This window comes from Artibeus jamaicensis, unplaced genomic scaffold (assembly GCF_021234435.1).
Source record: "Artibeus jamaicensis isolate MK-2021 breed Jamaican fruit bat unplaced genomic scaffold, CSHL_Jam_final contig_233, whole genome shotgun sequence".
NCBI lineage: Eukaryota > Metazoa > Chordata > Mammalia > Chiroptera > Phyllostomidae > Artibeus > Artibeus jamaicensis.
Window position 1 is genome coordinate 23607035 of NW_026521486.1, and position 71916 is coordinate 23678950.

A 71916-nucleotide genomic window follows, 5' to 3' on the forward strand; every position below is an offset into this window, starting at 1 on the left:
AATGTCTTAATCATTGTTATTTTATTACGGTTGTCCCAATTTCCCCCCTTCACCTTTCTCCACCCAGCCCACCCCCCAACTCCCACAGTCCGTCCTCACAGTACGGCCCACGTCCGCAGGTCATTCATGCACGTTCTTAGAATAGTACATTCCCCTTCTTTTCCAAATGATCAATTCTCTCTTTATTTCTAAGTAGATGGTGAATGTATCCAATACTGTATCTTTTTATTGAATGCATTGGGGTTATATCAGTTAATAAAATTATGTAAGTTTTGGGGCACAATTCTGTAATACGTCACCTGTACATTGTATCGTGTGTTTAACAGCCCAAGTTGTTTCTTTCCATCACCATTTATTCTGCCTTGAACCTCTCCTACCTCCACCCATACCCTTTTCCCTCTGGAAATCATCATTTCGTTGTCTGTGTTTACTGTTTTTTTCTTAATCTATTTACCTTTTTCACCCAGCTTCCCAGCCCCCTCCCCTCTGACAGCAGCTGGTCTGTTCTCTGTATCTAGGAGTCTGTTTGAACTGCCTTATGACCCAGCGATTCTACTTCTGGGGCCTCAGGGTCTGTGCAGAAGTCACCCAGCCATGTAACATGAAAAACAGAGACATTTATTGGAGAAGATACAAGATACGAGAAACATTGTACATATACATAGGACAATGACACCTCAGTTCCCTTCAAAGTAGGCCCCTTGGGATCTCACACAGTTCTGCCAATTGTCATCAGCTGCCTCATTGTATGTGCCTGAATCTCATCAATGAACCAAAATCTCTTCCTTTTCAAAGGTGATTTTAGTTTTGGGAAAAGCCAAAAGTTGCAGGGTGCCAAATCTGGGCTGTAGGGGGCCTGAGTCACCTGGGTGATTTGATGTTTCACCAAAGAACTCTGCATGAGACGTGATGCCTGAGCAGGTGCATTGTGGTAATGAAGCCGCCAACCACCAGCTGCCCAGAACTAGGGCCTTCTGAATCATCCAAATAGTTTCTGTGGAGGAATGTTCAAGCTTAATGCAAAATTTGATGCAGATTTGTTATTCTACTTGTTCAGCCCTTTTGAATGCTATGGCCGCATAGTACACATTCTCACTCAACAGGTGTCTACCACTCCCCACTGACTAGTACAACAAGTCAGCATTGTTCACACATGCTCATTCCAGTCCTTGACTGCAAGGTTACATTGATGTTGTGCAAATCATTCTCATTATACTAGTGATGGCTGGACTTTTTCCAGACACACCTCACCTGCAACATTAATTAGAAACAATATATGCACTCCTATGTGTATTGCAGCATTATTTACAATAGGGAGGATAAGGAAGCAACCCAAGTGCCCATGAGTAGATGAATAGATAAAAAAAGCTGCAGTACATTTACACAGTGGAATACCACTTGGCCATAAAAAGAAAGAAAGCTTAACTTTCTCAGATGGTGTGGCTGGACCTGGAGAGCATTTTGCTATATAAAATAAGCCAGTCAGAGAGAGACAAATGCCGTATGATTGTACTTGTATATGAAATCTAGTGACCAAAATAAACTAACAAACAAAATATCTTTAGGTTTTTTTTAAACTTCTGTTCAGCACTATTTCAAATATATTTGGACATTTAAAGCAGTTTCTTGTTCTTGGTCAAATGCCCGACTCGAACCTCAGCAGGGCCCAGACCCTGCTCAGGCCAGTGCGGCCAATTTTGGCCAGTCAGGTGCTGCTCACAGTGGTGGGACTGCACAGCACCCTGAGCAAGGTTCAGCCTGAGCCAGGTTCTGTCCAGCAGCTTGTCCCACTGTAGGTCAAGGGCAGACACTGTGAGGAGAGGACTTAGTTATACATCTGACTGATGATACGGATCCATTTTTCTTGTATAATCTTGTTATATCTGAGGAAGATTTTCAGAGTTTAAAATTCCAGCAAGTTTTTTGGGTAGATTTCCTAGTTTTTCCACAAAAATGTATAGATCTCCTTCAGTAGGGTACTCAAGAACAAGTGAAAGAGATTCCAAGGTTTTTGCTACAGTTAGTTTCTCCAGTTGCTGTTTTGGATAACTCTGCTGCCCTTTTAAATGTGGTAGAAACAAATCCTTTCAAGCCTCACTAAAACTTTTACCTGGAAATAAAGAAGTTTACAGCAGGGCTGTTTGGAATGTAGCAAAGAAGAAAAATTATCACCAATGCAATCACTAGAGGAGTTATTAGGCCATCAAATTGCACACAAAAGACATTATCAGAAGAAATTCAAGAATTAGATAAGCAGCCCTGTCAATGAGCATTCTCAGGAAACTGACCCACGGGAAGGAAAAGACCTTGCAGGGCAGGTGCAGTAGCAACAGCAGCATAAGTAGCAGAAAAAAATATTTAGAAATCGTCCCTCAGCAAAACCTCCAGCAGTTGCAGAGCAGGTTGTTGAGTTAGAGGCAGCTAACAAAGACCTCACCGAAAGGAAATACAAAGGGGACCCCACCACCGGAGAACGGAGAGCAAGGCTGCCTGCAGTCAAAGAGGAACTCCAGCGAGGTAAGCAAGAAGTTCTGTCTTTGCAAAGAGAGAATTCCATTCTAGATGCCACATGCCACAAAAAGGAAAAATCTATTAATCAGCTTCAAACAAAAGTGGTTGTTTGAGAACAGGAAATCAAGAATAAGGGCCAACTTGTTTTAAGAACAAGAGAAGCATTTGACACAATCCAGGAACAAAAGGTGATTTTAGAAGAAAATGGTGAGAAAAATCAGGTACAACTAGGAAAACCTGAAAGTACCATAAGATCATTACCAGCAGAACTTCTTAAGGCAAATAAATTTTCACAAATTTACAAGGGGACCTGAACCCTGAGTAAGTTAAAACTGAAGAGTACAGTTACCATTCTGCAAGAGAATTTTTGGCTGAAAAGGAAGAAAAATTACAAAGTGAGGAACAGTCTCTAGAAATAAAGAGCAACACACGCACATATTACAAGAACAATTAGAAGCTACAGTTTAAAAACTTGAAGAAAGCAACAGCCTCTAAAAATAATGAAAGTTGAATAATGTGATTAAATAAAGTACTAAATGAAAAATCAGCTGGTGAGAAAACAGGACGCGCTGGGGTCCTCCGCCCCTTCCCCTGCGTGTTCCAGCAGCAACGCAGTCAGAGGCGGAGTCTCTCCAAACCCTAACTTGGTGGATGGCAGAGTGGCTCACCCATCTCGTGGTTATCTTGTCTCCTCTGCATGAGTGGGACTCATGGGGACAGACAATGGGGGACAAGGAGGGACAGCTGAAAGTGAACAACAATAAATAGAAAGAAAAAAAGGAAGCATACTTCAACATAATAAAGTGTATATTATCCACCCACAGCTAGCATCATACTTAATTGTGAAAGTTTGAAAACTTTTTCTCTAAGATCAGGAACAAGATAGAGGTGCTCACTATATATATATAATTACATACACACACATACACACACACACACACACACACATATATATACCCCCACAATGTAATATTAAGCCTTAAAAAAGAAGGAAATCCTGCTGATTGGGATGCCATGGATGAAACTTGAGGGCATTATGCTAAATGAAATAAATCAGGCAGAGTAAGATGAGTACTTCATGAACTCACATACATGTGGAATCTCAAACAACAAACAAACTTATAGAAACAGAGATCGTATTTGTTGCCAGAAGTGGGTGTGGTGGGTGAGGGAAGTGGGTGATGGTGGTCACAGGGTACAGACATTCAGTTATAAGATAAATTCTGGGGATGTAATGTACAGCATACTGAATATAGTTGGTTACAGTTAATAATACTGTATTGTAATTTAGACTATTGCTAAGAGAGTAGATCTTAAAAGTCCTCATCGCAAGGAAAATGATTTGTAACTGCATGAGATGATGGATGTTAACTTATTTGTGGTGGTCATTTTGCAATATATAAGTATCTTAAGTCATGCTGTTTACCCTAAATTGGCACAGTGTTTCATATCAATTATATCTCAGTAAAGTGGAAAAACAACAAAAAATATAAACACGATAAAATCTTGGCCTGATGATCTCTTTAACAGAGAGACAGACGGTGTGCATGCAGCCTGAACCTTTATGTGAAGCCCAACTTTAGGGAAACAGCTTCAGGAAGAATATTTGTTTTTCAATAGTCTGAGGGAAGCTGATTTAGTATAAGTTTGCCCTTGTCCTAAGACAGTAACTAGGCTCTGGATTCAGAAAATAAAAGCCTATTTGGAAAAAATGAAGGTACTTAATCAGTGTTGATTGAATAGTCTCATGTTAGGAAATTGTGTTAAAATTAATTGAACGTAGGTAAAAGTTTATAAAAGTGGAAGAATGCTTCTCAGCCAAATTCTTCGGAATTTCCTGTGGTGCCTACTCAAAATTCAGATTCCCATGATCCACCAGAGAAACTGGAGCAGTAAGTCTGAGGCGAGGTAAAGGAATCTGCAGCATGAGCAACTGTGGCAGGTGGTAGCCAGGGCGGGTGATTTACTGACCGCTCCTCGAGAGAGCTAGGGTTGGAGAAAAGGCAATTGTCCAAGGAGTCCTGTAGAATTGTCCACTTTCATCCTAATTCTCTTGGTGACCTCTGTGACACACAATTCTTTGGTTTTACACAGTTCACACTAATTTAGATATTTTTGTACTCAAAAGGCTGATTCTCTGGCAGGGGGTGCGTCAAATCCAGATCACCGCAAATCCTGCCAAGCACTCCTGAGCCAACACACGGGCCCTTTAGCTTTGATAGAAGTGTAGTTCAACTAATCAAAATAGCTTTACAAAAATATTCAATATTATGCTTTCAGATTTTTAACTCTGAATTTTATGTGCACTCTTCTTTTTGTTAAATAATGTCAATTGGAATCCTTTGCTGCCAAATTTACAATATTAATATACAGAAATGTCTTTTTATCCATATTAAAACCAAAACCAAATAAAAATAAAAAATAGAAAAAATTTAAATTAAACAACACAAAACAGTATTTCTCCGCATAATTACAGTAAGTGCCTACTTGTTGTAGATTCCTGTATGTATGAAAAAAACAGAATATTCAAACATTCAGAGTCCACTTAATATCAATGGCTTTAGTTTAAAAGAGATATTAGTATATCCTCCTCCCCAACACATTTCTCTTCATGGGATTCTTTAAAACAGAAATCAAATAATATACTTTCTTGTTTACAAATCATTGCCTACTAAATCATCTATAACAAGGTTCTGTTATGGTCATCTGTGTCATCTTTATACTTACTCTCATAGAGAAATGGTGTATCGTAGATTTAGTTGATGGAGTTTTACCATCTCCACAGTGGAAAAACAAGTTTGCACAATCTTGTAAGTACAGAGCTATGGACCAATTCAACACACTGTTGCTGTTGCTTCTATATTTGAGCGCATAGTCGGAATTGAGGTATTGCATGCTGGTGCTTCTCCATCCCACCTGTGCCAGAAATGTTCCCTGTATTAGAGGAGGCCCATATCATATAGAGAAGTGCTAGAGGGAAAAATTCCCTGGCATCTGCCGTGTGTGTGTGTGTGTGTGTGTGTGTGTGTGTGTGAGTGTGTAGGGATGTCAGGATTTATAGGAAAGGTCCAAGTCATTCATTATACAGCTAATGCTTTGTTAGTTGGAAAGTCAGAAGCCTTGGTCTCATCAGGCCTAGCTAACAATGGTATTATGCTTCTGTCAGCAAGAATCTGCTCTGCATGTAATTTCTTGGCACAGCATGGGCTGATTGACAATACTTGGTTTCTCCAGAAGCCATAGAAACACTGCTGTCTCTTCATCTGCATTCCCACCTCCAGCAAAGAAGCTCAGAATCTTACTGGGTGTTGGAGAACATATTGGGTGTTCCATTTGATGAGTTAACCTGCAAATCAGATTACTTTGAGGGGCGGCTGGTACTAGTCTGGCAAGCGGTCGCACGCTTTCCACCTCAGGATTTCAGTGACCCTTGGGAATACTACTTCCTACAACTGATAATTTTACTGAATGGAGTCATAGCAAAGGAAGCAAGCCTCTGCCTGAGGGTGTCCCTTAAGGATATATATTGTTTTTCTCCTTAACAGGGCTGCCTTTTACATTTCATTTGAAAAACAGTTCCCGACGGGATCTGAATCAAGTTTTCTTATAAAAACGGAACACTAACAGGGGGCCTTGTGACTCCTTGGCCTGACATTTCAGTTTTGGGTGACACAACTTGACACTAACAGCAGCGTGAGAAAGGCACAACAAGGTTTCTTGGTCTGATGAAATAGTTATATTCAAGAGCGGGGATGGCCTGGTTCCAGCGGGGCCTTGGCTTTACCGGAAAATGTGGCACCTGTCCCCTCTCAGGAATCTTATCCCCAACTTCATCATCTGATGATGAACTGTGGGCCCAGGGGTCTCTTGAATGACAGAGGTCCCCCCCCCCCCCATGTGTAGATCTGGTTGGCTGACATCTCAGCTGTTTGAAAAGTGGTGCAGATCCCTTGTCTTGGTGCACTGCCGACTATGCAGAACCCAAACTCTGCATGGTCACCACACTCAGTTGGCAGAACTCAAACTCATTCTCAAAGCTTCAGTCAGATTTCTGTGGATAGACCTCATTACTTTTTTTCCTTAAAGATTTTTGCCAGTGGCCCACCTGTGGTGCCTGGATTTGGAACCCTACCCTGGATTTGGAAGCAGATGTAAGATGTTCCTCCGCTGGGCCAAAAACTAGAAGGAATTTACAGCTACTGATTTAGCGATGTCTGTCACGTAGCTGTCTGCATTCTCTGATGAGAGTGGTCAGAATCAAGTTGTTGACTGAGTCTGCACTGTCTGCTTGATGTCATTGCTACCCAGATCCATCATCCTAATGGACATGACAGTGTAGTGCCATCATAGGCTGGCACAAAACAGAAGACTCCTTCTGATTCGGAGACTGTCACTGCACACCAGACCTGTGACCCCTGTCTACTGTTTTCTGGTGGAGACCACAGTGCACAGGGCGGTACCCCACCCACTCCTGGCAGATTCACTGCATTGGACATTTGACCTCCTCTTGGAGCTGTCGGTGGTGCCTCGGCACTTTCCTAGCAGCAGTGCTACCGTTCCGGTCTGATTAAGCAACTCTGGCTGGAACATTTTGGCCCATAAAAAAGATTTGTGTCTGGTTTTCAGCTTCCTAGAGCATTTTCAGCCTGACAATGTTGCACATTTCATTGTAAAATCACTCAAAATAGCTAATATTCTAGGTATTTAATGGATCTTCATGCTCCCTACGGTCTATAGGTCCTGCTATTGTTGGGCTTTGCTATGGTCTCCTCAAAAACACAGAAGAAATGTCTAACTCTACCTAGCTCACGTACTCACATTTATTTATTTATTTATTTATTTATTTATTTATAATTTGTATTGAATTTATTGGGGTGACTTTGGTTAATAAAATTGCACAGGTTTCAGATGTACAGTTCTTTAATACATCATCTATATATGTATTGTGTGTTCACCACCCAAAGCCAGGTCTCCTTCCATCACTATTTATTCCCCCTTTACTCTCTCCTACCTGCCCCAGCCCCTTCCCCTCTGGTAATCACCATACTGTTGTTGTCTGTGTCTATGAGCTTTTCTTGTGTTTGTGCCCAACCCCTTCACTTTTCCCACCTAGCGCCCCAACACCCCTCCCCTCTGATGGCTGTCAGTCTGTTCTCTGTGTCTGTGAGTCTGTTTCTCTTCTGTTTGTTTATTTTGTTCATTAGATTCCACATCTGCTGTCTCGATTTCTCTTCATTTTCAACACTGTTGCTTCTCTTGTGTGTCCCACACAGGGAGTGCCTCATGATAACCATAGATTTAAAGACCCTTCCTACTCTTTGCAAAATAATTCATTACTTTTAACTTATATTCTTCCTGACATTGCCGCTTAAGTCTAGAGTTTTTGCTACTGAATTCTAAGAATGAATTGCTTCTCTCAATACATTCTGCAAATCATGGTATATTCACTTATTATTTCAGGAATTATTTTCATCATGGGCCAGCTCTCTGTTTTGCACATGAAAGCTGGAGTGGGTTCCCTGAAGACTTCCTCATCCCATCCTATTATATTTTTTAAGAAGCTAAAGACTTAAACAATTGTGTTTTATTTGTATAGACAGTGTGACAGGGGTTCATACGTGTACTTACTTACTCATAATTTCTGTTTGTGAAATATATTACTTAAGAGCATCTGACAGTAAAATAAAAATCTTCAAGAAATAGGTATTTGGAGCAGGACTGTAACATTTACATACTCATATGAATGACTCCCATCCGTGATATTTTTCACCCTCATCTTATTTCTCATTATCACATCAGAGGTTTCTCCAGCCCCATGTTATTCCACAGCATGTGTTTCTGTTTGCTTTGATGCTGCATGTCCCACTGATAAAGGGCACTAATGCGACAGGTAAAGTGCTCGTGATCCCCACATCCCAGTTTGTAAGTCCCAGTTCTTATTTCCTTCTCTTCCATTAAGCTAAACCTACAGCTTCATGGCAAATCACACGGGCTTTGCTTCCAGTATCTTCTGCAGCGGAATCTTATTTTTTCATCAGAAAGTTAATACTCCTTTGCTATCACCACCCACCCCCTCTTCGATCCCCAAGAATTTTGACAATAACATTGAGCGGTCTAGGTGTTAAATGCCCTTTCAAGTGTCAGCAACACTGTGGTTGGAAATTTACTATGTACAGCAGTGTACAGTGAGGAGAAATATCAGCAACACCTTTACATACCTAGTGTGTTGACCAGACGCATGAGGCTTAAACTAAAAATAACCACTGGATTAAATGCAGAAGAGAATCTAGTATTCTTTCTGAAGAAAAAAATGCAGCATGGGCCATATCAAAATGGAGATGGTTTGTTTACTTCTTTAGTAATTATGTGACAAATATATTTTTAGCAGCAATATTCTAGAAAACTGCAGAGAACTATATCAGAACTCATTTTTTAAATTTCTTCATAAATAAAATAAATCAAATACATTCTTTTTTAAAAGATTTTATTCATTTATCTTTAGAGGAAAAGGGAAGGAGAGAGGGAGAGAAATATCAATGTGTGGTTGCCTCCTGTGAGTCCCCTGCTGGGAACTGGCCTGCAACCCAGGCATGTGCCCTGACTGGGAATTGAACTGTGGTTGTTTGGTTCACAGGCCCGCGCTCAATCCACTGAGCTACACCAGCCAGGGCCTTTTCTTAAGCTGCATAGACTCTAGGCACACTGTGTAGAACATTGAGACAATGATCACATTGTCATCCACTGTTCAGTGTCAGAAGATGCCAAGACCTCAGAAGACAGATTCTAGTCACTGCCAGGACCCAGAAAATTAAATACTTAGTCTGCTTTCTCCTTAGCCCAGCTTCTGCTCTCCTGCCAGTGTCTCCCAGTGGCAGACACCAGCCAGAGTCACAGGGCCAGGAAGCCTGGGTGATGCAGTCATTTGAGTTTAGCTTCTGGGGTTGCAGAATGTAGCAATGAAGCAGAGGGAATGGATGTGGCTTTATCAATAAATGTCACCGGGATGATGCCCACTGGAGCAGCCTGTGGTGACAGAGTAGTGAGAGTTCCACTGGGAACACATTGCATGTCTGAGCTACTGGGATAACCTAGTGTGAGTGGTCCTTGTGGGTTAGAAGGGGCCCATGGCGGGCAGGGAGCAACCTGGGGAATCCTGGATTCTGTGGTAAGCCACAGAATAATGGCCCCCAAAATGTCCAGGACACAAGTACTAGAAATGGTAAATAGTACCTTTGGGGCAAAAAAGGACTTTGCATAAGCGACAAAGGTAAGAATCTCAAGATAAGGAGAATAGTTTGGAAGTACCAGGTGAGCTTGAAATGTAGTCCAATTGGAAATCTGAATTGCTGACATGACACATTCTTGTGACTGAAAATGACTGAAAAACTGAATTATCAGAGAATTGCATACATTATTGAAGATGCAAAGAAAGCAGGTAAAAAACAAAACTGCATCCTGGTTTAAAGGGAAGTACAGAGAAACATTGGTCTTAAATCGATATAGGCAATATATTAATTGTTTTAACTGTTTTGGTTATATAAATATGAATTGGATTTTGGAATCCTGAGTGATAGCGATTACCATGCAAATATAATTTCTTTTGCCTGAATTCTCTTAAAATATCAATAATCTGTAATCTCTCCTAGTTTTAATCTTTCTGGTTATCTAGTATTTCTGTTGACTTGAGAATCAAGTCCTGTGATGATTATATGTCATATTCTGTTCATTGTATTTATTAAAATATAATTATCTGATCACTTTCACATTGCCTATTATCCTGGTAAATCTCAGCATTATGTAACAAACAAATACATTCTCCAACAAGTTACAAACATCGAATAAAAACACACTTGACATAAAATTTCCATGTAGCAATACTGTATCATTTTATGTTTTGAATTTGCATTGCTCATCCCATAAAGGAACTTTGATTTCTTTATCTATTGTAGAAAATATTGTAGATTATATGGAATGATGCAGGTACACACTGAAAAAGGGTGATTCCAGAAGTAGTCGTGGGGGTGACTTTGAGTAAGTCCTGACTGCAATGGAAGGACCAGCCTCCCAAATCTCTGGGCATGGGGAAGCTGTACAAACAAACAGTGCAGAGGCTGCGAGAGGTAAGGCTGAGAGACACTGCAGGTAAAAAGAAAACTCATGTAAATACAACTCCAGGAGCACAGACTAGTCAATGCTTTATGATCCTCATGTTGTTTTTCTTTGCGTGTGACTAGCTCTTCTCTTTTCTCTTCCTGACTTTGTGGGTGAAAGCTGTCGTGATTCTGAACTTAGTGTCATTTACTGTGGTCACGTTTGTCCAAATGATAATGACACAGATAATGAGAGCTGAAGTGAGAATGCCCACCCACATCCAGGGTGCACACCTCATTTTTGGTCTGTCTTTGTCTGAAGCTTCATTGTGCCCCTGGACCAGGTAAACAGCTTTGCTGTAGTTTCTTGTTCTTTTTATCACACATGCTATTTTCTCTGCCCAATACTCACTCACTGGTCCCCAAAATCGTAGGGTCACATCAAGGCTAGCGTAGGTGTTAAATGCTATTTCAAGCAGTGACAAGTCTGTGGTTGGAAATGTTTTGTGTTTGCAATGCACCTCTCACGGACAAGGGTGCACTGAGCTGATAATGAGGTCTGAACAAAAGGGCCAGGGCCGTATCAGAATCCAGACATGATTTCCAGTAAGTTTAACCTTCACATGTACTGTAGTTAATGGTCTCTGACCTATGAGATCATGTATGTATATATCAACACATGATATATGTATATATCATAAAATTATGTGTACCAGGTGTGTCCAGAAGGTATTCAACCATGTAATATGAAAAATAGAGACATTTACTGAAGAAGATACAAGAATCATTGTACATAGGACAATGATGACTCAGCTGTCTACAAAGTAGGCATTTTGGGACCTCACACAGTTCTCTCAATTACCATCAGCTGTCTCGGATTTTCCTCAATCTCATTGATGGTCTGACATCCCTTCCCTTTCAAAGGTGATTTTAGTTTGGGGGAAATGCCAGAAGTTGCAGGGTGCCAAATCTGGGCTGTAGGCAGCTGGGTCACCTGGTGATTTAATGTTTCACCAGAAAGCTCTGCATGAGATGTGATGCATGAGTGGGCACATTGTCGTGACGAAGCTGCCAATCACCAGTTACCCACAGCTGCAGCCTTTTGAATCATCCACATAGTTTCTGCGAAGGAATGTTCAAGCTTCACACAAATATTTGTTGCAGATTTCTTGCTCTACTCGCTCATTTTGAATGCAACATCCACACAGCACACATGCTCACTCAATGGCATCTACCCCACTGACTTGTACAGTGAAGTCGTCACTGTTCACACCTGCACATTCCAGTCCTCTCTCCTGGCTGCCAGTTATCTCCACGCCTCACAAACCATTCCTCTCACATAACAATGGCTCAACTTTTCCCAGACAGACTTTGCATTTACATGATATCATGTATGTATATTATGCATGATGTATATGTATATATGTAAAATAAACATTGTAAAAATGTATTAAGTTTTTAAAACTTTATATGATAATACATTAAACTATTCATACAAATTCTAATGAACATTTTAATGTATGAATAATTCATGAATAAATTATTTCTTTCATGCCTTAGGAGAGTTCAAGGACCCCATCAGTGTTTTTATATATCAAAGCTTAAATTTGGAGCTGAAAATATTCAAAAGGATATAAATTATACATGACAAAAAAATTATAATAAATCCTAACTTGTTACCCTAAAAGTTTTGATGTAACCCTTTGATGTGTTTCTTTAATATTTTGTAATGCATATCTTTTGTATCTGAGGCAAAACAAATTTTTACGGTTGAACTTTTTCACTTATTAGTTTTTTTAGTGATAGCCTGCTGTCTGGCCTGGTGGACGTGGTTTAGATTTGAGCTTCCTGACATCCTCAGCTTCTTTACAAACCCACGCGTCAGGACTGCGTGCCTACGACACCACCTGCAGAGACCCTCGCTGTGCCCCGCTGACCATGCCTCTCTGTGGGACGGCCAGAGTCTGGGGCACCATGTGCACTCTGCTGTCCCCGAGGTTCCTTGTGTGGTGTCACATACTCCTCGTGGTGTTTGTCCTATTTTATTATTGAACAGTTAGTGCCCAACTTGGAACAGACACGACTCTTTTCTGAGCAATGGCCTTTAGGAAGTGAAACAAGTGTTTTTTATTTGTTTGTTTGTTTTCGTCTTTGGAAATGAGAGGCATTACTTGCAGAGAAGTGCTCAGGAGAATGGGATGGTCAGTGAGAGGTGACCATGGGAATTATACCTCGCAACTACAGAATCATGGACCAGAGGCTCCCTAAACAATGGAAATTGAAACCATACATTTATTTGAAATATCAGCTATCGAAGTAGTTGGAAGAGCCAATACCATATCCACAAGGGGACAGATTAGTCACCCTAAAATGAAGTCTTAGGGGGGAACTAAAACAAAGGAGACCCTGAAAATGTATTTCAGGACTACCATTGGTGCCTGACTGAGGATGCCACGTCCTTGATGAAAAAGGGGCCCCATAGCTCCAGTTCTGGTGGACATCAGAATCTGAACTCAGTGCATTGCTGTCCCTGCCAGCGGGTGGATACATTTTAGAGTGGCAGCCACCAAAGATATTGCTTGCATTTCACAACATACTTCCCAAGCTCACCCAGATGGGTGAAGACTGTACAAACTGTGTGGACACTAACTTAGAGACACTTTTACCCTTCAAGGTGGCAGGTCGTGCTCACACCAGGAAGACCACTCTTCCCTTCCCTTTGCTCAGGTTTGCCCATGACACATTGTATTTCAGCCCTGAAACTGGAGAACGCTGGCCCAGTTCTTGTCCACGTGCAGCTCCTCTCCTGTGCCTCCCGGAATTTCCGTCAGTGCCAGAAGGGTGACTCCTGCGTTCTCTCTGAGCTCTCCAGTTAGGCAAAGGACCGGCAGCCTGGGCTCTCCAGAGAGGCATTTTACAGCTCTGTCAGAGGTTTGTCAAATGCCTAATCTTGAGAACCAGAAAGGGGCTTAAAATGTGAATAAATGTTCCTGCCTTTGTATTTCAGATACGGACAGGCCGCCCTAAGCCATTGTTTACTCCTTTTGTGGGCAGCACTCCTCAGTGGAGCCTCACCATCCTTACGGCTGCTACTTTTTATTGTTATAAATACGTTGGTCGGTCCGTTTAGCTTCTTGTGAAATACAAATTGTCAAGTTTAAAAACATGTCAACTGCAGTTCACCCTTCCCCCATAATTATTCCTTTTCTCTTTTTGTAGCTAATATTTTGTGACTGGTAAAGCTTCAGAAATTGGTTGGGTATATTTGCTGTCAAAACATTTGAGAACAGAGGTTGGATACTGTTTACCAGAGACAGATTAATCTGTTTTGGAAACTAACTAAAACTGCTTTCAAATCTCCAATGATAACAAAATACTTCAGGACTCTTAAATGCATTGTGGCCATTCCCTCTTGGTTTAGCTCAAGGCAGAATAGAGAGGCATTACCATCAAAGAGTCTGCGTGCTGGGGAGTTGCCCCATCAGCAGAGATGGCGGCAGGGGAGGTTTTTAGACCGAGCATGTGAAAAGCTTAGCAAGATTACTGGAGAGAAGAAGCCCTCCCTCACCACACCATATTGGGGTGGGACCAGGGGAAGGCAGGCACGTGGCCATACAAGCCAAAATGGTGCCTGGGGAGGTGCTGGGCCAAAGAGGCCTGTCGGACTAGCCTTAGGAAAGAAGGGGTTGGTTGGGAGGTGGACCTACCCAAAGGGCACAAAATCTTGGAACTTGCTCATTTTGAGAAAGCACCTGGTCCATCCAACACCCAGCCCTATAGAATCCCATGAAAACAAAGTATCTCATTCGTGCGTGTGGCCTGGACTTGTAGGTGCACTCACCTGTTCTCTCCACGGGCATGTGACATAGCCCCTGGTCTCCAGGAGGAAGCCCCTCTCTGTCTCCTTTTTTGTCTCTCTCTCCCCTTCCCCCCACCTGGTGAGGTACTTGCCAGTGTGTTTGTGCGGTCTTCCTCCCAGGAGCATGTGACAAGGTGGCCCTGGGGCCTGCAGGGTCCACATGCAGGCTGAAGGAGGGAGCCTGAAGTGAGCAGCTGGGAACCAGCTAAGCTACGCAGTTGGGAGTAAAAGCACTTAGCAGCTGCCCGTGGGCTCCAAAGGACTGACCTATAGAATGGAGCAGGAACTCGATGGGTTGGCTTTTGTCTTGGTGTTGCTGAGGACAGTTGGACTTTGTCCCTGGCAGAAAGAGGAGACGGGCTCTGAGACAGAAGCCTGCTGTTCTCCCGGATCGCACAACACCCAGGTAAAGCCTGTTTTGTCTTTTTACACCAACACCTGCCTTACGAGGTTGGCTTTTGGGGTGAAAGGCAGGCGAACCTCTGGTTTTTGTTCGGTTACAGAGGCATGTTTAGGATTGGAGTACACAATTCCTAGTAATGGTGTGAGGTCTGTCTCGATAAAAGAGCCGAACGAACCTCGCACCTCAGCTGGGAAGCCACAGAGCGCGCGGTGCTTCGACCTCAGCCCCTGGTTCTCCTCCTCACACTGAGGCTTTCTCGCACCATCTTGTTTAAAATTACATCACACGTCGTGCTTTCGCAGCTTTCCAAACCCTCCTTATATTTTCATGTTTCTCTCCGACAAACTCTTTCGCACACGCACGGTCTTACTGTTGGGCTCCGGTGATAAAGTAAAAGTACCACAAAACAAGGAGTTTGTTTCTTTGTGTGTGTGCATGTGTCTGGCACTTACTACGCAGCCAGTAATCACTTCTTTTCTTTCTATTTTTTAGGATTCTTATTTGAAAATTTATTTTTCTTTCTTTTTTCTAGGTATCCCTTCTTAAATAAATCAATTTTAATCTGAAATAGTTTCCAAGGAAGTATAGATGCTTGTTATAATAGGTGGGGAAATATTAGTAATTTAATTATAAATATCTTTTCAATAGTGCTTTTAAAATATTGGTTTGGACACTTTAAAATATCAGCTTCACTTTTGCATTAAAATGTTCTTACCTTATTTCCATAAACATTTTATAATATTCATATAACATATGATTCTGTTCTCTAGTCTCGAGGAGAGAAAGAATGAAAAGCATTCAGATTAATGAATGGCAGTTTCAAAACATTTATCATCTCACTTTACAGGCACCACCAAGTAAATGCCTCCACTGGTTGAAAAACATCCTTACAGTTTTCCAGTGGAATGTTTCCGACAGCCAACAATCCCTTTCTTCTCATGTCCATCAGTGGGAAGACTACGAAAATCCACTACATTTAAAGGGCCTGGAAGAAACTAAACAAAATACAAGCTATTTCTCTTCATTTTTGACTTCCCAACATTATTGTGAGGGGGTCTAATCAGGAAAAAAATGCATATGAAATAAGTAAGTTATAAACTTGGTATTTATGATATTAAACTGTTTGAGTATCCTCAAGTAACAGGATAAAATCAAATTCCTTAGCACTGACAAAGTTTTTCTCTTCTAAGACATCATGTGCATTTTCTATGTCCTGTCAGGAAGCAGGTCTACTGAAGCCTGTACCTAACTCCACATCTCAGAGCATGTTTTATACACCTCTCCTGTTATTAATAAATTGTGCTATAATCTCTATCCTTTTCACTAGACAGAATTCTTGAGATAAGAGCTAAGTTTTATTCATATCATTTTAGCTCTTAGTGTCTGTCTAGAACGTAACATAAAGTTACTGAACTCAAGGGGTTTGCAGCTTGGGGTGCCCACGAAAGGTAAGTGGCAGGGTAGCTTTATTTACTGCAACAAATAAAAGAGAGGAGGATTCATATACAAAGCTCTGTCTCCCAGTGGGGAGGCTTAGCCATTGCTTATATCAGTTAATTAGTCAATTACACATTGATTTCTTTTCTGCAGTTGGCTACATTTATGGCTGTGAGCTCTTATCAAGCTTATCCTGTTTCCAACTGCATCTGCAAAATAACTCTGCTACATTTTAATGTTAAGAAAGAATAGCATTCAGCAAGAATTAGGCAGACCTTGAGACCCTTGTCCTATATAATAGTGCATTCACTTATGGTATTAAGTACCTTTAACGACTATGGCTAAATTATAATGCCAACTTTGCACTTACGCCTCTTTGGTCAAAGATTTCTCACCTCTCCCACCACCCATGCCACCCACACCTTGACAAACATTAAAACTCACAAGCACTAGAAGGAAGGAGCAAGATGTGACCTCCCCCCACTGTTAAATCTAACTTCAAACAAATTCAAGTAAATTCTAAAAAAGACCTTGCTGTCAATATTCTCTTCATATGAAATAGTTTATATCTGAAAGCATCATGAAACTTACAAGTAGGTGTTAGTGTATATAAACAGATATTTAAAAAATTAAAATATGCTTCTTCAAAGACATGGAAACAAGAAAATTAGGAAATAAAGCACATAACTAAAAGCTTGTTAAAAACACTCAGGTTATACAAAATTATGGTAACAACGGTTTAATGATCTAAATCTGTGTTTTACCTCCTTAAGAACAACTGGGCATCAACAAGTGGAGTGTGCATGCCTTTACACAGGTATACGAACAAATGCTAAAATGACCAAGGTAAGGCAAAAAATGATCCATTCCCTTACAGTTATGCAAAGCACCTCTGTGCACTTTGTCCTGGTTAGAGGTAGACAGAGCTCAGTGAGGCTCAGCTCAGCCACTGGTAGCTACTTAACCTTGAACATATTTCCTCGTAATCTCATGCATCTTCAACCATGAAATTTAAGAAATAGTAGTAATAACATAGGTTTATCAAGATTAAATAACCTTCCCTGGCTGGTGTAGTTCAGTGGACTGAGCACAGGCCCGTGAAGCGAAGGGTGGAAGGTTTGATTCCTAGTCAGGGCACATGCCTGGGTTGCAAGCCAGGTCCCCAGTAGGGGACACATGACAGACAACCACACACTGATGTTTCTCTCCCTCTCTTTTTCCTTCCCTTCCCCTCTCTCTAAAAATAAATAAAATATTTTTAAAAAGAAATTCTTTTAAAAAAGATTAAATAACTAATGCAAAATATCTAACACAAAACTGGCACGTAGTGAACGCCCAACATCGTCGTACTATTTTTTATAGATAATGAGTAAATACAACAAATTATAGACTACTTTCCTACTAAAGACTGAGAAAACACAAAGTTTGAACAACAATCCTCCATACGACTCCTCTTTTTCTCAGATTTATTTCGGGATACTGGAGCCTGGTCCTATGTAAAGGGGTTGGCACTCTTGGGGTGGGAGTTTAGTGCAAGAGCTGAATGGTGAGTTCGCTATAGACGGACAGACTCTCACTGATCCGAACCATCTCCTGTTTGGTTACCAGTGCGACTTTCTCTTCTTAGAGAATCTTACTTCTCTTGTCTCTTTTTCTTTATGCCCAAGTTTCATCAGCAGATACTGACCCTTGAGCTTTAAAACGTAGACATTTTTCTGCGGAAAGGCCGAGAAGGAGACTCAGTGCTATTTCGATGATATTTAGTAAAAATACTTGAGCTTTGAAGTTCAAGAAGTGACCGATTTGTCAAATTTGATGAGTTATTTGAGAGTGAGAACCCAACGGCAGACCCAAGGGCTCACCACAGAGACACTATTTCCACTTACATGAGGATCCACAAGCCACACCGGTGGCCAGCAAGCTCTTTGCAGCTCTTAGGTGAGGTTCTTAGCTTAACTTAATTCTCACATGCTGGGACTTACTAATTAGGGGATCAGCACTAACGGCTAAAATTAAGAAATTGGGAATCATATTGTTCTCTTTCTCCACTGTGGCTTCATAAGTCTCTCCTTGCCATAAATCAGCAATTTTCAACTGGTATGTGGCACACTGGTGTGCCGCAAGAATTTTTTAAAACATGCAATATCTATTTAGTTAGCTGCACTGACCTCTTTTCCCTTACTTTGTTAAATAACAAAAATGGTAACAATTAACACAACAATAGCCATCTGTGTGAATGAATCAAAATTATACCTATTTTTTGTCTGCTTGATAAAATAATATATATTTTTTGGTGTGCCAAAGAATTTTAGTAATTAGTTTATGCATGCCATTGTTAAGTAGCAGCTAGGAATGAGCCCACAGACAGTGGCAATAAAGGCAGGGCCCTCACCTTTACAATCTAATGAAGAACTTAATACTGGAGGCTAAAAGCAAAAGGAAGTCACGTCTCACCCACTGACTCAGCAGTCCTGAGTGCAGGGGATCGGCAGTCCTTGAGACTGTGCTGAGAAAAGGGGCTTCTGTAACAACCTGATTAAGATTGCCAGGTGTTCTGAACATCACAAGTGGGAACTGCACGGGAGGAAGAGGGGGGCCTATGCTGGGAAAGGGGGCCTCTGTAACAATTTCACTAAGACAAAGAGCCTTTGTTAACTGAGAAAGAAAGCCTTTGTAGCTGTACATTATTCCCAAGCTTTAGAAAGGGGGGGATGAGGGGGAACGTAGAAACCGACTAAGGTATGTAACCCCTGAACCCCAATAGTCAGTGTATTTAGATTAGCTAAGTACCCACTTGTAGCCTTGGCTCAAGTGTACAGAACAAACTGACTAACAAGTTCATTTCCTCTGTATGTCGGCATTTCAGCTAGCTGGGTGCTTGCTTGCGGCTTTGTACTGATGTGCTTTATAAACTTGCTATTTCATGTCCGATACACCCGTTTGTCTCTTTTTTGAACTACTCTCTTGCGAGTGAGACAAGAACTGAGGTTAGGAAGGGAGGCCTCCTGACTGGGGTCTCTCTCCCCATCCGTAACACCATGAGATGAAAAACAATGAAAATTGCTGCCCCGAACAATCTGTGAATGGCAACATTTTTTTCCAAAATGTGTATTACTAATCAGATCACTGGTATTCAAGTGCTTCTTTTTCTGTGTAGACATCTCATTTTTTAAAATAGATATTAGGCAGAGTCAAGTGCTGAGAAAGATCTATATACATCTAAAACTTTCACAATTTTATGTTTCTTTCATTGAGTCTGATTATGCTCTTCCTGAACGGGGTTCAGAATTGGTTGCTGCTTTGGCTTTATTTCTTATCTGTTTATTACTTTTTTTTTTGATAGGAAGCAGTTCTCTTGGTAGTTTTCATGCAGAAAGGCAAAATGTCCTTTTATTATGTTTCTGCTCAATACCTTCAAGTGAATTTGTAACTGTCAGCTCAAATTGTAGCTAATGCTACCCATACTTGTAAAATCAATAATGCAGTATTCAAATAACATAATATAATTGTAAAGATATTGGGTAACTTATCAAGATCAGTTAAAACAATATTTTGAATAAGAACTGAAAATCAGCATCATCACCAATGGCAAACATTCCTTCCTTGACTGGAACTACAAGATGACCATCTCTGCACCCCAGGGAAGGCCAGAGCGAGACCTGTAAACAAATATCCTAGTCAAGTCTGAGGACAGGTCCATCCGTGGAGCTGAATGACCAATAAGAAAATGGCTACTCACTCTCCAACAATGTGGGAATCTTTGTTTCTAAGATGAGAATATTCAGATGCGGGAGGTAGGTAAATGATTTTGTCATCTTCATATTAAAGTATTGCACATAAGAGAATTTCTGTGCCTTAATAAATTTCACCATCAGTAAAATAGTGGAGTGCCAAAATATGTCACTAGAATTAAGTGTATCGACACACTTACTGTGTACTCATCTACTTAGTGAAACATGGACACTAAGCCCTACCACAGGCATGAAATATGTGCTTAATCGATGCTAAAATTATCCTCTTCTGAACCACCTCAGTGAAATAAAAATTGGTAAACATGGGAAAAGTTTCAGTCATCTATCCTGCCTTTTCTTTGGTAAGCATACTTCTGAGTAACAAAATAATTATTGGTAATTATTTTCTAGAATACACAAACAGGTTATGTAATAGTGGTTAGAATTACAAATGCGATAAACTTACATAAAACTAGTGACATACCTGCATACACACAAACACAGTCCAGCAAGTGAGCACTCACAAAACATAAAATCTGAATAAAGTCTATGGATGGCACTGATGTCAACGTTCTGGTTTTGATACGTTCTTCTAAGTCAGACAAGATGATTGGGGAAACTGGGTGAAAGGTACAGTGGAGCTCCCTAGACTGTATTGTTTTTGCAACTTTCTGGCAATCTATATTCATCTCCAAATAAAATAAAATAACAGGTAAATGGAAGTATATTTAAATGTTTCGCTGTGTATTTTATTTTCTTGTAATAAATATGGCATAAATTAAAATTTAAACTATTTATATTGTTATTGGTTAATTTTGTGTGTCTACTCGAAGGATAAAGAATACAACATATTTAAAATTTTCTGATTTTATTGTATTTTATTAAACATGATTTGAACCTTTTTGCTGAGAAACCATGTTCACACAGTGATTTCGTCCAGATTTTCCCCAGAGAAACATAATCCATGCCCTGGTTACTTTAACTCAGCACTTTTTACTTTTTCTCTTGGGGGTTTTTGCTTTTACTTCCAGTAGAAAAGTCACTCACTTGTCCTTTTCTGCCTGATCAATCCAGAAAACACCCTTTTAAAATGGCATGTGTCATGTATTACAAAACTCACTTTTATGATAATATTACGCAAGCACATTGAGAAACTTAGGTCGATATATTTTACATGTAATGGATATTTCGAGCACTAAAAATACATTTGAGGTACATATGACCTTATTTCACCATTTTACAACACAATAGGCCAATGCATGATAACAAAACACCCTTATTTATTTTCTAAAGTATAAGGATAGTGTAATTGTCAAGTAAACACCACTATTACTCTTCTTTTAAATATTCCATTTATTTGCTTTTGGAGACAGGGGAAGGGAGAGAGAGAGAGAGAGGAAGCGAAACATCAATGTGAAGAAGAATCATCAATTCATTGTCTCTCACATTTGTCCCAACTGGGGACTGGACCTGCAACCCAGGCACATGTCCGGAATGGAGATGGAACTGGAGACCTTCCACTTGGTGGTACGGCACCCCACCGACTGAGCCACGCTGGTCAGGGCTCGCTTTTACACTTGAATAAAGTAAGATTAGGAGAAATGAACTTAATTTACACGATGACAGATGCAGATTAGAATATCGCAAATTTAACACACTTAAAGTTTAAAATAATTTATGAATAGTGTTTTTCAGTTGTTTTTTCTTGATTGTCTTCTTTCTTGCAAATGCAAAAGATACATGTACTTTAAAAATCCACAATACAGAATGACTATGAAAATTAACAATTATTTTTTTCTATTTATCTTCATCCTTGTCTTGATCCAGGGGGCAAGTGATTTTCATTATGGGTTTTATACTTTTATCAGCCATCTCTGTAAAAGTATAAAAGGGTGTTAATTATTACTTTCCAGCCAAGGCTGAATCTTGGACCTTTTTTGTCTAACCAAACAAGGTTCATAAATTTTACTTTCTACCTGACCATTAGGTTTTCATCTTGAATTTTAATTAATCTACTACTACTATTACTACTAGTAGCAGTACTACCACCACCACCACCATTGCTAAAGTCTTACAAACATTATTAGATGTTGCAAGAAACAGAGGTGTTTGAGGGTATTAAATAGAATGGATGCTACCTCTTTCAAAGAAAGATAACCCACTGCTAATGATAAGAAGAAGAGAGTTGTGTTCACACGTTTAACCAGTTTTCACCGTGATTCGAGATACTGAGAAAGGGAAGCGCTGACGTGAGTGACGTGTGAGGGTCACCCATGCATCCTCTCTTTTCAGAGCACGGTCCTTCCAATCGGCAGCATCAGCCCTGCCGCTGTGACTTGTCCTTTGCGTCTTTGTCCCCTCCTCCCCCACTTCACCATTAGCTTATTCTGCTTTCCCTCCCATCGGGGAAGCTTTTTGTAGTCTTAGGAATGGTGAACACCTTTGCACACATTTTTTCAGCCATTTACCCCCAAAGAGTTCCTGCTTATTAGAGAGTCAAAGACAACTGGGATATTTATATATCAAACCTTTCTATTTGTTTGTGTGAGGACAGCAAAGCTTTCAGCATATCTAGGGGGAGAAGAAGGTTCTAGGCACAGAGTTGCAGGAGAGGAGTGTTAATACAAGAGAGGGCAGGCAAAACACGATAAAGGTTGTTCTCTGAATGTAGCTACAAGAGGAGACTGGAAGTTAACAGTGTTGGGTGATTCTGGGAAAGGGGACAAAGCTCAATGTTAGGGCTGAGGGTGCTGGGCTGCACCAAATCCTGAGATGTGTTGGTGAGAATTGTGGTGAGAATTGCTAGCACTTCTGGACTGTCATGTGTGACCCTAGCAAGACTTTCAGCTGTACTGGGAGACAAAAAGCTTGCAAATACTGAGTTGCAGATGCCAGATGCCCAGAGGTTACCAAATATCCCGAGGTTATCAAATATCCCGAGGAATATAGGAGCAGCAGTGATAACTTCTGCTTCCGGTGGAGGTAAGGGACAGAGACACTGGCATAGCAATTCTACTGCCCATCTGCACAAGAAGGAGCCAAAGAATCCACTTGGGTTGACAATTCAGAAGGAAGTAAGGGGAGGGGTTAACATACACACTCACACACAAGTGTGTGTTTGTATATTCCATTATGTATGACTTGAGCCTAGAGTTCTTGAATTGAACATGTCTTTGATGGATTTTTACTTTTGATTTCAGGAAACTAAGACAAAAAATGATTGATGTAAATTTAATCAGGCATGTTTCTGGAAAATTAGAATAACTTAGAAAATTTAGAATAAATAAAGGTGGTCCCATTATCATAGGAAGTATAGTAATAGTACCAACTATATGTTCTGTTATAATTTTGTATCAATTCAGAACTAAAGCTGAAGGGAAAACCCTTTATTTAGTTAGGATGACTTTATTTACATGGGACAGGAAATAAACAAAATTAGGTTGTTTTTGCTAGTTCTCAAGTGTCAAAAAGGTTGTGGAGAAAAGGAAACCCTCATTCACTGCTGCTGGGAATGTAAGCTGGTAAAACCACGAGGGCAAACGGTATGGAGGTTCTTCAAAAAGTATCAATAAAATTAGCATATGACTCAGCAACCTCTCTTTTGTGTATCTACCCCCCAAATTAAAAACATTTATTCACAAAGATATATGCACCCTTATGCTCATGGCAGCACTATTCTTATGGCCGAGACATGGCAGCAACTGAAGAGTTTCTTAATAGGTGACTGGATAGGGGAGATGTGTACACGTACACAGTGGAATACTACTCAGTCATGAGAAAGATGAAATGCTGTCACTTGTGACAACATGGATGGATCTCAAGAATATTATGCTAAGTGAAATAAGTCACAAAAATTCTTGATTTCACCCATATGTAAGATATAAAACTGAAATCAACAAGTGAAACAAACAAACAGATATTCATAGACACAAACAATAGTTTGGTGGTTACCAGAGGAACAGGGGTGGGGAGGTAGTAAAGAGGGTCAAATGTATGGTGATGGAAGGAGATTTGACTTTGGGTGGTGAATATAATGCAATATACAGATGATGTGTTAGATGTTGTACTCTTGAAGTATACGTAATTTCACAATTTTACTCCTGAAAACTTAATTAAAAAATAAAAATAACTCTTGAAGTCTACAATTTTACCCCTAAAAACTTAATTAAAAAATAAAAAATAAAAATGAATACACTTCATGCTGCAGGCAAAAAATCATTTATAAACTAGTTCTCTTAACTTGGCTTTGCATAAAATGAGAATGAAGAATTTTCATGTCTACAACCTTAGGCAAGAACTTAAATGTTAGCAATTTCTATGGTTCCCTGAAAGAATCTCTATGTACACAATGCAAATGAAACAGATGAAAAACTTAACTTTATGGAAACTGAACAATATAATCATATTCTTCATTTTTTGTTATTTTTGTTGAATAGCCCATCTTTTATGAGTTTCATCTGTAGTGATATAATGCTTGAAAATAAATATTAACAACAACAAAAAGTTATTTGGGATTCGTCTTCATTGGGGGTGAATGGCAGATTTTATTCGCAGATAATTATAGATCAAGGTCTCCACTCTGATGATTAAACTAGCAGTATAATATTCAAATAGATAACAGTAAAAATATAATCCTTAAAATATGAAATCAAATAAAGACACTGGAGCGGGTACAGTTCAAAGGACTTGACGGGAACTGAACAGTGGAGATCAAGTGTGGAGAGAAGCTTTATGGCACCCGAATGAGGCGGCACCAAGGGGCTAGCCCAGACCAGCCCGGGCATTTACAGCACGTGTGTGTGTGTGTGTGTGTGTGTGTGTGTGTGTGTGTGTGTGTGAAACAGTGAGGGGAAATCACTCTTGGTGCCACCTTTTTGACCTTCACCATCCATAACTGGGTTAATGATTGAGGGACCAGAAACATATAATGAAAGATGAATACACCAAGCTCTCTGTGATAAAGAAAAGAAACAAAAATCATAAAACATAAACACAGAAGGACAGGTTTGATTTGAAGTATATTGCATGCTGCTCTGGAGAAACATAGCCTGAGTATCAAACTTCGGGACTTTGGCCAGGTATTAAGCTCTGTTTCAGTTTTCTCATCAGAAAAATGGGTGTATTTAGGTATCTTTATTATTAAGCCATTTTCAGAAGTTAACTATGCTAACGTATGCCAAGTGGTTTAATCTGTGAATAGCACAGGCAAATTATAAATGTTTCTAATTATTAAAAGAGGAAACTTGTTTGTGGAACTTTATTATACTAAGTAAATGTACCTTTGGTATACCCATCTTTTTTTCCTATTTTCTGAATATTTTTAAAAGGTGATTGCCATTCAAACATTAAAAACCCTTTCTCACTTTTTTTTGGTAGAAAATTTGTGTTACACAAGTGTAGTGAGAAGTTCCTGTATTGTGGTTTCCTGAACACCAAGGATATGGCTTAAATACACAGATTTTCTTCACCTTTTGAATGTCTTCATACACAGCTTTCAGATTCTTAGCCTCCAGCTTAATTCTGTGACCCAACACCATTCTTCTTAAACAAACAAACACGGTGACTTGTCCGGAGCAACATTCTCATGGCAGGTATGTCAGCCTGAGTCTTAAATTAAAAGAACAAAACAAAACAGGAAAGGTTTCTCACTTTCTGGCAGGGATAGCTAATCTTGGGGCATGCTTTAAGAAAAAATTATGGAAAGCATTTTACACTTAATTTTATGTCTCTGATTCTTCCATCTGTCACTTAGAGATGATTTTGTGAAGTTTCTCCATCAGGTTTAAAGAGTGACTTATGACAGAAAAGCTCTGAATTCTGAATGAAAGCTGAATTTTCCAGGTTAAATTATGAGCCACTTAATGCTAGTATAGAGTGAATATAGCATGCCAAATATTAATGACACTATAATTACAAGTGCTGCTTAAAAACTTAGCATTTGTGCTGCACCATCCAAAAGCCACCTAGATTTTCACGTTGACCTATTGCGCTGCTGTGAATGTCGGTACTCTTGGGAGTGTGCTGATGTTTACGCAGAATCTCCTAAGGTTGACTTGTTTGAGGGGGAAAGGCAAGTCATATGGGGACTTAGGAAGTGTAGTGCCCTTGTGAAAAAAGGGTTGTTTGTGTATCATAATTCAGTGCACTGAGGAATGAACCCAGCTCCCCAACTACTGCCCGTGCATTGTTTGGGGGGCCTTCTCATCACCCCAGGTGCACCTGCACCTGTGTCTTTTCTTCCCTGAAAGGCCTCTTCAAGTTTCCGAGCACCTGGTCCTTCTCAGAGGGACCCATTCCCAAGTGGCACCAGTGTGATAATGATGGTACATGTTAAATAAAGACGCTGGTCCAAGACAAACTTTCATTTGGTTTCTGACTTGGGTACTTACCAGCTTTGGTACCTTGAGAAAATAACACTATAATGAATTCTAAATTTGCTCTCTACCTAATGGGGATTGTACTGTATCTTGTGGTTTTTGTTGAAAAAAATTAAATTAATGTCTGTTATGTAAGCTCATAAAACAGACTTTAGTGCCTGTTCATCCCTTCTCACTCTATCTCCGGGCTGCTTTGCCACGAGATCTTACATATAAATATTATATACACTTTCTGAGACAGAGCTGAAAAAAAAGATCTGGATAATTTTACTACAGAATAAGGCATACCACATAAAATTTTTAGTAGTGGGTAATGTTCTGAATGGAATGTTTTCATTTCCAATGGCAAGGTAGTTGAGTCATCAAACCAAAGAAAATTTTGGATCCTCTCACCCTGGTTTCTGTTTACAAGAATTTTAGCTCCGGTAGTTGCTCTTTAAGTGATTTATCTACCTCTCTTTCTCTGAAGCTCCTCAGACCACTCCATGGAGGCTGATTTCTGGGATCATAGGAGTAATGTGCCTTGGGCTGACGGCTACTTTGGGAATTTTGTTGAACAATGGTAAGTTTTTCTAGGCAAGTCTATATAAACATCAAGACTGATGAAAGCATTTAATAGTAAAGGTTTCATTTTACTAATGTGTAATAGTGTGTTATTTAATACACCTGTATGTAATTAAGTAAATTTCTTTTTTAAATCTTTATTATATTTTTTCATTACCATCTAGTCCCCTGGTTAAGCAAATGTCTAATAATTTCTTCTAGCATTTACTAAAGGGAATGTCCAGCCAATACCATCTCCAGAACCCACCACTGAACCTCTGGGAGGTAGGTCCCATACTTTGGAAAATATTAGTTTTGTTAGTGTGTGAAATAGTTTTCTATTTTTCTCACACAGAAGTGTGATGGAATATTACACTTAGTAAAATACAAGTTTACCTAATAATCGTAGGATAGTCTCATTTCTTCATCCTGTAATGTAAGAATTATTAAATCACACTGTGCATCATTTAAATGTTTAAGTAATAAGGAAAATATTAGCTTGAAATGACATGTTTTACCTGCGTGAGCGTCCATGTTTAAGTAACATCAATAATAAACTCTAGTGCATGTTAAAACTCATCCTACCTGCCCATATTTGCTCAGAATATGTACACTCATACGTTTATATCTCTTCATCATTGCTCCTATTTCTTGCAGACTCAGAATACACTGCAGAGATGTTTGCATCTGACCCTACTTTTCTATCTTAAGCCAGATCTTACTCCAGTTTTTTAAATTTCTTTTTCCAAATTTTCTTAGTTGTCTCATCATCTTCTGTGATATTACAAGGATTTATTTATCTTTTTGTCCTCAGGGAATTTCCCAGCTTTATTAAGATGTAATCACCATATCACATTGTGTGACTTTAAGGTGTATACTATGTTGATTTCATACACTAACCTCTTGCAATATGATGAGCACCATAGCATTAGCTAATACCTGCATCATGTCACATAATTACACTTGTTAATTCTGAGAACATTTAATATCTACTCTTTAGCAACTTAACAAATGTGTAATACAGATGGTTAACTACCAATGTAATAACAGTATTATGCAGTAGATCTTCGGAACATTAATCTTCTAACTGGAAGTTTGTGCCCAGCTTCTCCCCATTTCCATCACCTCCCATCCCCTGCAGCCCCTGTCTGCACGGCAACTTTAGTGCCATTCACCTGATGAAGACTTGAGTGTGTACCATGTAGTCCTGTGTCTGGGACAAAATGTTCAAGGCGCTGGTTCACTGTAGGATTGGACTTCAAACTAATTGTTTATCTATTTTCATTTTGAAAATAAAATACCTAAAACATATATCATAATTTTTCCAATGTACCATATTCCTTCTGACTAAGGAAATGTGCTAAAATGTCTTCCTCCCTTAAATATCTCTTTTATCTAATTTACTCCTATGTGCACAGCAGAACTCAACTTTTGTTCACTTCCTATACTCTGCTACAGAATGTTTTAACATGCTGTAATTCTTATGTATGCTTACCCAAATTAACATTAAATATAATTAATAATGGTTGAAAAATCATATAATTCTAGTGCTGGCTGTAGAATATAATATCCATGATTCATTCATATGACCATCCTTGGAAGTTTGGTGAATGAAGTAGATTCTCAAAGAATATTTGCAGAAAAAATAACAAATGATTTTTAAGTGAGTAAATAGCACTTAACAATGATCTGCAATGTCATCAGTCAAGTTTTATTTTTTTTCTCTCAGGCTGTGGCTGTTATTCTTGCCAAGAAAAGTGGATTGGATTCCAATGCAACTGTTACTTCATTTCCAATGAAAGAAAAACTTGGGCAGAAAGTAGGGATATCTGTGCTTCTCAGAATTCCAGTCTACTTCACCTGAAAAACAGAACTGAACTGGCATGTATTTAATTCTAGTTTCTTATATTTTCTTTGGCCTAGAATAATATACCATCTAAGTAAGCTGGCTACTTTGATTTAAATCGTTTTTTCAGGTAGTAAATGAATGGTTGTATTTGAACTAATAATGACTTACTAATTTTTTATACCTTAAAACAATCATTATAATACAGGAATAAAAATCAAGATATGTGCCAGATAAAGTACAAGAGGAATTTTAGAATGAGATCAAAGAAGAAATAATAGGTCTTTTTTTGTTGTTCAAAGAATCAACTAAGCAAGTTTGTAATTTCTAGTTCTTTAATTAAATATATATATAGCTGTAATTATGCCACTTTGTCATCTTTCTGGGATATAAGATGGATGAGGAACCTGTACTGAGTAGAGGTAGAATAGGTTATATCCAAGAAATTATTTCTCATGATACTGGCAATTTAGAATCGAATTTGATGGTTGATGTCATGTGAAAGAAATGTTCCATGAAAATCCAACCTATTTATGATGTTTTTAATTCCTTCAAGAAGTGAGATGGTGATCTTTTTCTCCATAACTGAACGGGCCTTTGCAGGTGAAAATGGGTCTTAGACATGTGACTGTACTTTCTAAACCAGACATTAAAGATGATTTCAGTCAGAGTGACTTAGAGTCTGAATATGATTCTGGACATTGACTTTCTTAAAAGGACATTATGCCCAGAGTAGATTCAAATCCGATGAATATGTTTGTCTCTATTTCCACACAGAGTTTTTTAAAGTTCAGTAAAACGTTTTACTGGATTGGACTCTCTTACAGTGAAGAACGCCGTGTCTGGTTGTGGGAAGACGGCTCTACCCTCTCCCCAGATACGTAAGTTCCTGGCAGGCAAGGCTTGTCTGCTCTTTATGAGTTTGTCCTTAGATCTCACTAGACAATGTAAACCTCAGAAACACTGTCTGCAGCATGAGAACACAGAAAAGAGAAACTACACGAGAGAATAACAACTTTAGCATGACCTACAACACCCAAGTATATGCTCAAGCGACACGAAGTTAATTTTATCTGTTACCAAAGAGGTTATGACTTCTTCTTTTTGCTGTGGCACCACCACTTGTGTGAGCAGATTAATAATGACGTAAGGGATAAAAAGCCGCCCTTGCATGCAGAAGATGTCCAGAGAAAACAGGACAGCCATTCTTTTCTTTATTCTGGGGAGACCCAATATTCTCAGCATTCTCTGATGTTTCATATATTCTAGGCTTATATTTTTTTGCATATTTGTAATCTTAAAATCTCATTTCCATTCATAGACATAGTATTTGCAGCATGATACAATGACACATTTTATGCTCTGTTTTCCTAGACTAAGTTAGCAAATGCATTTTTAAACAAAATAGAAGCAAAATTGGTCGTAATATTAAAACTATTCATGACAATGGCAAGAACAAAAATATCTCTGGTCTCAATGATTTTGATTATTGAGACAATAATTGAATTTTAGAAATCTTGTACTTGAAATTGTGAAAAAAAGGTGGCTATTGAATTAAAAAATACAATGACTCAGTATGGTAATATCTCATACATGTGTTGTTTAAAGTTCCATCTTAAAAAAAAACCCTGAACATTTTCATTTTCTTTTCTTATAGGCTAACATTTTATTTTCTTAACAGATTTTCACCATTTTCCATTGTGAACACAAAGAAGTGCATAATGCTGGGCACACAGAACAATGTTTTGGATGAATCCTGTGAGGAACGAAATCCTTACATCTGTAAACAGCAGCTTCTTTAGCTGTTGCTCAGGGCAGAACTATGGGCCGTGAAGGTCCAGTATTACTAAGAACGGTAAGTTTACCTCTTATGTTATTACTGATTCACTACTCCTGGGATGTGTAAAATGTTTCATTTTATATTTTATGTATTTTAGGGGCACCCCTCCCAACTGAAATTTATTAAAAATTGTGTATTTATTCTTCCATGTTTAAACTTCAGTCACCTTCAAAGTAGTTTTCATTTGATGTAATACACCTATTGAAATGTTTTTTTCCACTGCTCAAAACAGCTTCTTTTAAAAAATATTTTATTTATTTTTAGAGAGAGGGGAAGGGAGGGAGAAAGAGAGGGAGAAAAACATCCATGTGTGATTGCCTTTCATGCGCCCCACACTGGGGACCTGGCCCTCAACCCAGGCATGTGCTTTGGCCGGGAATTGAACCAAAGACCCTTTGGGTCGCAGCCCAGGCTCAATCCACTGAGCTACAACGGTCAGGGTTCGAAACAGTTTTTTGAATTCATTGATTTTGATTCCTTTTAATGCTTTTGCCATTTTTCGTTTCACTTCTTCCACATTGGCAAAATGTTTCTCCTTGAGGACTTTGTTCATCAGGGAAACAAACAAACAAGAAAAGCCATGCCCCGGAGAGACAGGGTGAATAGGGAGAGAGGGGCACAGGGGTCAAGCTGGTTTTGGTCAAAGACTGCTGAACATTCAGCCCAGTGTTGGCAGGTGTGTTCGTAAATTAAGCATCATGAAATCGGCAAATGCTTTGAAAGAGTCTTCAAATAAAGTTGACTGAAGCCAAATGCAGCCTTTTACAACAACGTCAGATGGCACAATGATACAGATGGGTTCCTAGAACCCTCACCTAGTGGGGAAGCCTGTACCACAAGCGGCATACCCTTCAGAGGATAATTCCAGGTTTTGGGGGGTCCTTGCTCATATTTGAAAGCATGTTTTGAAATTGATGAAATTTGTTCATGTACTCCTAAAATGATGAAGTGGCAAGATAAATAATTTCATGAATATTTTAATATAATGCACATAACCAATATTGAGTATAATATAGTTTCATGTGTACATTCTGAAATTTTTTCTCTGCCAAAACTTAAATAAAATAATTTACGTTGAATAATATCTATCAACATCATTTCAGGCCTTGGTTTGCAACACTAAATTGGGACTTCCCATCATCATCTCACTTTTCTGGAAGTGAGTTCTTTCTGGATGTATCTGCGCTGGAATGTGGAGCTGGAAGTGCCACCTGACACCTTCCTCATGCGCATCCTCCAGCCTCAGAGGGAAACACGTTTGTGCATCTTTTCCTGATGCTCCTCAGTTCCGTGGGACAGTTTTAAATCTTTGGTCAGATACGGGGTTCTTGTGTGATCGCTTTCAGAGTTTACAAGTGTAAAGGGACTCCAAGCCCTGATCACATACATTTACTATACCTAGTTCTTTATTCTATTTTTTTGGCCTTATGTTTATCAACCAGTAGAAGAGTCACATGTGCATTGAAGATCTTAATATCTAATCAATTCCAAGAACCTTTTCCTAAAACTTAAGTGTAAAACAAACAATTCTTTGTGTGTGTGTGTGGAAGGGGAGGCATCACGTTTTACAGAGGGCTTTCTGAGCATGTTTTAAAAGGGCTGGGGGCACAGTCGGGTCCAACTCCTCCGACCTGAGTGGAATTTTTACAGTCTCACAGGTTTCAAAAGCCACTTTCCTCTTATTTGGTAAATTGTTGTATAGCTACCTTAAAAATTACTATTGACATACCTATTTATTTACTAGTTTTATATTTCAGTTAAATGATAAAAATTAAGAACTCAAGTTGTTTTTTATTATGTAAGGAGCCAGGAAGAGAAAATGAGCTTTTACTTTTTATTTCTCAAAGTATAAATATAATAGGACTACTGCGAACTGAACTCTCTACTTTCCTTTATAAAGATTGACTTAGGCCCTGGCTGGTGTAGCTCAGTGGATTGAGTGCAGGCCTGCGACCCTGAGGATCGCTGTTCGATTCCCCGTGTCGGGGCACATGCCTGGGTTGCAGGCCAGCTCCCAGCAAGGGACGCACGAGAAGCAACCACACATTGATATTTCTCTCCCTCTCTCCTTCCCTTCCCCTCTAAAGATAAATAAAGTCTTTAAAAAAATTGACTTAGGAAAATGCACTTATATTATGAAAAAAAGATTATAACATCTTTCAACTACTGAACTAAGATCACACATATTATAACTCCTGGATATTTTATATGTTTTGGTTTTGTCGCCCATGTGATTTCAAAATAACACATTTAAAATTCAATAAAAATAGTATTGATTAGCTCATAATTAAAATGAATAGTTTTTTCTTCCAACTGTCCCTTACCCCTGACCTCCTCCTACATGGCAATTTCCTCTGGAACTTTTGTTTGTTCCTTTGATTGTCTTCCTGCTTAGCGTGATTTTCTCTGTAATGAACCAAGGATGTTCCTTTTTCAAAATTTCTGTCCAGGATAAATGTCAGCAATGACCTTCATAAACTCAGTGTTTCCGTTTAGCCACACCTGGTGCAGGGTCAGTGACTACTTCTCACACCCTAACCCACAAGGTGGGCAGAGCCCACCCTGCCCTTGTTCTGAGGACTCATGAACTTTCACAGCACAAGGGAGCGATGAGAAAACAGAAGGTGCTGAATATGGGGAATGATGTCTAATTGCAGAGAGTAACCTATGTCAACGTTTGTCTCCATTGAGAGAAGAGAATTCCTGTTGTCTCCCAGTTACAGCTCCGAGGTTTTCCAGCTCCCGTATAATTTCAGAGTACCATGATGGAAAGTTCTGGCTTGAATGGAGGCTACTAGTCACCCATTCAGTGGGACAGCATGGCCTTGTCATATTAGTCACACTCAGACTGTGCCCATCTGACCCATTTCATTTCTAATATTTTCCTCTCACACTTACCTGCATTTTGCTTTTGTTCATCCTGAAAGCACCTTTGCATTCTTGGGGTAGGAAAGAGGTTTTTTTTTTTAAATGAAATGTCTTCTACCACATAACTTTATATTTTTATGTTTCCGACATAAGATTTTTGATATATTCTCTGGGGAAAGACACTATTTTCACTCTTTAGTTCTCTATTTCTTGTTGTTGTTTGAAATAGGCTAGCACACATGGAAGGATTTAGTTGAGTGAATACCTCAGTGTTAGAGGTAAACCAGAAGGACTAGGGCGAGGAGATGTTATGGATGAGAGCGAGGCCCGAGGCAGGAGGCCCCGTCCCTGGGCTTGGTTCTTGTCTCACTGCAAAAGGCTAATTCAAGTGAGAGACAAACATGCATATAGGAAATGAGATAGCAAGTTTATTTATGAAACACATCAGCACAAAGCTGCAGGCAGGCACCCAGCTGGTCTGAAGGCCCCACGTGTAGAGGAAGTAAAGTTGTTAGTAGGTTTGTTCTACACATTTGAACCGAGGCTGCAAGTGGGTATTTAGCTAATCGAAGTTCGCTGACTATTGGAGTTCAGGGGTTGTGTACCTTAGTCAGCTTCCAGAGGCAGCCCTCCATCTTCCCCTTCTAAATCTTGGGAATAATGTACAGCGACAAAGGCTTTCTTTCTCAGTGAGTAAAAGCTCTTTGTCTTAGTGAAATTGTTACAGAGGCCCCCTTTCCAGCATAGTCCCCTCCTCGTCCTGTGCCATTCTCGCTTGTACCTGGCAATTGTAGTAAGATTTTGATGGAAACTCACAGGAGCTCCCCTTTTCCAGTATCAAGGACTCCCCTTCTCCTGTGCTATTTTTGCTTGTGATGCTGGAGGCACCAGGCAATCTTACCATACCAGGCTCAGGACTGCTGAGTAGACCGGTGAGACATGACTTCCTTTTGCTTCCAGCCTCCTGTATTAAGTTCTTTGTTAGATTGTAATGGCCACGGCCCTGCCTTTATTGCCCCTCGGTCAGCTCATTCCTAGCTGCTACCTATCAGAAATGTCCAAGAAGCACACAAAATAACAAAATAATATGGCAATAATTGGTGTGTACTTCCTTAATTTTATCCTGTAATCCTAACTATGTAACCCTGAATGTATATAACACACATTGCGTGTGGGTTCCCGACAAATTACGAGAAGTTTAGGAACTTAAAACTATGAACGTTTATTATCTCTTACTGTCTCTGGGTCAGGAACTGAGCACGACTCAGTTATTTCCTTCCTTGTGGTTTCACAGCCTCCAACCAAGGCTGCCTTCTAATCTGAAACTCAGATTTCTCTTTCAAGCTCCTTCAGGCCCAGGCATAATTCAGTTCCTTCTGGCTGTAGGACTTCCCAGAACCCCCCACTCCATAGGCAGTCAGAACACGGCTGCTTGAGTCATCAAGGCCAGAAGAAGAGCATCTCTGACTCCTCTCCTGTCTGACTTGTACCGTCTCTTTTAACTGTTCACCCGATTAAGTCAAGTTCATCCATAATAATATCTTTTGGATTAATGAAAAACTGGCTAATGTGGAACCTTAGTCACATCTTGAAAATAGCTTCCTCTTTGTAATTTAATGTATTCTAATCACAGAGTAACATTCCATCATATGGGTGTACACTGGAGAAATTGTCGATCTGGTTCCAGACCACTTTAATACAGCAAGTATTGCAGAAAAATAAGACTTCATCTTTTTGCTGGTACAGGGTCTTGCCTTCTATTTATAAAAAATGCTACACTTGCAAAGTGCAATGAAGCAAAGCTCAACAAAAAGAGGTATGCCTGTGTCTGCAAACCCCACTGAAATTAAAGGGGAGAGAATTACATAGGTGTCCACCAAGGCATGGACATTTGGGCATCAGCTTGGAGCTCTGCCTACCATACCAACAGACCCCTAAGATGTTTTTGCTGCTACTTTAGAGTTCATTGCATTTAAATGCTCCTTTGATTTCTGATCAGCAGGAATTTGCTTCATGTGTGCCAGGACAAGGAATCTTATTTGAGTTACCCCGATATATTTTCTTCATTTAAAAATGTTATTTTTCAATTACAGTTTACATTCCATATTATTTTGTATTAGTTTCAGGTATATAGCATAGTGGTTAGGCAATTATATGTTTTATAAGTGTTCCTCCTTATAATTCTAGTATCCACTTGGCACCATATGTAGTTTTACAATATTATTGAGTACATTCCTGGTGCTGTACTTTACATCCTTTTGGCAATTTTGGGACTACCAACCTGTACTTCTCAGTCACCTCCACTCTTTCATGCCGTCCCCAACCCCGCCGCCCACTGACAGACCTCCCTCTGTCCTCTGTACCTTTCAGTTTGTTTCCACTTTGTTTGTTTATATTGTTCTTTAGATTCTGTATATAAATGAAATCTTATGGTATTTGTTTTTCTCTGACTGAACTTTTCGATTAGCACAATACCCTTTATGTATTTGTCCAAATGGTAGTATTTTATTCTTTTTTTGTGACCAACTAACATTCTATCATACCCCACAGTTTTTTATTCACTAGTCTCTTGATGGAAACTTGGACTGCTTCCTTGTCTTGGCTCTTGTAAATAATGCTGCTATGAACGTAGGGGTGCATACATTGTTTTGAATTAGTGGTTTGGGTTTTTTAAGACATACACCCAGAAGTGGAATTGCTGGGTCATTAGACAGTTACATTTTTAACTTTTTGAGGAAACTCCACACTGTTTTCCACAGTGACTGCACCTGTCTGCATTCCCACCAATAGGGCATGAAGACTCCCTTTTCTCCACATCCTGGCAAAGGCTTGTTTGTCAATTGATTGATGATAGCCATTCTGACAGGTGTGAGGTGGTAGCTCATTGTGGTTTTATAGTTCCCCGATATATTCATTCTTAGGTACTCCATTAGTGACATCCAACTTTACCCAATAGAGTTATTTTATAGTTGGGTAGATACAGCTTTTGCTTATCTCCAGAAATGCTGGAGTGTCATTTTTGCTTCTGCATATCATGGTAAGGACAGTGAGCTAAAAAACTAATTATTTATTGTAAGTTTTTTTAAAATTCAAAAGCCTTGAGTGGAACCTGGAGCCGATTTGTTTATTGACAACTTGTGGTGGAGGTAGCTGGTCAGACATCCTGTCTCTTTATACAACCAGCCTCTGCAGGAAATTCTGCCCAGTTGCTCCTGAGGCCCAATTTCATCAAATGAATATTAGAGCAAATGTCAGCAATTTTATCCATAGAAAAATTACATCTTCGTGTGAATAAGAAGAACACTGGGAAGTTTGTCCCTGGGTGTTTCTCAGTCTATTCGAGTTCTCTTTTTCCTGCTGTATCAGACTGTTTGCCCTTATTAAAAGCATTATTTTCAAACTGTACATTATTGGAAACTTCCCAGTGTTCTTCTTATTTACACAAAGATGTATTTTTCTAGGGCTAAAACTGTTTATATTTTTAAAATATTTATTTGATGAAATTGGGCTTCAGGGGCGATCAAGCAGAATTTCCTGCAGAGGCTGGTTGTATAAATGAGACAGGATGTGTGACCAATTTTCTCCAGGGTAAGTTGTGGAGAGCATTATGCTAAGTGAAATGAGCCAGTTGGTGAAAGACAAACACCATGGGATTTTACTTATAAGAGGAATCTGATGAACAAAATTAACTAACAAGCAAAATAGAAGCAGAGACATAGAAACATGGACTGACAGTGGTCAGAGGGGAGTGGTGGGGGGATAGTGGAAAGAAGGGGAAGGGGCGAGTCAGAGAACCTGCGTGAAAGACCCACAGACATAGACAATGGTGTGGGGCTGACTGTGCCAGTGAGGGTTCTGTGGAGCATGGGCTGGGCAGAGGGGAGCAAAGGGGGGGAAAGTGGGACAACTGTAAAAGAATAGCAATGAATGTTAAGAAAAGCACAAAAAAGCATTATATGAGTATGCTCATTGAAGCCTTATATTGTCTTTAAATTAAATAAGCCTGGACATACTTAGAACATTTAACCCTTGTTTTAAATTTTCATAATTTTGGAGCTTTTGAATGTTTTCTCTTTATATCAAAGCACATGGGTTGCACAGCATTTTCTACAAAATGGGATTGTAAATGTTTTTTAACTTTGTGAGCTAGTCTTTGTTAAAACTACTCAGCTCTGCCAAAGAAGACACAGGTAATATGTAAATGGAGGGTTTAGCTGTGCTACAAGGGCATTTAATTAGAAAAACCTCAGAGGGACAAATTTGCTCCACAGGCCATAGTGTGTAAAATGAGATTATGCAAACACCAACCCTGCTCTCTAGGTTGCCTTGTCCTCTTTTAGGTTACATAGCAACAGTTGTAAATGTTGCTATGTAAATTCCACAATACTAAAAGAGATGTATCTTATATTGTCAGTCTGTAAAGCTGAAAGTTCGTAAAGTATGTGTTATAGACAATGTCCTGACTTTCACATTCATGTACCTTTGTATAACTTCCTTCCACATTATCTCAGGGCTGAACTGTGTGACCAGTGAAACACAGTGGAAATGATAGCATGACACTTCTGAATCTAGTTCATAAAAGACAGTACGGCTTTTCCCTCTTTTTCCTCTTTCAGATCACTTGATGTGGGAAAGCAAGCTATCATATCACGAGCAACCCTGTTGAAAGGACCATGCGACACAGTGCTGAAGTCTGTTACGAAGAACCAGCAAGGAAATAAAGTCTATTTCTAGCAGTTATGTAATGAACCTCTTGCAAGTCAACTTTCCCACTCTAGTCAAGCCTTCAGATAACACAGCCCCAGCTGACATCCTGACGGCAACCTCACAAGAGAACTTGGGTCTCATCCATCCTGCTGAGTTGTTCAAGGATTCTTAACCCTCAGAAACTGTGTGATATTATGTGTGTATTCCTTTAAGCTGCTGTTTGTTGGATGTGGTGGTAAACTCACTCATAAGACCTATCTTAAGAAAAAAGGAAACACAAAAACAAAAACAAAATTATTGAAAGGAGTCAACAGTTTCCCATAATTCATTCTCCCAGAAGTTCTGTGCCTCCAAATTTCCTTTATAGTCATTATTATTCATTTTGTTTTCAATAAAGTTGACCCCACTCCAGTATACAAACTGACCCCCAACTGATTTACATCAGTGAGTGTGTCTTATTCACCAGACACGTGAATTTACATCTACCCCAGCTGTCCTCAATGAGATGGAGGCCAGGCCTTGGACAACTCTTAGTACAAGAACTTGAAGAAAATGATCTAGACACAAAAGAGTTTATGTTACATTGTTCTTGTTGTGTAAATTTCAAAACTAGGGGAAACTAAACTATAGTTTACATTAGACCTCAGGATAATGTGAGAGGTAAAGATGGTGGTGATATATGGAAGGAGAAAGGGGATGGTAACTGGAAGTTAAATGAGGAAAGAGCTTGGTGATCTCAGAAGTTTTCTATTCTTGACGTGGGTGGTAGTTGCACGGGTTTTGAATCTAAAGGTTACTAAACTTTATATTTTTATTATTTTTTAGTATGTACATTTTATTCAGAAGGGTGACAAGAAAGGGTGTTTGTTGAGTTTTTCTCTTTGAAATAGGTTTTATTATAAGGCAGGTCTGTTATCTATTTCTCACTTTATAATAAACATAGTTCTGTATTTCCGAGTTCTGTTTATTTTAGACAATCTTCAACTTTAATTTTAATATGAGTTCTTTCTTCAGTTCTTTCTGAAGATGTTGCTTCCAGAGTGTGGATCAAAGAACAGATTCAAGTATTACCTCCTCTCTAATGATGCAAAAAATTTAATGGAGAGTTGGGGTCTCTGTGATTGGCAGAATTCCAGTTACAGCGTAGAGATGAGTCTATTTTCACAAGCCAAGAACCACACAGTTACCTTTAAGGATTACTGAAATACTTCAAAGTTAAGCTGAACACTTTTAATTTAACATTGAATGGACTTTTGAACAAGTTATCTGGTTACTAGCTTTATTCTAAAACACTTATTATAAAACTGACATAAATGTCTTAAGAAATTATGTTAATAGCATAGAATTAAAGTTTGGAAAATTAATAACAAATAAAAGTGAATCATTATTAAACACTAAGCTTCAAACACTTCTGTTTCTGTGAAAATAAAATGGTCTAACTCATAAAATATAAGTTCTCTCATAAATAAAATAAAATTCTTACCATTTGATGTCATTTAAATAAACTTAATAGGTTTAAGTAATATGTTTACATAGGTTTATGTAATAGGTTTAAATAAACTTAATAGGTTTATGTAAACTTAATACTTTAGGTAATTAGAGATAAAATAGGTCATAATTCTAATATCTGGCTTCATTCAATACCCAGTAAAAATTCATTTTTCCACTGTTTTATTCAACAAACACACTTCTTTGAATCATAATAATTTTAACTCATTGTTATCATTTGGTTTAAACTAATTAGCTTCTTCTATGCCTCTGAAATAATACATGGGACCATATTAGAGGTATAAAAATAAAAAGCAGTCCATCCTTTTAAGAAGGAAAGTCTTGCTATGGCTGCATTCAAAGCTTGTGCTGACCAACCACACAAACTATAGGACGGACATATATGTACCCACACAGCCTCATTGAAATTCAGATAACTCAAGATGGAATCTCTAATTACTTAGGAAGAACTCACAGCTTAAAACATTTAAGTTCTGGCCTCTCCTAAGATAAATGCAGGTTGGGGGTGATTTTTACTCCATAACTAATGTGAACAAATATAATAAAGACAATGAAGAAATAAGTCATCCAATTATTCCCTCAACTCTGCTGTTGCAGCGTGTGGATAAATGGCTGGGTCTGATGGCACAAATCCACTTTATTTAAAATGCGGGGTGTCCAGAGTTACAGGCTAAAAGTAAACAAACAAACCTTGTGTCATCTGGGCTGCCAGGGTGGGTTTTCTTTCCTCTGTCTGTCCCCAGCCAGGGTTTTAGGAACTCCCTCCCATCTTCGTACTGGGTCAGACACTCAGCACCTGACTCTGGGATGATGGTTCTCTTTTTTTCCCACAATTTTAGTTTCTCTAGTTTGACTGCTCTTCTGCTTTTTCTGTGTTTAAGCTAAGGTCCCGTTTCATAGAACTGCACTACAAGAAAGGTGTCAGGGTGTGAACTTTGAGACAAGAAATCAGAGGAAACAATACTTTATCTCTACCCAGGTTACCGCAATAGGCTTAATGAAGGAAAAGGTGAGAGTGTTCTTGTGTCAGATAAATTTTAACTTCTGCTGACTTGTAAACTGGTGGATGTACACACACACACACACACACACACACACACACACTAGCTCTATTTCATTACCCTGTAGAGTGCAGAGGATGGAGAAAGTTATGAAATCAGAACTATTATATTTGTGAGAAACAACTTATTTAATTGTTTTCTCATAAAATACAATACTTGTCTGACTAAAAACAGAAGTTCTTTCATTTGAACAAATCATACTCATTCTACCACTAGGAGGCAGTGAAACACATCAGTGTATTTTATCTTATTTTAACAAACATTATAGAAATAAATTTTAAACCATTCACATTGGTAATGGTTGAATTTCTCTTAATAAAAAGAAAAATTATTTTAAAAATTTTTGATTTTATTAAATTCACTGTGAACCTCTTGCTTTGAAATCATGCTTCACACATTTGATTGCTTCCAGATTTTCCCAGAAGAAACATAATCTATGCCTTGGATACTTTTGTTCAGCATTTTTTAACTTTTTCTCTTGGGTGTTTTTTGCTCATGTTTCTCAGTAATGGATTCACTCACTTGTTCTTTATTTCCTGATCAATACAGAAAAAATGTTCCCTAAATATTGTGTTGTCCAAATAGTTCATTTGGTTTTTTCCATGGCATTTAGTTGTCTTTAAATTCATTTGAAACAATTTTCCTAGATTGCATTGTGACAGCTGTCATATCAGAGTGCATTTTTAAAAACCTTATCAAAATTAGTATTTTTTGTGTAGCTATTTTAATATTGAGATGGAGGAAAATACACAACATTTTGGCATATTATGCCTTATTATTTCAAGAAAGGCAAAATACAACTGAAATGCAAAAAAAAATTGTGCAGTGTATGGAGAAGGTGCTGTGACTGATTTTAACAAGTCAAAAGTAGTTTGTGAAGTTTTGTGCTGGACAATGCTTTGCAGTTGGGTAGACAGTGGAAATTGACAGCGATCAAATCAAGACATTAACTGAGAACAATCAATGTTATAACATACAGTAGATAGCCGCCATACACAAAATATCCAAATAAATAAAGTTATTGGTGAAAATGAAAAATGTGTCTTTTATGTTATGGAAAAAATTAAGCGAACTTTTTTGCCAACTAAATGCCATGTATAATATATTAAAAAACTTGCTTTTATGATAGTGTTGTGCATAAATCTTAAGAAACTCAGATCAGTACTCTTATTTTGCGTTTAATGGTAAATTTTAAACACTGAACATACAATTGAGGTAAATACCACTTGATTTCACCATTTCATCTTGTTGTGGGCCAGGGCAGAGTAACAAACCCCTTCATTTATATTTTAAAGTATAAGGACAATGTGACCATCCAACCAAAATCATTTTACTCTTGAGTAAAGTGAGATATATGAGGAATGTAATCAAGAAATATGGTAATAGATGCAGAATATAAAATAGTATATCAACACATTTGAAGTCTAAAGTAAGTTATAAATCATAATACCATATGGTCTCGCCTTTAACAGGAAGCTAAACAACAAAACAAACAAGCCAGCAGAATAAAAACAAAGACACTGAAATAGAGAACAAGGGGACAGTGACCAGAGGGGAGAGGGAAGGGAATTTAAGGGCAAAAAGGGAAGGGAATTGGAGGAACAAGTATGAAGGACACAAGGACAAGAACTAAGGGGGGTGGAAATGGGAGGGAGGTGGGGAGCATGGGGTGGGGTGGGCTGGGATGGGAGAAATAGAAAACTGTACTTGAAAAATAACTAAATAAAATTAGAAAAATAAAAGCTTATACAATTTTTGTAGTTAAAAAATTCTTGAGCATTTAATTTTTACTTTTGCATAATTGTCTATATGCATAATTGCCTTTTGCCAAAGGAAAACATGCATATGCTTTAAAAAAACTATAACACAGAAACACTTACCCTGAAAATCAACAGTTCTTTCTTCTATCTGTTGTTGCCCTGGTTGGTTCCAAAAGACAACCGATTCTCATTCTGGGTTTTCTACTTTTATCAGCCCTCTTTGGAAAAGAATAGAGAGGGGTTTTATTATTTTTCAACCAAGGATAAATCTTGAATTTCATTTTCTAACCAAACCAAGGTTCAGAAATAGTCTTTTCTATCTAATTACAGGGTTCCAGCTTGTTTTTAGTTTACTAATTATTATTATCACTATGTTTTCCTGAATGCTTACAAAGATTATTGAATATTGCAGGAAACAATGTTGTCTGAGTGTGTTAAACACAATGGATAGTGTCTCTTCTTAAGGAAAATCATCTCCAGCTAATGGCAGGAATGGCTAGAATGTGCCTTCACAGCAGGAAGTATACAACACTCTCGGATGAGTTTTTTCAGAAGTTTCCTCACTTCCCCTCATGATCCGAGATACCAATGAAGAGACATGTTGATCTGAGTGCTACCTGAGGCTCACCCAATGCATCCCTTTTTCTCACAGCGTGTTTTTTTATCAGCAGCATCAGGCCTGCCACTCGGACCTCTCCTTTTCACCTTCCACCATCCTCCACCATTTCACCATTTCACTATTAGCTTCATCTCCTTCCTCCATGTCAGAAAAACTTTTTAAAGTCTTAGAAAAAAAGAAACGCATCCCCCCCCCAACATTTCCTTTTTCCAACACGTATCCCTAGAGAGTCTCTGAATATTAGAGGGGCAAAAGTAGCTGTGATAATTATACATCAGATCTGGAGATTCACGGATGTGAGGGCAGCTAAGCTTTTAGCAGATCTGGAGGGAGAAGATCCAGAAGGCTCCAGGCATAAGGGTGCAGAAATATGCCTGGCACAATGGAAGTTCCCAGGGACATGAGAAGGACCACAATAACTCTGCTGCATGTGAACTCTACCATCATGCATGCCAAGAGCATGCATGATGTTTCTCATGACCTATGGGAACAGAAGTTACCAATTCATCGAGATGGTAACACGAGGGATTGGGCTGTTAAATCAGACTCACAAACATTCTTAGAGACTTTACTCAGTATCCACCTTGGCTGGTAATTTAGTGGTACAATGCTTGTGAAGTACAGACAAAGCAGTGAGATATCCAGGCCTGCAGTGCAGATGCCCAGGTCCTTCTGTCCACCTTAGGACACACTGTGGTCCAGACCCAAAGAATAACAAAGGAGCTCTCCAGTGGGAGGTTGTGACTGCATCGCACACATAAAAGGTGGTGCTTTGGCCATTGTATATCTCTATTTTAAACTCAGATGTGACATTTTCCAGGAAGTTGTACTCTATCAACCCACAGATTCTAGTACTATCTTTTGTTTTAGCCACAAATAGTTTTAGATACTCTAATACATCCTGCTAAAATATTCAATAGGTAAAGATTTTGACAAGCAGAACCCACCAGTGTTTGCTAGCAGTTTTGTTAGTAACATGTTTACAGAAGAATTTGTCAGTCCAGAATCCTTCTCGTTTTCTTTTTTCTTTTTCAGAGTCTTCCCTCTCCCTCATTAGGAAAATAAGTTGCACCCCGATGCTAACCATTTTCTTTTCATTTAGGGAATGCATGCATTTTCAAATCAGTGAGATCAAAATAAATTTACCACTTGGGTATATTAGCATATATACTATTACTATGTTCTGTAATATTTTAGTTAGAAATTGCTAGACAGAGAAAAGACCTCACTGTTCATATTTTAAGGGGCCATTAGTTTATATTCCCTAGCTCCTTCTTTGTCTGGAATGATGCAGTTATTAGAATCATTACTTGCTTTGCACAAAGGGCAATGGTAAATTACTGTGGAGAAAAACTGTGGTCGCCTCCAATGGCCATGGGGGAAGAGGATTTCCTGCAAACAGAGATGTGTCTTCTGAAAGGATATCTAACTTCTCAAAAACACACATGTAACTAAATCTGAACATTGCAGCACCATTTCAGTCTGGGTTCTATCTGCATCAGACCTTGAGTTTGGTTTTGAGTGCAAAGTTATTTTGGATGAGCCTGGAATAAAGGTCAGAAAGGGTGTTAATCCAGGGGAGGGCAGGCAGAACACAATAAAGGTTGATCTCTTGAGTGTAGCTACCAGAAGAGGAAATTAGAAGTTAACACTGTTGAGTGATTTTGGGAAATGGGACAAACCTTAGTGTTCAGAATTGCCTTTTCGAGGGCTGACAGTGCTTGGCTACCCCAAATCCTGAGGCTCACTGGTTAAAGCCCATCCAGGTGATAATTCCTCATTACTTCTGACAGCCATGTGTGAGATCAGGAGGGCTTTCAGCAGTTCTAGGAGAAAAAAGTCTGCAGATGCTGGTACTGGTTGGCCAGAGCTCACAAATATAGCGAGGGATGTCGGTGGGGCAATAAGAGCCACTGCTCCACATGTAGATAAGTGATAGGGGCCCTGGCACAAGATCAGTTCAACTAACCATGTACAAGAAGGAATCAAAGAGTAAACCAGGGCTGGCTTAATTCAGAAAGAATGAAAGGGAGCATTTTTATATACATCTTTTGTGTGAGTGCATTAGGTGTGTGTGTTCATCTGTTTTTATGAGTTGAACCTACGATCCTTGAACACAACTTTGATGAACATTTATTTCTAATTAAGTGAACTAAGGTGAAAAAAGAAGACAGTGTTTTAGGTAAATCTCACCAAACATGGATCTGAAAACTTAGAACAGCTTCCAAATGAAGGTCATCTTGTGAATGTGGGAAGTATAGGAATAACACCTACTAGATATTCGGTCCCAAATCTGTATGATCTCAAGACTAAATTTGAAAACAAAATCTTAAACTTCTATTTACCTGAGGGGACTTTTCATGCAGCAAGAAAAGCAAAAAACTGAAAGCAATTTTTTCTAGTTCATCTTTGTCCAAAATTAGAGCTAAAAATGAATAGACTCCAAGTGGGCACAGGATCATCGATACTTCACCCTTTTCAACACGGGTTTGCTTAAAGTCTGGATGAATGCTTTTTTTGGTCTACATTATCTGGTTACAATGGAAATTCCATCAATTTTGGTGGTTGAATTAAAGCATCTATGCACACTCTGCATAAAAAGATAGAAAAATTTTAACTTCATGGAAACTGAAAAATAAAATCACATTCCTTGTTTTCTGTTTTTGTTTTTCCTCTTTTTTTGGTTGAAAAGACTGTCTTCAACGAAGAAGTTCATTGATGGTAATATCACAATGCTTAAACATAAATCATATAAAGAAGAAAAACTTACTTGAGAGTCTGCTTTATAGGTGGATGACTGGTAGATTGTATTTCCAGATACTTACCTACTTCATCAGCAGAGATCAAAGTACTTACTCTTAAGGATTTTATTCTAATTATCTGTCCTACATTTTAATTCCCTACTAATAAGATTATTCCTCTGAGAACAAAAAAAGTGTAAATTTAACTATCAGTATATTATCTAAATGAGATAACACAGTAAAAATGTAATGATTAATATGCTAGTAAAAATAGAGATAATACAGCAACTGACATCACGTTCAAAGACTGGCAAGGAAAGGTGCTCTGGAGGAATCAGTGCTGGAAGCTTTTAAGGCTCATGGGAATGGGCGCTCTGCTGTGGGCAGAGACCAGCAGAAGCAGTTTTAGAGCACAGGGTGCGTGTGCGTGTCTCTGTGTGTGCATGGAACAGAATGGGAAGTCGCTCTGATTCTACATTTTTGATATTCCCCTTCCATAGCTGAGTGAATGAGGCAGGGATCAGAAGCATACAATGAGAGATGGAAATACCAACCACTCTCTGCTAGAGAAAAGAAATCAGAATTACAAGGCAGAGACCCAGAGGAATAAGCCTGATTTGAAATACATTGCATGTGTGTTTTGGAGAAAGTCTTGGGCCTCACACTTACTGTCTTTGGTCAAGTAGTTAGCTCTGACTTAGTTTTTTCTCTGGAAAAATGCATATATTTGCATATCTTCATTTTAAGCCATTTTTGAAATAAATAAGCTAATATGTGCCAAGTGCTTTAATTTGTGAACAGCACAAGTCAGTTATAAATGTTTCTCATCATTAAAGAAGAAAAATTCTGTAAGAAATTTCATTATAGTAAGTAAATTTAAGTTTGGGTTGACCACCTTTTTTCCCTATGTTCTAATAATTTTTAAGATGATTTTGATTTTCAAACATAAAAAAATGCTTCCTTTCAGCTCTTTTTTATGATAGTCAGAGTGTTTGCTTTACACAAGTACAATTACACAAGTGACTATTTCCTGTATTGTGGTTCCAGGGACATTTTCAAAGCTAGTGACTTTCTACCTCCTATTCATACTATACATCTGGGTCTCACCAATAGATGATTCAAGAACATCACTTAAATACACACTCAACTCTCAGATTCCTAGCCTCTTGCTCAATCCTGTGATCTGACAACGTTCTTCTTGAACAAGCAAACAACCTGACGGATACTGGAACAACATTTCTCATGGCAGGTATGTGAAATCCCGTCATAAAATAAAAACAGAAATAACAAGGATACCTCTAAATCAGTAGTGGGATTGGAGTTTACCTGGTTAATTATGAGCAACTTAATTCTAACACAGAGGAAATAGAGAATGGCAAATACTAATGACACAATGCTGACAAGTGCTATTTAGAAATTTAACATTTATGTTGTCACATCCCAAACCCACCCAGATTAACAGTTTGACGCACTGGACTGTTGTTAATGTCAACACTCTTTGGGAGTGTGCTAAAGTTCATGTGGAATTTCCTGATGTTAGATTATTTGGGGGAAATGACTATAAACAAATAACTATGGGTATAGGAAATGTAATGTGCTTGTACAAGAAATAGTTGCTTGTATGATGGATAATATACTGTGGAGTGAATCTAAGTCCCCACGGTATTGCCCATGGAGTGGTTGGGGAACCTCTCCTCACACCAGGTTCAGATGCTCCTATGTCTTCTCATCCCTGGAAAACCTCTACAGATCCAGGAGACCCTGATCTTTCTCCAAAGAGCAAATGCATTGAGATTAGCAGGCGAGCACATCTCAAGGAGTATTATTGTGACGACGATAGAATGTGTTAAAGACTGGTCCAAGGCAAATTTTCATTTGATTTCAGACTTGGGTATTCACTAGTTTTGATACTTGAGAAAATAACATTATTAATGGCTTCTAAATTTTCTCGTCTGCCTACTGAGAGTTAGATGACCATCTTTCATTTTTCCTGGGAAAATAAAAGTAATATCTGTTATGCAAGTCCTAACACAGAACTTGGTCACTATTAATACCGTCTTAGTCCAGATCTCTGTGCTCATTTGCCAAATTTAACAAAAAAAATTGTCAAATCCACCTTTCTGAGACAGAGCTAGTAAAGAGCAAAAGTTATGGATATTTTCTTGGAAGAATAATGTATACCTTAAAATTTTAGTAGTGGGTGGAGTGGGACATGCCTTCAATTTCCAATGTTTCATTGGCAAGATGGTTGTGTTGTGAAGCCAAAGAAATTTTTAAAATTTTCTTCCCTGGTTTCTGCAGCTCCTGTGTTTGTTATTTAACTCATGTCTCTGCCTCTTTCTCTCTACAGCTTCTCAGACCACTCTGTGGAGGTTGATTTCTGGGATGTTAGGAGTAACAGCCCTTGTGTTGATGGCTATTTTGGGAATTTTGATGAAAAACAGTAAGTTTTTCTAGGCAAGTTTATATAAAGATAAAAACTGTGATGAACCCATTCAATGTGAAAGGCTTCATTTTACTAAGGTGTAACATTGTGTTATTTCAGAAACCTGTATCTAACTAAGTACATTTCTAATTATTTCTCATAGCATTTATTGAACCAGATAACCAGCCAACAGCATCTTCAGGACCCACCCCTGCACCCCAGAAAGGTGAGTTTCATACTTTGGAAAACCTTTGTGTTGGCAGAGGGTGAAAAAGTTTTCTTATTTTTCCCACACAGCAGCATAATGGAACATTACGTGTGGTAATCCAAGTTTACCTACTAATTTTAGAATAGTCTCATGTCATTGTTCTCTAATATAAGAATTTTTAAATTACCATGAATGCATATCATTGATATATTTAATTATAAAGAACATGTTAACCTGAAATGTCATATTTTTCTTGCAACAGTACTCATGTTTAAGTAACAAATCAAAAAGATATTAGAGTACACACGATAGCCATCCTAATGATCTGCCTTTGTTTCCTTGTGATATACTTTTATATCTCTTTACCTTTACTTCTTTTTCTTTCATGAATAAGAATATAGTGCAGAAATTTATCAGGTTAGGCCAGTTTAAAGTCCAATTTTTTAGTGTTTTTTTTCACTCTCAAAGTTGTTTCCCCATCTTCTGTGATTATATAGCAATCCATTTATATCTTGTTTGCATTTTTCTAGCTGTATTGAGATATAATTGGCATATAACAATTCACAATTTAAAGTGTTTGGTGTGTTGAAATATTTTGTGATATGATTATGATTAGAATATTAGCTATCTATTCCAGCACCTCACATAATTATTTTTTAAATTTTCTTTTATGGTGAAAACACTGAAATCTACTCTTTTAGCAAATTACAGGTATAGAATAAAACATTGCTAACTATCAACCCAGTACTCTGCAGTAGATGATCCGAATTTATTCATTTTCTAACTGGAGGACTTCAACCTTCAGTCAACACCTCCGCCTTTGCCCTCACCTCCCAGGCCCTGTAAATACCATTCTTTGCTACAACTTCATTTGGCAAAGATATGAATACCATGTATTCATACATGTATTCTGACTTTTATCACTTAGGATAATACATATTCAAGATGCTATTGCTCCTTAAACTAAATGATCCAATTGTTTTACTGAACTTCATTTAGAAAATAAATAATCAAACATATATCAGAATTACCCCAATGTACCATATTCTTTCTGACTCAGGAAATATGCCAAGATACCTTTCTCCCTTAAATATCCCTTTCATTTAATCTACTCCTATTTACACCCAAAGTGACTCAACTTTGGGTCACTTTCTCAAAAGAATTCTTCTAAATGCTCCCATCCTATACTCTGCTCACAATGTTTTAACATATTGAATTTCTGTGTGTATTTTCCCAAGTTAGCATTATGTATTACTAATGCATGATTAGAAATCGTATAATTCTGACTCTATCTTCAGGATAGATAATTCCCATGAAAAAAAGTTCAAGTCTGACCTGGTCACATTATTATCCCTGAATTATAGTATATTATTAGATTTTTAAACAATATTTGTTTAAAAAGAATCAATAGCAAATAACTTTTGAATGAGTAAATAACATTGATTATATCAAATATACAATGCTATCAAACATACTTTATGTTTTCTCTTAGACTCTGGCTGCTGTTCTTGCCAAGAAAAGTGGATTGGATACCAATGCAACTGTTATTTCATTTCTAGTGATTCTAAACCTTGGGCAGAGAGCAAGAAATCCTGTGCTTCTCAAAATTCTACTCTGCTTCAGTTGCACAATGGAAATGAATTGGCAAGTATTTAATTCTCATTTTCTTTGACTTAAGAAAATATACCATTTAAGTGAACTGAATTCTTTGAATCAAGTCTTTAATCACAGAGTAACTGGATTGTTATATTTGAACTAATAGCTTACTGATTTCCTAAACCTTGAAACAACCAATTATAGAATCTACATAGAATTTCTTAAAGATTTATATTATGAGTAAAAATCCAGAGAGGTGCCATATAAAATATAAGAGACTTGTTAGAGGGAAATCAAGTAAGGAATAATGAGTCATTATTTTTATTCAAAGATATAAGTAAACAAGTTTATAATTTTTATTTCTATAATTAAATTTATAATTTATTTTGCAGTTATATAGCAGTTGTCAACATACTAGGATATCATGTGACCTAAATATGGATAATATGATCACAAAATTACCTACCTCTTATGAAAAAGTAAAAAACTTCTCTAGCTGCATGAAGAAACTGTGCTTAGTACAGGATGAATAGGTTAGATCTGTGAAATTTATTCCTCAAGATACTGCTGATTTGGGACCAGATGGGATTGTTGAGATGGTATGAAGAAAGTGTTACAGGAAAACCGTAACTCCCTTTACATCATTCATTCCCACAGGAAGTAAGATCTTTGTCTCCATAAATGAATGGATTTGATAAATGACAAATTTGAAGCATGTGACTATACCTCCTAACTAGAGCTTAAAAATTATTTCAGTTTGAGTAATTTCAAGGTTGACTCTTATGCTGGACACAGACTGCGTTATTCAAAGAATAGACTCAAATTAAGTAAATGTTTGTCTCTGTTTCTAAGCAGCGCTTCATGAGATCCAATACACATTTTTACTGGATTGGACTCTCTTACAGCAAAGAACGTGATGCCTGGTTGTGGGAAAATGGCTCTGCTCTCATCCCAGACCAGTAAGTTTCTGGAAATCAAGATTTTTTCCATTCTGTATGAGTTTGTTCTTAGATGTGACTAGAGAATGTAACTTACAGGAACGCTGTAGCTATGATAACCTATCTAAAGCATGTGAATACAGAAGAGAGTATAATACAAGTGAGTGACAATTTTAGCTCTATCTAGAACATCCATGTGTATATGCTCAAGTGATACAAGTTAGTATACTTGCGACCATTGAAGAAGTTTTGATATATAGTGTTTTTTTTTAACTTTGTACAAGCCCTTGGCTGTGTGGTACATGTAGAAAGATGTTCACAAATGCAGATGGTATCCAGGGAAACCAGGGTAGCCATCATTTTCTTTATTTTAGTGAAGCCCAATATTCTAAGCATCTCTTCATGCTTTAAATATGCTGGGCTCATTTTTGCACACCAGTAATCTTAAAATCTCATTTTTATTCATTAACATGCATTTGCAGCATCATCCGTGACAAATCTTATGCTCTGATTTGTTTTCCTAGACTAAATTAGTCAATGCATCTTTAAATAAAATAGAAGCAAAGTTTATCATTTATAAAACTCAATAATAACAATACAGAATTTAAACACTTATGGCCTCAAAGCTATTCATTATTGAGGCAATAAATGAGTTTTTGTGCTGTTGTATTTGAAATCATGAAAACTGTGGCTATTGAAAGAAAAACTACCATGACTCAATATGTGAATACGTCATTCAAATGCTTTAAAAATTGTGTTATTTAATAAAAAAACACCATCCCTCAACATTCTCATTTCCTTTTCTGATATGATAACATGTTATTTTTCATTACAGACTTCCAGTCACTAAATTTTCAAATACAAGGAACTGCATAGTTTATAGCCCATCTGGAAATGTTTTGGATGAACCCTGCACAAAACAAAACTATTATATCTGTCAACAACAGCTCATATAGGTGTTGCTTAGGCCAGAAGGGGTGGGCAATGAGGTCCAGTATTACTAAAAGGGTAAGTTTACCTCTTATCCATAAAATGTTTCATGTTATCTTATAAAAAATATTGATATATTTGAAACCATGTATTTTACAACTGATAAAATTTGTGCACTTACATCAGCAGTTGTAAAACATCAATATAAAGAATTTCATGAATATTTTGATTTAGTGTACATGTTCAGTATTAAATGTAATATATTTTCATGCATATTTTAAATTTTTTGCAGTAATTTAAATAAAACAATTCACATCAAAAATATATATTAAGATCATTTCAGATTTGTGTGGCATACTAAATTGGGAATTCCCATCTCGTTTTTGTTTGTCTAGAAGTTAGTTCTTATTGGCTATCTATACATCTATATGTGTCAATTTGGAGCTGAAAGTGCTATATGACAATTTCCTTGTATTTATCATCCGACTTCACAGGAGAACAGATTTGCGTCTTGCTGCTCCTGATTTCTGTAGGACAATCAGAAGTCTTTTGCCAAATATGTTTTTCTATGTGACTGTGCTTGTATTTTGTGAAGGATCTGAGCCCTAACCACACACATTTACCATATCTATTTCTTTACTCCACAGGCCTTTCTTGCCATATGCTTATCAGTCAGTAAAAAAGTCACATATGCATTAAGAATCGTAATCACTAATCAACCCTAAAACCCTTTTCTAAAGTTTGTCAAAACCGAACAATTCCATTTTAGGGGGACAAGGGACAGAAGGAGAAGGAGCAGCCCATTTTATTGAGGGGTTTCTGAGTATGTCAAAGAAGAGTGGGGACGCAGTAAGATCCGCTGTCCTGACCCGAATGGGATTTTCCCCAGCCTCAAAGACTTCAGAAGCCAATTTATTTTTTAAAAAAATTGTTGGACGTACGCCTTAAGATATTTATATTGACATCTCTATTTGTTTACTAAAAAACATTTTAATTAAATCATAATAATTGAAAACCCAAAGTTGATTTAAAAATTTTAAATGTTTTATTTATAGATGAAAGAAAGAGAGAGATCAATCTGTTATTCCACCCACTTATGCATTCATTTGTTCATTTTTTTTTATTTAAAAGGAGAGAAACATCAATGTGTGTTTGCCTGTCATGCATCCCCCACTGCGTACCTGGCCCACAACCCAGGCATGTGCCCTGATTGGGAATCGAACTGGCAACCTTTGGTTTGGAGGTCTGTGCTCAATCCACTGAGCTACACCAGCCAGGGCCATTTGTTCACTCTCATGTGCCCTGATTAGAGATCAAACCCACAACTTTGGCATATTGGGCTAACACTCTAATCATTTGAACTTGTCCCAGAAGCTGCTTATCCTATCCTCATTTTTTAATTCTTTTTTCTTCTTGTTATTCAGATTGGTTGTTATTTTCTTCCTTATGTTCCAAATCATTAATTTGATTCTCAGCTTCACCTACTCTACTGTTGTTTCTCTGTAAATTGTCCTTTATTTCAATTATTGTACCCATAGTTTCCAACTAGACCCCTTTTATCCTGTTGAGGTCCTCACTAAGTGTTATGAGTATCTTTATAAATAGTCTTTTGAAGTCTACATCTGACAGATTGCTTATCTCCATTTCATTTAGTTCCTTTTCTGGAGTTTCGATATGCTTTCATTTGGGCCGTATTTCTCTATGTACTTATTTTGACAGTCTCCTTGTGTTGGTTTCTATGTATTTGGTAGAGCTGCTATGACTCCCTGTCTTGGTAGCTTGGCCTAATGTAGTAGGTGTCCCATAGGGTTCAATGGCAGAGCCTCCTCTATCATCCAAGCTGAGTATTTGAGGAGCCTCCTTTGTATGGGCTGAGTATACTTTCCTCTTATACTTGAGCCTCGGTTGCTGTTCCCAACCAATGGGTTGGACTTACACAGGCCAGTCAGATACAACGATTGGCTAAGACCAATGGCCACCAACCTCTGCCCTCTGTGGTGGATCAGCTGTGCAGGGGCAGGGTGGTGGTGCTTCAAAGCAGTCTATAGCTGTCCACTGGATAGCAGGCTCTGGGGTTTCCCAGATGGTGCAGAACAAGGTCAGTCCCCACCTGTGTTCTGCCCAGGACCACTGTGCCTTAGCTATAAAGCAATCTGAGAAGCCTGCTGTTTGTGCTGGGCTTGGAGATTCCAGGTGATGCCAAATGTGAATCGAGGCTGGCTGCTGCTAGCGCCAGGCCTGGGAGCTCACTGAGGCTGGCTGTTGTTTTGATAGGATTTATGAAGTTCTGAAGCATGAGCTAAGACCAGCTATTTATATGGAAAAGTCCCAGTTAACAATTTGGGTGGGTCAATAAGTTGTGTGGGAGGAAGTCTCAGGGGATCTTCAGGGCTGAGCAAACAGTGTTAGCCAGTTTGACAGAGTGTCAGATATGGCACCTGCCAATCGACTTTGTGGCTGTAGAGGAAGAGCTCAGTAAAGGGACAATGGCCTCTGCCTGCATTTATGTCTGAGAGAAAGCTCTCCTTCAGCTCCCACCTTGTTGCCAGATACTTCAGCTCCTCTCTATATGCCACTGATTCCTTTCAAACTGCTACTCCTGTGTTGGAGCTCAGAGGGAGTTTGAATAAGTCCATGTGTACGTTCTTTAAGTTTTTTTTGCAGTCACATGTTATGGGGACTTATCTTCCTGCCACTGGCACCCTCAGCTGGGAGGCCTGGTGTGGGGCTGGGACACCTTGCTCCCAAGATATGTCTCCTGAATTTTTATCCACCATAGATGTGGGACCAGCACATTCTGGGTCCACACCCTTCCTACCAGTATGGATGGTTGCAGTTTCTTTGATTCTGTAGTTATCAGACTTCTCTTCAACCCAGTTTCTGATGCTTCTGAGTGATGGTTGTTTAATAATTTAGTTGTAATTTTGATGTGGTTGTATAATGGGGGGTATCTGAACAACTTGGCCAGTGTTTTAATAACATTAAAACCTCTGCCTGTGTGGAGCCAGGGAGATGTGTGTGACTCTGACCTGTGATAAAGCTGGGAGGAAGCTCCCCCAATGTTACAGTCCCTGTACAAGAGCTTGAAGATGGTTTGCTCCATGTCATGGGGCCATACCTCCCCAGACTATCTATGGCAGCCAAGAAAGGCAGAAAATTCAGGAGTGTTAGCAAGTGTAGCCGATTGTGGGAGGAGTCAAAACTGGGGTTATGGAGGAGGATGCAGTCTGGGATTGAAACAAAAGGGTGGGCTGCCGGGTGGGATCAGGACAACGGGAGAAAATGTGGAACCTTTGTGGGACCATGCAGGTCAATAGTGGTGAAAGTACTCTTGTCAGCGGGCCTTATGGGGGTGCCATGTTGTTTTGGATTAAGAACTGGAGATCACAGCGACACAGTTGATGGTTTTGGAACTGCGGGAGACCTGCCCAGTTGAGCATGGATTACTGGGAGGAACCAGGAGAAGTGAGCTACGGACTCTGTTTTTTTTCCCTTCTGGAAGGTGGTATTTCTGATTGGCATGCTCTGAGGCTGGTCTGACTGGGCAAACGGGGGACGGCAGGGCTGTGTGTTTATGGGTGTATGTTCATTTCTTAAGGGAGTGAGATTTAACAGCAGAATTCTCCCATTGTTTTAAACCCGTATAACTTTTAATTAAATATGTTTTCCTTTTTACTAACTCTGGCATTGAGAACCACAGTTCCTAACACAGTTCTGGTTAAAGAAGAACCATAGAACAAAAGACTGTGGGGAGGGCAGCTTGTTTCTGAGACAGTTGTGTGAGGAGGCCAAGTTTACCTACACTGACATCTTGACCGGAATTCCCTTGGGACTTTAATTACCTCTAAAAACAGCCCAGTCTTTGCCACTATTCGGGATGTAAATCACACCGTATTCATAAACCCTACTCAAATTTAAGGGGAGAGGACTGTACAGGTATATACGAGGGCATGGGAGTTTGGTTGGTCATCTTAGAGATTTGCTTACTGTACCAACATACCCCTAAAATATGTTGTCACTGCTACTTCATAGTTTATTAAATTTAAACACTGCATATTACTTTTTAGTTCCCCCATTATAGTGACTTCTAAGTTTGCTTAAAAAATAGATTTATTTTACAGTTGCCCTGAGACAGCCCTCTGCTTATTTCAGGATAGGCTTGTGACTCAGCGTCTTTGAAGGTTTTATTTACAGAGAGAGAGGAGAAGGGAGGGGAAGAGAGGGAGAGAAGCATCAATATCCTAGAGGCATATTGATCAGTGCCTCTCACACTCGCCCCAGCCGGGGCCCAGGCTGCAGCCCAGCCCTGTGCCTTGACCAGAATCAAACCGTAACGGTTGCTGCCGGAGGGAGCTCAGCCAAGTTTGGTCTCGAGTCAGTTTTTCACTCTTGGCCATGATGAACTATTTATGGTAAGTTCTTTGAAGTTCAAAATTATTGAGTGTAACCGAGGGCCAATTTTTAATTGATAACTTACACTTGAAATAATGAGTTAGAAATCCTATTTCTGTGTGACCAGATCTGTGGGGAATTTCTGCTCGAGCTCTCCTGAAACCCTGTGTCAGCAGCTTCATCCAGAGGTGAATCGTGTCTTCACACACACAGAAATATACTGGGAGCTTGTCACTGGGCTGTCTTTGGTCCCCAAATAACTGCGGACCTCATTTGAATTCTCTTTCTCCTGCTTCTTCATATTATGTAATTTTACTAAAGCTTTACATAAACAAAGCAACAAACAACAAGTGTTGTAGAGGTTGAGGGGAAAAGGGGACACTAGTTCACTGTTGGTGGGATTGCAGACTGGTACAACCACTATAGAAAACGGTATGGGATTTTCTCAGAAAACTAAAAATGGATCTGCCTTTTGACCTGGCAATTTCACTGCTAGGATTATGTCCTAAGAACCCTGAACCACCAATCCAAAAGAACCTATGCACCCCAATGTTCATAGCAACACAATTTACAATAGCCAAGTGCTGGAGGCAACCTACATAATTTACAATAGCCAAGTGCTGGAGGCAACCTAAGTGCCCATCAGTAAATGAATGGATCAAAAAACTGTGGTACATTTACACAATGGAATTCTATGCAGCAGAAAGAAAGAAGAAGCTCCTACCCTTTGCAACAGCATGGATAGAACTGGAAAGCATTATGCTAAGTGAAATAAGCCAGGTGCTGAAGGACAAATACCATATGATCTCACCTTTAACAGGAACCTAAACAACAAAACAAATAAACAAGCAAAATATAACCAAAAACACTGAAATAGAGAAGAGGCTGACAGTGATCAGAGGGGAGAGGGGAGGGAATTTCAGGGGAAAAGGGAAAGGGTTTACAGAAACAAGTATAAAAGACACATGGACAAAAACTAGGGGGGGGTGGAAATGGGAGGGAGGAGGGCTGGGTAGGTGGGCTGAGATGGGAGTAAAAGACAGAAAACTGTACTTGAACAACAAAATAAAATTTAAAATTTTTAATTAAAAGTTATAAAATTAAAAAATATGTTAATTGGAGCCTTATTTTTTAAAAAATTATCTAAACCTGAAAATCCTTGGGATATTTAAATGCTCATTTTCATTTCTGTACGTTTTGACCTCTAAAATGTTTTCTCTTTAGATCATAGCACAGTGTTGGAAAGCCTTCTCTAAACATCTGAGCAGCACATATTTTCAATGTGTGGGCCACTCTATTGAAACTACTCAACCCTGCCATAGGATTTTAAGAGAAGACATAAATGGTAGAGAAATCCATGAAATGGCTGTGTTACAGTAGAGCTTTATTTACAAACACAGAGAGATGGTGGGACACATTTGCTTCACAGGTCACAGTTTGCCAACCCTTGGCAAAGTGTATGAAATGAGAATATAGCATGAACCCTGCTCTCCACATTGCCTTATTCTTTTCTAGGTTATATCATACTAGTTGTAAATATACTTCTCAATTTTGTTATACAAAAGAGCTATGCTTTGTATTATAATCTGTTTCAGTATAAAAGGTGAAAATCTATAAGGTAGAGGTGTCCAACTCACTTTCACCAGGGGCCACATCAGCCTCGGGGTTGCCTTCAAAGGGCCAAATGCAATTTCAACTCCTTTAACAGTTAAGGAGTAGTTACATTTGTACAGTCCTAAAATTATTTCGGCCCTTCGAAGGCAACGGTGAAGCTGATGTGGCCCCTGGTAAAAATGAGTTGGACACCCCTGCTATAAGGTATGTGTTAGAACCAAACTGCAAGCTGTCTGCTAACGATCTCCACATTCCAGTGTGTAAACCCTTGTATACTTTTCTCCCACATTGTGTCAGGGTTGAACCGTGTGACAAGTGAAATACAGTGGAAATGACAGTGGGCCACTTCTGAGTCTAGATCATGAGACAGTGTGGCGTCATCTTCTTTTCTCCCTTCCTGATCACTTGCTCTGGGGAAAGCCACGAGCAGCCCCCTTGAGAGGACTGTGTGACGAGGAGCTAAAGCTTCATCTGTGTCACCGACAAGGAAGTGTAGTACTTCCAACAGCCGCCCACGAACCCTTCCTCTCCCTTGAGAGCCTCTGACTCTCCAGCCCTGGGCAAGCCCTCAGATGACTATGGAGGCTGAGCTGGCAACTTGACGGAAACCTCATGAGAGACTCTGAGCCCGATCCAGCCTGCAGCATCGTTTCAGAATTCCGAACCCTCAAAAACGGTGTGATGTAATAACTGTTTATTCTTTCAAGTTGCTAAGTGTTAGAATAATGCATTGCATAACAATAGATTAGAAAGTACTATGCGAAGTGGAATAAGCCAGTCAGAGAAAGACAAATACTACATGATTCCACTGACATATGGAATCTAAAGACCAAAATAAACTAACAAACAAAATAGAAACAGTCTCATAGATACAGAGAACAGACTGACAGCTATTGGAGGGGAGGAGGAAATTGGATGAAAAAGGTGAAGGAATTAAGTAAAAAAACCCCACAAAAACAAACAAAACCCCCCTTGCAGACAGACAACATATGGTGATTACCAGAAAGAAAGGGGTGTAGGGGAAGCTAGAGGAGAGTAAAGGGGAATAAGTGATGGTGGGAGGAGACTTGGGGTGGTGAGTACACAATACAATACACAGATGATGGGTTATAGAACTGTACCCCTGAAACCTGTATAATTTTTATTAAGCAATGTCAACCTAATACATTTAATAACTTAAAAAATAAAGAACCCCCCCAAAACTAGAAAGTAAAAAATACAGGTTTTGGTACCCAGCAGGGAAGAATGCCATAAAGAAAAATACCCACTAAAACACATGAGTCCATTAATCATGCCATGAATGAAATGTGGGAGTCCTGCAGACTGAAGACCTCCAGTGAGGGGAGACAGGGATGTGAGAAACACGCTATTGCAAACTGGAGTAAGGGGAATTCTTTCTATTTAGCAACTCTATTTTCTGGAGTGATGTGGGAAGTAGAAAATGCACCTAATGAATTAGGTGCGCTGATTAAAGGTATTTCCAGCCAGAGCGTTGAAGATGCTGCTTGGTTTCTTCCTGGTGCTTATAATGCAGTGCCATAGGAGACAGTAGTTAATGGGAGGAGTTTAGAAAAAAATAGAGCCAGAGATGACTGGTTTTGAAGATTCCCAGCTTTTTGAAATGTCTAAAACTAAGAAATGAATTCTAAGCAAAGATCAAATTCTGGGTGCTGTCAGGAAAGCACCCAGATGCTTTCCTTTTCCCAAAGGCAAAGCTATGGGCGTGACTATAAAATTCTCTATTGAGGTTGCAGGAAGAGCACAGCTGGTGCCTCAGGTCAGTCAAAGGACATATAAAGGGTGTGCTTTATGGATCATCTTGGCTGAACCACAAGGTTGCTAACAAGCTTGTGTGCATGTTCCCACGGGCTTCTTAGCAGAAGCTTCATAAGAGAAGCTTACACAGATTAATGTGTTGTGGCTTTTGTGAATGGAGTGAACCCAGTAAGATTTTTGAAGACTCTAAATTAAAAAATAATATGTCAGCAGAAGCACAAGCAGCTTGATCTGAAAAAAAAACCAGACAGTAAAAATATATACATGCATATACAGACATACAAATATATACATACATAAAACACACATTAATGAGAATTTTGGTTCCCCAAAATATTTGTAAGCAGGAAATACACCACAAAGACTAAGAAATTACAAACAAATGCTACCTTTTATGAAAAGAGAAGGAGAGTTCAGAGGACAGAACCAAGACCCTACAGGGTGGACCCAAGAATTGTGGAGAGTTCCTTTGGGACCAAAGTAGGACTGAGTGGTGATCAAGAAAGTCCCATTATTTGTTCAACAGGCTCTCAGAATTCTACAAGTTAGTGACACTTTTATACTTCTCCCCCCTTCATTCTTCACAAAACATTTGAAGCAGAACATCTAAAGAGTCTATCCTCCTTTGGGTATTGAGTATATGAGGGAAGAAAATCTAGTAGTAGTTTCACACATCTACAGATTGAAAGAAAGGGTACCTAAGGAGCTACAGTTAAGGAACTACATGTGATGAGTCTCATTCACATCCACACGTAGTCATGATGAACTTTTAGACTTTGAAGTGATGGAATAATGAGATGAGATTTTAGAGGTGTACATTTTTGCATGTGGGAAAGACATAAGTCATGTGGGACTAGAGTTTAGACCCTCTAGTTTGGTTCTTACATGTTCCTGATAATCTTTGCCTCATGAAATTTAACCCTTATGAAAAAATGAAATGCATTGTGTTCAGGTTCGTCAGCATTACCAATGGAATAGGACAGAAGTTATGTATATCACTTTTGGGGCTAGGTCATATCAAACAGTGTGGATTATGCCTTACACTTTCTCCTTTCACTTGAGTTGAGAGAAGCCAGCTACCATGTCATGGGAAACCCAATGGAGGGGGCCATGTGGTGAGGAACTGAGGGCTCCTATGAACAGTTAGCAAGAAACTGAAGCCTCTTGCTGACAACCACGTAAGTGAGCCTTCCTGGAAGCAGCTTTTCCAGCCAGGGCCAAGCCTGTAGATAAATAAAACCCAGGCTGCAAAACCCAACCTAGCAACCTCACAACAGACCGTGAGCCAGAAGGACCTCACTCAGCTGCTCCTGTATTCACACTTAGGAAGCTGTGTAATATAATAAATTATTTTTGTTTGTTTTAAGATGATATCTATATCTACATCTACATCTATCTATCTATCTATCTATCTATCTATCTATCATCAATGTATAGCTTCTCTCACTGAATATTATGGCTGTGGGATTTATTCGTGTGTGTGTGAAAAAGTAGCTCATTCTTTTTAGTGTTATATAGAATTCAAAGAGTATTCCACATGTTACAATTTACTTATCTATTCTAAAGCTGTTCAACATTTGTCTCCTAGTTTTTGACCATTATAAATAAAATTACTATTGATATTTTTGTATATCTCATTATTGAAAATATGCCCTCAATTCTCTTGAATACATGCCTAAGAGGTAAATGTCTAAGTTATAGGCTGGCATATAATTAGTTTCATTACATGATGCTTGAAAAATACTGCATTAGAATCAGGAAAATGGCATTGATGACAATTACCTCTACACATTATTATCCTGATTCTGGTAGTACTAGCCCATATAATTAAGTTAGAAAAAAACACAAAATACAAAGATTAAGATATGGAATTAAAAGAAAAATTTAGTATTTCCATGTGACATAATTTAGCTAAATAATATAAGACAGCCAATGATAAACCCAACTTAAATAATAAGAAATGTAGTAAATTAGCACTTTGTGAAATTAACATATGAAAATAGATAGCATTCATTTGCACAAATGAAAGCAATTAGAAGACAATGAATGAAAAACTCTATTTACATAATGATAATTGAGATAAATATTTAATAATAAACACAAAATATAATTCCACCAATACTGAAGGTTCATTCCTGGCTTAAGAAATGTGCAACTCAACACCAGGAAGACAAACAATCCAATTAAAAAATAGGCAAAGGACCTGAACAGACACTTCTCCAAGGAGGACATACAGAGGGCCCAGAGACATATGAAAGGATGCTCAGCATCCCTAGCTATCAGAGAGGTGCAAAGTAAAACTACAATGAGATACCACTTCACACCATTCAGAATGGCCCTCATAAACAAATCAACAAACAAGTGCTGGTGAGGATGTGGAGAAAAGGGAACCCTAGTACATTGGTAGTGGGAATGCAGACTGGTGCAGCCACTGTGGAAAACAGTATGGAATTTCCTCAGAAGATTAAAAATGGAACTGCCTTTTGTGTTCTTTTTATAATTTTAATTGTTGTTCAAGTACAGTTTTCTGTCTTTTACTACCATCCCAGCCCACTCACCCAGCCCTCCCCACCTCCCTCCCATTTCCACCACCCCTAGTTTTTGTCCCTGTGTCCTTTATACTTATTCCTGTAGACTCTTCCCCTTTTCCCCTGAAATTCCCTCCCCAATCCCCTCTGGAAGCTGCCTTTTGACCCAGCAGTTTCACTGCTGGGATTATACCCTAAGAATCCTGAAACACCAATCCAAAAGAACCTATGCACTCCAATGTTCATAGCAGCACAATTTACAATAGCTAAGAGCTGGAAGCAACCTAGGTGCCCATCAGTAAATGAATGGATCAAAAAACTGTGGTACATTTACACAATGGAATTCTATACAGCAGAGAGAAAGGAGCTCCTACCCTTTGCAACAGCATGGATGGAACTGGAAATCATTATGCTGAGTGAAGTAAGCCAGGTGGTGAAAGACAAATACCATATGATCTCACCTTTAACAGGAACCTAATCAACAAAATAAACAAGGAAGCAAAATATAACCAAAGACACTGAAATTGAGAACAGGCTGACAGTGAGCAGAGGGGAGAGGGGAGAGGATTATAGCAGAAATGGGTGAAGGGTTTGCCGGAACAATTATGAAGGACACATGGACAATAACAAGGAGGGGGTAGAAATGGGGGAGTGAGATGGGGGTAGGGGGCAAAACAAAAAGCTGTACCTGAACAACAATAAAAAGATGTTAAAAAATAAAATAAAACATGCTCTCTTATGAAAATGGAGAAGCTTTATTCTTCATTAAACAAGCCCTTGCTGCTGAAGTTTTTCATTAGATTCCAGATTTCTGAAAAGTTTGAATCAGGTGTTTTTTATCAGCTTTATCACTGCTTTTGGTGAAGCAGTGTTTTGGAGTTTCTTACTCTGCCATTATTGTTCTATAACAGTTCAATGGAATAAAATATTATTTATTATTTATATACTAATAAACCTGTCAAAGAAATGTATGCTTCTTTATATTTTAATAATGCATAGTGACTTTTATAATAGAATTAATATGTGAAATAAATTTTATTTCAAATGGAAATTCTTTTTTCTTCTAGGCCCCAATTAAAGAAAGCTGGCACTGCCTCTAACTAATCATTGCAAACATGTATGAGATGGTCAGGTTTTTTTTATGGTAATTTCAGAGAACCTGGTTTTTGTGTATGTAAGAAGACAGTATATGGAGATGGAATCATTCTTATGTGGGATATAAAACTGAAAGCAACACGTGAACCAACAAGAAAAACAAACAAAAACTCATAGACGTAGAAAACAATACGTTGATTACCAGAAGCAAGAGGGTGGGGGTAGAGAAACGTAAAGAGGGTCAAATATGTGACAGAACGTGATTTGACTGTGAGGTTTGAATTGACAATGCAATGTCCAGACAATGTCTTATTGAACTGTACACTTGAAAACTATATAATTTTATTAACCAATCTCACCCCAATAAATTTAGTTGAAGAAGAAGAAAAAAGAAGAAATACTGAAAGTTTTACAGGATCCTTTTTTTTACTTTATTTAAGAAAAAATTATTTACCTAAAAATGTGTACCTTTAAAACACTAAATCTCACATAAGATTTTGTAGTAAATAAGCCATCAATTAAATTTAAACATAATAAGCAAGCAGGACTCAAATATATGACTAGTAGTTAATGACATGACATAAAAAGTGTAAAGAGAAGAAAATTAAGGAAACATAAGAAGCAAAATATTTCATACATCTCTAATGATTGCAGTTTAAACTTAATTGATGGAAGAAATGGATAAATTCCTGTAAATGTACAATTTTCCAAACTGAATCAAGAAGAAACATATCATCTGAACAGACTGAAGACAACTAATGAAACTGGAGCAGTACCTAGAAAATGTCTAATGATTCATGTTTTAAGTCCACCAAATGCTTCAAAGCTTTAAATAAAGTCGAGTCACTATATGGGACTCTACACGGAACACAAGTCTGGAGTCTTTTCTCTGTTTTATTAGAATAACATATGACCCACAGGAGGCAGAGAATATATGTGACCTGGAGAGAATGAGCTTCTTCACAAATATGGAAAATGTGAGTTTGGAAATCGTGGGCTAAGCCCTTGGAAACAAAGGGCTTAGCCTTTGTTCGCAGCTGATCAGGGTTTGTGGCATGTCAGGTGAGAAAAATAAGTCAATATTGGTGAAATTTTCTTCTGGATGTTTTCTTCATGGTGAACACTCAGAGAATGGCCTTTTTGCCTTTGAATCCTTTATATTTTATAAGCAATAAAGTCTTCACACAATCCTCTGCATGCAGATGTATGTGTTTGGAGTCAAACAGTCTTCTGTGTAACCTTTAAAATTGGAGCCGTAAACCGCACAGGTTCCATTCTCCATTTCAACCAAGGTTAGTCTAGATTAGAGAGAAGGACAAATTACCCTTATGACTTCATTAATGCAGAAGGATCAAAGATGAACAATATTTATTTAAATATAGGCAATGAAATAATATTATCTCAGAAGATATAAGGACTATGCTTGGACTTTCTTAATTTATAAATTAGCAAAACATGGCTAACTGAGATAGTAAAAGTAAAAATGCATTTTATTATAAATCATGTGCTACCTGTGCTGGACTTGGAGGTGAACAGGAATTTCCTGTTCACCTCCAAGTCCAGCAACAAGGCCAACTGCCACTAGTGCCCATCCTGGAGCCACTTAGCAAGAGTTACAGGTTATGCTGAGGCTAGATGCTGTTTGTTTTAGAGATTTTTGCAAAGTCCCAGAGAGATTTTAGATAAGTCAGAAGCACGAGCCAAGACAGGCCACTCATATGGAAAAGCCACTGGAAATAGCTTTGGTGGGTACGTGAGTTTGTTGGAGAGGAGTCTCAGGGAATCACTAGGGCAGGGCAAACAATGTGATCCAGGTTGATGGAGATTCAGACATGGTGCCTAGCTGCTGGCTTTGTTCAGAGAACAACTCAGCATTAAGGAAACAAAGACCTCTGCCAGCACTTCTGTCTGGGAGAAAGCTGTCCCCTTTCTCCCAGTGCTGGACATTTCAGTTCCTCCCTGTATTTCTCTGGTGCCTTTCAAGCTTCTGCTCCAGCACTGGTACTCAGAGGGAGTGAGTCAGAATAACTTCATGGATGGACCCTTTAAGAGGAAAGACTGGTAATCATGCAACCCTCTGTTTCAACCACAAGCTCCACTGGTTTTTACAGCCAGAAGTTTTGTGGACTTCTCTTTCTGGCATGGGAAACTTGGATCAGAGAATCCTCATGTGGGGCAGGGACCCCTAGCTCCTCAGTGGGGGGACCTCCACTATTGAGATATCTCTCCAGTGTTTGTCTGACACTCGAAGTGTGGGATCAGCCCATTCTGTGTTTTACCCCTCTTACGGCCTGGATGTGGCTTCTTCTTTAAATCTTTAGTCATAAGACTTCCATTCAGACAGATTTTAGTGGTTCTAAATAATGGTTGCTTTATAGTTTAATTGTAATTTTGATTTGGTTATTGGAGCATATGAGTTCCATGTTTTACTCTGCCACCATCTTGACCAGAAGACTTCTGAAGTAGCTTTATTTTTAATAATCTAAAACTGGGAACTAACCAAATATCCATCAATATATCAAATAATAAACATACTGAGCAACACCTATAAATGGAAAAGCTCTCAGGCATAAAAAGAAATAAACTCTTTAAACATGCTATGAGGTGGCTAATCTCAAAAATATATCCTGAGTAAAAAAGCCAAACATAAAAACAGTATATACTGCAGAACTCCATTTATATTATTCTGTAATTACAAATGAATCTACAGTGACAGAAAGCAGGTTAGTGTCCTGCAGACAGGAAGAGGAAGGTAGAAGGACATAAAGAAGGTCTTATAAAGGTGCAAAAAGAACATTTTGTAGGTGATAAATATGTTAATTATCCTGATGGTATTAATGGTTTTATTTGATGAATCCATTTGTCAAAATTTATCACAATTGTACACTTTAAAAATGTGCACTTTATTGGATGCCAATTATATCTCGACAACTCTGGTAATAACTTCATAAAAGAATGGATGTGACACTTCTCTGCTTTAGACCCCTCATCAGTCCCATAAGTGAGGTATTAGACCAGCCTTGCACAGTACTTAGCACATAGCAGCCAACTAATGGAACTCAGTATTATGGGTACGTGCTGCTCTGCTCCACACAGTACTGAATCTAGCCCCTCAGAGTTTTTGGCTGACTCTGTTATCATGTGGGGATGTCCTGGTATTGTGTGAAGGAAACTGTGATAGTTTCATGATCACAGCAATAGCTTAGAGACAGATCCACAAGGAGACACCTCTTGGTAGAGACTTACTGACTGGGAGAGAGAATGGAGCCATCTTCCCACTGCCAGGATCCATCTGCTGGATTTTGTACAAGTCCCATCCAATGATAGGACTTCACCAGTTTAAGGAAGTCCTGTTTGAAATCACAAATAAAGTCAGTTCTCAGAATTTCACTGAAGAGAAAACCATAATCATTTAATTATTTCCCCAGAACTTTGCAAAATGCATTCTGTCCTCTGGCATAATTCCAATTTAAACAACATACATATAGTCCCTGAAATTTTTGTCTTTTCTTATTTTTACTGCTTTGTTGTTTTTAATGCAAAAAGATTTGGGGTTCATATATCTAATCCTGGTGCCTCTATGTGATATTTCAGGTTCATGTTCCAGAGAATTTCTAAATATGTTAGGACTACATATAGGAAGATGAATTAAAACAATACTTAACCTGTTCTTCTTTGCTATATATCTTCAGGAGACTGGAATTTTGGGACATACAAGAAGCTTGGCTCTGAAGCCAGCTTTTTCCCTCACTAAAAAATTGGTAGCAGTTGTTTCTATGACATATCCAGTTTTGAGGACATGGGCCACAGTAAGTTTCTGGAAATGGACAATATATTATTAATTCTCCACATGTCTGAGTATTAAGTAGATTTTTTATAGACAGGTTATATAACTTTTTAAATCTAACTTTAAGATTCCAAATATTAAAACATTATGGTCCTACCCAATGACCTAACTCTACTTATTTATAGACAGATAGATTGATAAATATGCCAATTAACTCTTCTCTACTTTTTACAAATATTCTCTTATTGTAAAAAATATCATAAAAATTTAAAAAACCTATAGTGAATTGTGAATAAGAATTGTCTTTCTATACACTTTATTTTTTTATTAAATGTATTAATGAGGTGACATTGGTTAATAAATTATAAAGTTTTCAAATGTACCTTTCTATGATATATGATCTATCTACGTACTTTCTTGGTATCAAGCATTGATACATGCTTAAACCCCATATACACAGATACATGCAATTTGTGCTTCGAGGTGTAGGGCATAGCATGAGTAGAAGAGATTAACCAAGGAACATACATGTGTATATGCATTGACCTTGGACACAGAGAGTGATTCGTGGGGGAGGGCTGATGGAAGGGGAAAAGTGGGAAGATGGTGGGAATTAAAAATATGAAAATAATTATAATATCTGAAAACTTTCTCTTACCATTCAAAGAAATTGGAGCTGCTTGATTGAATAATGCTATTAAAGTAATCATAATCATTAGAAGGTTTTGTGTAGCTGTAACATAGTCCAAACACAAATAAAAATAATTAACAAGTTTCTAGACTAGTAGCTAAAATATAAGAAAACATTATATTTTCCTTGATATTGCTAGTTAATGCTGTGTGCTTCTCAATGTTAATTAAAGTAATATATCACGATTGTTGGATCAACAGTGCGATCCACTCTGTTATCACTCACAGTTTATGATTATGGCACTGCATATGGTCACCATCACAATGAAATGGATTCCCATAGCTAGAGCAATGGACCGGGCAAGAAAAAATGGAGATGCTGTCAAAGAAAAAAGTGAAAGAGATGAGAGAAAGATTGAAGGGTTCTGGAATTTTTATGTTTAATATAAATGTTAGAGCAATTTTTATGTGGAGGTGATAACAGTGCTTTTTCCTCAATTATTTTTTTCAGAACAGTTAAAATAAGTCCACTGTAAATGATTTAAAGTAAGACTATAAAATGTAATATTACCTCCTATTCCTCTTTACAAGTTCCCCAGTTCACCCCTAGAATAAATCATAGTTATCATTTTTAAAATTCCCATAAAGATAAAATAATAAGTACAAACAGTTCCTCTTAAATTGCCTCTTGAAAACATATTTAAGAGACTATAAAATATTCTATCATATTTTTACTTAAGAAATATACTAGTGAGTTTTCTTTTCATGACTTGTAAAGTTGCCAAATTTTTATAAATAGCTGCTTGAATTGTGCTTCATTGCTATATGGACAAAATATTATTATCAACAGACTTTCAATTTTTCCTAATGCATATTTAAATTGTTTCTTTGTTTTTGCTATTAATATAATAATATAAATAACATTTTATACACACCTATGCATATTTTTTAGTACCTTTCTAGGACAAATTCCCAAAAGGGTAAATACTGAGTCAAAGGGCATTTGCTTTTTAAATTTTTGTAATGATTGAAAATTTCAGTCCACTGAAAGTAATGAAATTTACCGCTGACACGTTGTGTTAACTCTTGAGACAATTTGATGATTATTTATTTTTTCACATATAATCAAAACTTATAGGTGACAGTAGCCTGTAGTTTTCCTTTTTGTGTAATCTTTTTCAGGCTTCATCTTCGATCATATTTTTCCAGACAGCGTATCCTCACCACTGCGCAGTGGCCCTTCTGTGAATCGCAGTCAAGTCACTGCCGCCGTGCTGTTCAAAGACACACCACTCACGGGTGTTGTGTATTTCTCTTCTCTTCTGTCCACTCGCCCCTCCTGACGGCTGGCTGTTCAGTGAGCCCTTAGAAACTGCAGTCTCGGTTGTCATTGCTGTGATTATCTTACCTCTTTTAGGGTGTGAAAAGCTCATCCATTCAACACTTTCTTCTCACTTTGCACATATTACAAGTGACATCAAACTTAATCTCACTTCTGCCTCTCTCATGACGGCAAAATTAGACTGAATGTTTATCCCTGATGAGCTCATAGTTTTCGATTTCACCTGAAGATGGCGAACGTAGTACTTACGGTTTTCCCCAGATGTGTTTGTGATCAATGTAGGTCTTTTCTTTTGTCCTGGTATAGAAGTAGCATGATTTCTGAGTTTAAATTTATAATTGTGTGATTCACTCATTTCTGGAGAAACACAAATCAGGCCAGTATGAGTCATGACTGTTCTGCTTCTGTGATCATTCAGTTTTAAAGTTTAACTTGTCATTTCTACCCTTTTTCTCTTAAAGTATATCATCAAGTTAATTTTGTTTTATATTATTTCATTACTATAGTTTTTTCACTTTATAGTTTAAATAAAATTATACTTATTGTGTAACAAAATATCTTAGCAATATCTTATGCACTATTAGCATAAGTTCATCATAACCATGAATTAAATCTAACATTAAAATAAAAACTGTGTAGAGAAAAGATAGGGTCTTAGGGAATTAAAGATGTGTTTAATTTACAGAGCCACATTTACTACCTTAATAACTTTACAAACTGAACAAAAATTTAAAAAGAGAAAGGGAACAAAAGAAGGAGAAAATAAGTCAATACACTGCAGTATGGCTACTCTTAAAAGTGAAATAAAATACTATGCACTTAGTATCAACAACATCATTCACATAGTAAACACTTAGTAAAGGCTAGTGTGTCTAATTTTCTTCATAGTGAAGGACACACAAAAATAAAATAGTATAGTCTAAAACTTGAGGGTAAAGACAAAGAATCTTTCATCTGAACAAAACAAGTAAAAAAATAATTTTGCTCTCTTCTTGAAACAGTAAAAAGTATTAAATATGTAAAAGCTTTTTATAACTGAAATGTTAATCTTAATTACCTTTGAGATATAAAGTTAAACTAAAGCTGTGTGTGTATTATATAATGTTATAATATATAATGTATGTATGATGTAAATATTATGTTATGAATAAAGAAATTGAATTTTAGAAGTGGCCGATATGGCATTACTTTTTTAAAATGATGCCACCACCAATTTATAATACTTTTAGTATTATACTTTGTTTAAGAAACCATTTAAAATATATGTCATTTTATTTGAGTATCATAGAAATCCACTAAGATAAATATCACATGTTTTATAACTTTAGTTCACATAAAAATAAAACCTTAGGTACTACTTAGATGCTGTATTACCCCGGATATCAAAACTAGAGACAGGTAAAAGTTTCACTAATTCAGTTCTTCTAACTCCCAATTCCGATGCTGTCACTGTTTCAGACTGCTTCGAATTGGGAGTGTTTACTGTAGGTAGTTAAGAAAGTCAAGGAAGAATAAGCTTTCAAGTTTTCAAAGACTTGATTTAAATATAACATTAACATAACATGACATGAATATAAAATGAATGTAAGTCGATCTGAACAAATCACTTTTTTGATATGCTAGCATCAAATTCTGGATATGTAGAAATTATACATAGGCCAGATAGTCAACTTCCACCAAGATGGAGGCATAGGTGGAGATGCAGTGCTTTCTCACACAACCAAGTTTAGAGACAACAAAATATTAGCAACAGAAAACATAGTCAGAACACAGAAAATTGAACTTTTCGGAAGTCCGATAACAACGAATTCTTCAGCCTGACTGGTAAAAGGGGTGAAACCAGCAGCTGGCAGAGAGGGGTTGCACAAGAAAACTCGGTCAGACAGACTCAGGCCCACGGATCCCAGGTGTGGAGTTGCAAAGGGTGGACCCAGTGAGCGACCCAGTGAGCAACCGGCGTACCCAGCGAGGGGCGGCAGGTTGACTGTGGTGGCGCATTCCTGTGCAGATAGACCTGCAAGGGAGTGGGCAGTGAGACGGGACAAGCGGGTCCCAGCGACGGGAGGCAGCAGAGACAGTCACCATTTCCTGGCTCTGACCCCGCCCCCACATACAGTGTCATAACCCAGCAACCCCGCCCTGGAGGCCCTGCCCCACCCCTAAGGCTCTGCTCCTCATACTTAATAGGCATGAACAGACCAAAAATGTCTCAAGAAGATCTCAAAGCCCCAGAGCCCATAAACCTAAGTGACAAAGAAATAGCAAAACTTTCAGATGCACAGTTCAAAACACTGGTGATCAGGATGCTCACAAAACTGGTTGATTTTAGTCACAAATTAGAGGAACATATGAAGGCTAAACTAATTGAAATGAATGGAAATGCACAGGAAACCAATAGTAATGGAAAGGAGATTGGGACTCAAATCAAAGGAGTGGACCAGAAGGAGGATAAAAATGGCCAACCAGAAAAGGACAAAGAAACAAGAATTCAAAAAAATTAGGAGAGGCTTAGGAACCTCCAGGACATCTTTAAACGCTCCAATATCTAAATTATAGGGGTACCAGAAGGAGAAGAGGAACAGCCACCAGTGGAAAACTTATTTGAACAAATAATAAAGGAGAATTTCCCCAATCTGGCAAAGGAAATAGACTTCCAGGAAACCCAGGAAGCTCAGAGAGTCCCAAAGAAGTTGGACCCAAGAAGAAACACACCAAGGCACATCATAATTATATTAGCCAAGATTAAAATGAAG

At 38.3% G+C, this 71916-nt stretch overlaps 3 protein-coding genes and 1 pseudogene across 11 annotated transcripts in view; 3 read left to right on the plus strand and 1 right to left on the minus strand.

The window, feature by feature from the left end:
* The first annotated feature begins 1640 nt into the window (after positions 1-1640).
* LOC119065697 (spindle assembly abnormal protein 6 homolog) lies at positions 1641-3212 on the plus strand (annotated as a pseudogene).
* Positions 3213-25494: 22282 nt separating this feature from the next.
* LOC119065742 (natural killer cells antigen CD94-like) lies at positions 25495-32879 on the plus strand. Of its 2 annotated transcripts, none has more exons than XM_053661448.1 (7): positions 25495-25622; positions 26878-26970; positions 27174-27236; positions 28681-28832; positions 29575-29678; positions 30479-30652; positions 31741-32879. In XM_053661448.1, the coding sequence occupies exons 1-6, from the start codon at positions 25616-25618 to the stop codon at positions 30597-30599; spliced, it is 540 nt and encodes a 179-aa protein (XP_053517423.1). In that variant the 5' UTR covers positions 25495-25615; the 3' UTR covers positions 30600-30652; positions 31741-32879. The 2 variants fall into 2 exon arrangements, with proteins under 2 accessions (XP_053517423.1, XP_053517422.1); XM_053661447.1 differs by lacking the exon at positions 25495-25622 and adding an exon at positions 26498-26758.
* A 14076-nt stretch (positions 32880-46955) lies between these two features.
* On the plus strand, positions 46956-57322 carry LOC119065731 (natural killer cells antigen CD94-like). Of its 3 annotated transcripts, XR_005085641.2 has the most exons (7): positions 46964-47151; positions 48253-48345; positions 48491-48553; positions 50028-50179; positions 50984-51090; positions 51905-52077; positions 52647-57322. XR_005085641.2 is itself a non-coding variant. In XM_037167866.2 (6 exons), exons 1-6 carry the CDS (start codon positions 47145-47147, stop codon positions 52023-52025), a joined length of 543 nt encoding a protein of 180 aa, XP_037023761.2. In that variant the 5' UTR covers positions 46956-47144; the 3' UTR covers positions 52026-57322. The 3 variants fall into 3 exon arrangements, 2 of the variants coding, with proteins under 2 accessions (XP_037023761.2, XP_037023763.2); XM_037167866.2 differs by having other exon boundaries at positions 46956-47151; positions 51905-57322; XM_037167868.2 differs by having other exon boundaries at positions 46966-47151; positions 50987-51090; positions 51905-57322.
* Positions 57323-64280: 6958 nt separating this feature from the next.
* Positions 64281-71916, minus strand: part of LOC119065733 (NKG2-D type II integral membrane protein-like) — a 9568-nt gene continuing 1932 nt past the window's right edge. The window contains exons 1-7 of one of the 6 annotated variants that reach the window (XM_037167877.2): positions 69413-69502; positions 68393-68427; positions 68108-68200; positions 67850-67924; positions 67070-67221; positions 66651-66754; positions 64281-64702 (exon numbers count right to left, since the gene is read on the minus strand). In XM_037167877.2, the coding sequence (XP_037023772.2) occupies positions 64585-64702; positions 66651-66754; positions 67070-67221; positions 67850-67924; positions 68108-68162 (504 nt within the window). In that variant the 5' untranslated portion in view covers positions 68163-68200; positions 68393-68427; positions 69413-69502 and the 3' untranslated portion in view covers positions 64281-64584. Of the gene's footprint in view, positions 64703-66650; positions 66755-67069; positions 67222-67849; positions 67925-68107; positions 68428-69412; positions 69521-71916 lie in introns of those variants that run through there. The other 5 variants (XM_037167872.2, XM_037167873.2, XM_037167876.2 and 2 more) reach the window with 5 other exon arrangements.

What these genes read in the sequence shown, in the direction of transcription:
- LOC119065731 (XM_037167866.2), top strand. An exon ending in GGGAATTTTGATGAAAAACA is followed by an intron (nt 48,346 to 48,490) that starts GTAAGTTTTTCT and finishes TATTTCTCATAG; the next exon opens with CATTTATTGAACCAGATAAC. An exon ending in CACCCCTGCACCCCAGAAAG is followed by an intron (nt 48,554 to 50,027) that starts GTGAGTTTCATA and finishes GTTTTCTCTTAG; the next exon opens with ACTCTGGCTGCTGTTCTTGC.
- LOC119065742 (XM_053661447.1), top strand. Translation starts at nt 26,731, where the DNA reads ATGGAATGTTTTCATTTCCAATGGCAAG. An exon ending in GGGAATTTTGTTGAACAATG is followed by an intron (nt 26,971 to 27,173) that starts GTAAGTTTTTCT and finishes AATTTCTTCTAG; the next exon opens with CATTTACTAAAGGGAATGTC. An exon ending in CACCACTGAACCTCTGGGAG is followed by an intron (nt 27,237 to 28,680) that starts GTAGGTCCCATA and finishes TTTTTCTCTCAG; the next exon opens with GCTGTGGCTGTTATTCTTGC.